General features: G+C 27.1%; 2 protein-coding genes across 4 annotated transcripts; one reads left to right on the top strand and one right to left on the bottom strand.

The window, feature by feature from the left end:
* Positions 1 to 6,159: 6,159 nt before the first annotated feature.
* Positions 6,160 to 15,518, top strand: LOC129961544 (pre-mRNA-splicing factor ATP-dependent RNA helicase PRP16-like). The gene is made up of 2 exons (XM_056075020.1): positions 6,160 to 6,281; positions 11,221 to 15,518. Exon 2 carries the CDS (start codon positions 11,248 to 11,250, stop codon positions 14,716 to 14,718), a length of 3,471 nt encoding a protein of 1,156 aa, XP_055930995.1. The 5' UTR covers positions 6,160 to 6,281; positions 11,221 to 11,247; the 3' UTR covers positions 14,719 to 15,518.
* A 637-nt stretch (positions 15,519 to 16,155) lies between these two features.
* Positions 16,156 to 60,685, bottom strand: LOC129990825 (uncharacterized). 3 transcript variants are annotated; one of them, XM_056098183.1, is made up of 20 exons: positions 59,994 to 60,685; positions 54,592 to 54,684; positions 53,155 to 53,274; positions 50,740 to 50,838; positions 49,925 to 50,071; positions 48,296 to 48,374; positions 46,298 to 46,406; positions 46,134 to 46,195; positions 44,166 to 44,293; positions 43,143 to 43,311; positions 41,046 to 41,852; positions 37,632 to 37,735; positions 30,469 to 30,586; positions 27,484 to 27,690; positions 25,377 to 25,397; positions 25,145 to 25,259; positions 23,387 to 23,494; positions 22,171 to 22,241; positions 21,976 to 22,057; positions 16,156 to 21,013 (listed from the first exon to the last, which is right to left on the bottom strand). In XM_056098183.1, the coding sequence occupies exons 1-20, from the start codon at positions 60,483 to 60,485 to the stop codon at positions 20,968 to 20,970; spliced, it is 3,177 nt and encodes a 1,058-aa protein (XP_055954158.1). In that variant the 5' UTR covers positions 60,486 to 60,685; the 3' UTR covers positions 16,156 to 20,967. The 3 variants fall into 3 exon arrangements, with proteins under 3 accessions (XP_055954158.1, XP_055954159.1, XP_055954160.1); XM_056098184.1 differs by lacking the exon at positions 25,377 to 25,397; XM_056098185.1 differs by lacking the exon at positions 41,046 to 41,852 and having other exon boundaries at positions 59,994 to 60,678.
* Positions 60,686 to 60,948: the final 263 nt, after the last annotated feature.

Raw genomic sequence — 60,948 nt, forward strand, 5'->3', positions numbered from 1 at the left:
TCCTGAATAAAAAAAAAAATCCATTTTCTAATATAATGTTCTAATTCACACTTTATTAATTTTAAGTAAAATAAATTAATGTTAGAAAAAAAATGTATGCAGAAACTTAAAAGAAAAATACGTAATTAAATAAATAAATTTTTTTTATTTAGCTTCTTTTAGCATAGAAGCCTTTAGCTGTTGAAGAGTTTTTCATTTCAACTTTTACTATAAATAAAGCAAGCCAAAATTATTATGATTTTGCAAACTATTAAAAATTTTGACGAGAACTTTATTTCACCTTTTAAGGCTCCATATTAGGGATGACGAATATTTTACGAGCGGTTATTACGTAACCAATATCAAAAAGTCACAAATACCAGTGATCATTACTTTTCAAAGATCATTTAAAGTGACCAGTGGTCATTACTTTTTCAAAGGTCATTTTATCACCAGTAAGATCATACGATCTTACTGGTGATATTTCGATTACAGGTTTTGGATCACGAGAAAAAGTAACAATCGATACGATATCACTGAAATTTACCGCAGCGGGGACTTCACTGGGAAGTAACAATTGATACGATATGTCCAATGGAAGCTCTCGAATAAAACAGAAAAGGAGAAATCTGTGAATGGATTGAAAAATGAACGGACCGGTTATTGGAATTATCGTATCATTGAATTGCATATCACTGAAATTTATCGGAGCGACGACTTCACTGGAAAGTGTGAAGTCGCCGCTCCACTTTATGAGAGTACCCTTGACTTTCTGATATTCGCATTTGATGAAGCACTATTCCATACAAATCCTTTTTAATTGCTTGTGACTTGACTTTGCATATATTCCGTTTACTGCTGGCGCCACCTACTGGTAGAATATTTTACTAAAGTTAACAATTTAAAGAAATAACATATATATTTAATTCAAATTTTTCAGAAAATGGTGTAGTGATCGTAGCGCCATCTTTAATCATGTCATTCTAAAGCGCTACCTATCTACTTTCCCTAATACAATCTATGTATATACTTCTCCCGGGGAATCCCCGTTCTGTGTATACGTGCGCTAAGCAGCGATGTTCCGATAGTTGTTAGTGTAATAAAGAGTTTATTTTTCTAATAGCGATGAAATGCTTTACACTACACTCTACATGAACATCACCACAAATGGTGACCCGGATAAGAAATCACGCATCTCTTTTGATTTAATTTGATTAATATTATCTTACTAAGTTTCGTTTTGAAACGAAAGCGCACTTCATGATGGAGGAAATCTCAGCGGTGAAGATGCCTAACTTCATTCCGTCCGACCCTTCCCTCTGGTTTACGATGGTGGAGTCAACATTTGAATTGGCTATTCCAAAGCCAATTACAGCTTCTCGCACTAAATTCAACTACTGCGTGAGCACTTTGCCACCTGAAATCGCGATAACTGTGCGCGATATCATTCTTTCGCCAGATGCAACTGACCCTTACAGCCAACTTAAATCTGAGATAATTTCCCGATGCGGAGAATCAAAATCTCAGGAAATTCGTAAGTTATTGGCTGGAGAGCAGTTGCATGATAGAAAGCCGTCCGAGCTGTTAAGAATTATGCAAAGACGTGCCGAAAGTCACAATATTGCCGATTCTCTTTTACTGGAATTATTTCTTCAGCAACTACCATCTAATGTGCAATCGATTCTTGCCTCAGTACAACCTTTGACACCTCAAAAAGCCTCTGAAATAGCCGACAAAATACTGGATATAACACCAAACCAGGTAAGTGCTGTTTCAAATGCAAATGCTACAGCTGATTCTGAACTGTTATCAGAAATTAAAATGTTGCGTAAAGAAATTGCACAGATGCGTCGCCATTCCAGAAGTCATTCACGGAATCGCCAACCTCGTTTTCGACGGAAAAGCCCTGCCAGTAATGATGATATCTGTTGGTATCATCGGAAGTACGACTCCAAAGCGCAAAAATGCATTCTGCCTTGCAATTATCAGCCAAACCACAACGGCAAGGAGTAGCGGCGACATACGCCTCGCCCAGTAGTTCTCGTCGCCTTTTTGTTCGCGATAGAAAATCAAATGTAAATTTTCTTGTTGACACTGGCAGTGATTGTAGTTTGATTCCTGCGACTAGAAATGATAAACTGTGTATTCCGATTCAAAAATTCTTTGCAGCAAATGGTTCCATCATAAATGTTTATAAACAAAAGTTATTATCTTTAGATTTAGGTTTAAGAAAACAATTTGTTTATCCTTTTTATGTTTGTGATATTAAAACTGCAATTATTGGTGCAGATTTTTTACATCATTTTAATTTGCAACCTAATTTAAGAAATCGTCGTTTAAATGATATGTATACACATATAAATGCTCATGCTATTCTTAATAATACTGATGTTCATTCTGTAAAATCTGTATTTTGTAATGATGATTTTTCAAAGTTATTGAATGATTTTCCTAATATTGTTAAAGCTCCATGTGCAAACCAAACTGTAAAACATTCTGTTATGCATCATATTGAAACTTTTGGTTCTCCTGTTTATGCAAAACCTCGTAGGCTAGCACCCGATCGCTTAAAAATCGCTAAAATGGAATTTCAGCATATGTTGGATTTAGGCCATATGCGGCCATCTAACAGCAATTATGCCTCTCCTCTACATATGGTTCCAAAAAAAGGAAGTGACGATTGGCGTCCTGTTGGTGATTTTAGAGCTCTTAATGCTCAGACCAAAAAGGACAAATATCCGATTCCCAGTGTTTTGGATTTTACTAGCGAACTACATGGAACCACAATTTTTTCACATATTGATTTAGTAAAAGCTTTTCATCAAATTCCGATTGCTCCCGAGGACGTTCATAAAACAGCTATTTGTACTCCATTCGGACTCTTCGAGAGCACTCGGATGCAATTTGGTTTGTGCAATGCATCAAGTACCTTTCAGAGATATATTGATGAAGTTACTAGAGATTTAGATGGTGTGTATGCTTTTATTGACGATTTATTAATTGCTTCAAAATCAATCGAAGAGCATAGACAACATCTCAGAGCTCTCTTTTCAAAATTAGACCATTATGGACTTACAATTAAATCTTCTAAGTGTACATTTGGTGTTCCTACCCTAGATTTTTTAGGATTTAAAGTTTCCAAAGAAGGTATTTCTCCAATTCCTGATCGAGTTAGTGCAATTCAAGAATTCCCACGACCCACTACCCTTACTCAACTTCGTAGATTTTTGGGTATGTTTAATTTTTACCGCAGATTTCTTCCCAAGGCAGCTCACATATTATCACCTTTGATTAAGTTTCTTGAAGGCCATACTAACAAAAAGAAATCACCACGGCCAGCAAAAAAATCTGAAACTACTCTGCAATGGTCTGAGGAAGCTGAAAAGGCATTTTCTAATGCTAAGAATGCTCTTGCCGAAGCTACCCTACTCAAACATCCGATTCCTGGAGCTCCTTTAAGTCTGTGGACTGATGCATCCTTATTTGCTATCGGAAGCTCTTTAAATCAACTTTCAAATGGAATTTGGGAATCTATTGCATTCTTCTCAATGAAACTTTCTAAAAGTCAAACTAATTGGTCAACATACGACAGAGAACTTCTTGCTATTTATGCTTCCATAAAAAAATTTCGACACATGCTTGAAGGTAGGGAATTTTCAATCTATACTGATCAAAGACCCCTTACTGAAGCCTTTAAGCAAAAGCCGGATAAATGCTCACCTCGTCAACTGAGACATTTAGACTTCATATCCCAGTTTTCTACCGATATTCGTTATGTCAAGGGTACAGAAAACATTGTTGCAGATGCATTGTCTCGCATTGAAATCAATTCAATTTCAAAGAAAAATTTAAATTTTAATGACATTTCACTTGCACAGTTAAATGATTCTGAACTTAAAGAATATCTGAAGTCTTCAAATTGTAAAATAGAAAAGCAATATTTTCCCTTAGAGGATGTAACCTTGTATTGTGACTTATCTACTAATTCACCTCGTCCGTACATTCCAAATTCTTTTCGTTCAATAGTTTTTGAAAATATTCACAATCTTTCTCATCCTGGCATTCGAGCAACAAGAAAGCTGATTACTAAACGTTATTTTTGGCCAAACATGAATTCATTTATTAAAAATTCTGTTCAATCTTGTCATAATTGCCAACGTTCTAAAATTCAAAAACATACAAAATCTCCTATAGGCACTTTCGCTTTTCCAGATGCTCGATTTGCCCATATAAACATTGATTTCATAGGACCACTCCCACTATCTGATGGTTATAAATATTGTATGACAATAGTTGACCGATTTACCAGATGGCCGGAAGCTATTCCTACTTCAGATATAACTGCTGAAACAACATGTAAAGCCCTAATTCATAATTGGATATCTCGTTTCGGTTGTCCAGTAACTATAACTACAGATCAAGGTAAAAATTTTGATTCACATCTATTTAGACATTTGAATAATATTTTGGGCACAAATCGAATCCGCACAACGTCCTACCATCCCCAATCCAATGGACTTGTAGAACGTTTCCACAGGGATCTTAAGAGTTCTATTATAGCCCATTGTCAACCAAACTGGACTGAAACTATTCCCATAGTTTTACTCGGAATTCGATCTGCAATTAAACCGGACATTAATGCCACATGTGCTGAATTAGTCTTTGGTACAACCCTCAGATTGCCTTCTGACATTTTAACCTCAAAAGTAGATCTATCAGTACCAACAGATACTTATGTATCAAAATTCAAAGCACTAATGCAATCTATAAATCCTATCTCTACGTCTAGACACTCGGTTAAACCTATTTATATTCATCCATCCTTAAGTACTTGCTCTCATGTATTTTTGAGAGTGGACAGTGTTAAACCTCCTCTTTCACCTCCTTACACTGGTCCACACCTTGTAATCAGCAGGAAAGATAAAACTTTTGTATTAAAAGTTAATAATAAAAATGTAACAGTTTCCATAGACCGTGTCAAACCTGCATATGTGTTGACAGGATCTAATGACTCGTTACCTTCTATACCTGCAACTATTCATAAAACTCAAGGTGAACTTTCTTCTGAAAATGAACAATTACCGACAAAACCAACTACCACTCGTAGTGGACGTCATGTCCATTTTCCAACGAGATTAATTACTGAGATATAAATTGTTATGCATATATATATATATTGTAACTGTAATTTTATGTATTTCATATATTATTGCATCTATTTACTTCAATTTCTATTTACCATTGAAACCATTATCCTATATTATACTTATTGTATTATGTGATGTTTTATTTTTATGCGCGTATAATTATCTTGTATTATTACATTTGTCGTTCTCCTTGTTCACTAGGGGGATACTCATGTAGTGATCGTAGCGCCATCTTTAATCATGTCATTCTAAAGCGCTACCTATCTACTTTCCCTAATACAATCTATGTATATACTTCTCCCGGGGAATCCCCGTTCTGTGTATACGTGCGCTAAGCAGCGATGTTCCGATAGTTGTTAGTGTAATAAAGAGTTTATTTTTCTAATAGCGATGAAATGCTTTACACTACACTCTACATGAACATCACCACAATGGTTTACTCCAAAAAAATTAATTAAATAAATAGTTTTGAAAAATATCAAATTTAAGAAGTAAGCTGAAATAGATAAATTTATTCAATCACACGTTACTTAAAGTAGTAAATTAAGTATTAATTACAATTAATAAATTTTATATTTAATATTAAGTAATAGTTTATAATTAATAACATGATTGAAATAACAGATATTTGGAACAAATATTTAAAAATAGCAACAGTAAAATTATTTGTTATTCAAAAAATCGTGGATTATGCATCTCTACTCCATATATTTAAAAAGTTATTTTTGAAATGTAGCTTTCATACCTTATTTTAATTGTAAAATTTAGCTGCGAATGAAATCGTTCTATTTTTTCTTTTACTTCACATTTCTTAATTCGGAGATGACCATATTGTATTTGACATTTAGCAGGACAAAAAGCAAAATAAATCAGAAGTTGAGAATTTGAAAAATGTTTATATGATTAATATTTTTTAAAAAAATGAATTCAAAACTAAGACACCAGTAAGTTGGTTTACATTTTCCTCAATTTTTATAAATAAACAATACATCTGTTGCAAGAATAGCATCTCAAAGCAACAGCATTCAATAAAGTTGAAATGAAATGAAGTAATGTTACGTTAATGTTTGTTTACTAACCTAGTAGATAGTGTAATATTTATTTTAATAAAGAAAAACATGGAGATCAAAACCAATTTTTAAAAAATTCTTGAATGTGAGTATTAAAATCTTTATAACAGTTCCATAATTAGTTAAAAGCAGACATTTCTTTATTTCTAGTTTCAAATTTAATCTGCTTACTAACCTAACAGTTTGATATGTCTCCCCCAGCCCCAATAAATGTTTATTTTAGAACATCCGTTTTAATGACAGGTTATTATTTTTTCATATTTTACATAATCACACTTATTATTTATGCTTTTTATTTTTTCATATTTTACATAATCACACTTATTATTTATGCTTTTTATTTTTTCATATTTTACATAATCACACTGATTATTTATGCTTTTCCGAATCCGTGAGATATTTCTGTCTGAATGTGTCATATCAATTTTTATTGTCATTAGTTCATTAATTTGTGTATTAATAATAATATTATAATGTGAATGAAATTCTATTCAAATTACAGTTAATGTATTAACAAACACATTTAATTAATGGGATAATTTAAATTTAACAATTAGTTGGAATTTTTTATGAATTATTAGTATTTGATTTAAAATTCTCCGCCTTACACATTTCCCAACTATCTAGAGCTTTGAATTATAGTGTAAACCAATACTTTTACATTATTGAATTAAGTTTTATAAAAAGACATTTTTTAAAGAAATAAATCGTTTATGATTTAAAAAGTATGTTACATCAGTCAAGAAATATTTTAAAAATACTAATAGGGTGAGAAATAATAAACATATAAAGAGATGAAAGAAAAATAATTGATGCCATTTCTCCCCAGAAAATTAAAAAGATTTCTGTGTTGAAGTTTAAGTAATTAAAATTGAAACAATATATTTAATGAAGTGAAAAAATATTTTATATGGTTGTATCCAAAATTGAAATTATAACTTAAATTATCATAAAATTTCTGTCCAAGCAGGTGGGAAAATGGTAAAAGAGAATAGACTATAAAGGTATCAAAAGAAAAATGTGTTATTTAAAAGCAAATTTTGTTTTGTTTGTCCTCATTGAATTTAAGGTTAATTAATGAGCATTGAACTTTTTACTGATTTTAGCATTGTAGTAACAAATTTGTGTGTGTTTATCTATTGATGCTATATTAGATAGATTGTACAATCTAGAATTACCAAATTTGGTAAAAATGTAATTTGGAGGATATGAATGTGCAGTTTGATATTTTTTCTTTTCTTTTTGAAATCTCATATAGTTAAAAATTGAGATTTTCCCCATAATAACTTCCAAAATTATTCTAATTTCCTAAATTATACTTTTCACATCATTTCAACATTAAAGATAAGAAATTTTTAATAATGCTAATTTGATTGCTTGTGAATTTTTTCCTCAATTTTTGAACTTTTTAAAATACTTTTCTAAGGATTTGCAAACAATAATTATCATTGTTTCAATGAGATTAAACAAATTTCTCTATTATCGTCCAGATCATTGAATTTTATTATTTTTATAGCATACAAATTATTATAATTTAAAAAAAAATTAATTTTAAGATATTGATAAATCGTCATATTTTAAATATACCCATCTAAAAAAAAGGATATCTATTTGTAAATATAATGTATCTAAAATGTAAAGAATTGGTGGATGGAATTTGTATGTGATCTTTATATCAAAATTGTGAATTTCTATTGAATTTTGTAAAAATATAAAATGACTGACAGATATCTTATAGCACAAAGAGATTGATGGATGGAATTTAGCATATTATTTTATCATCAGAATTTTAGATATATAACAAATTTTGGACCAAGTCCATCTTTTATCAGTCTATCTAGTCTTACACATGTTAATGCAAAAGCAGTAAAACACAAAGCTTATATTAAATAATATGGCATGTAGTTTTTTAATGAAATATATATATTTATCCCAGTCTTGTATCCAATTAATCAAAAGGAACATGTTCAAAATGCATACTTTATAATACAAAACACACTTTATTGTTTCTATATTATTACTACTCAGTTGTGTTATCCTGTCTTGTAATTCACTTGACTTTCTTTTTATGATTGGCCAAGAAGCTATGTACTATTATAAGGAGGAATTAATTGGGTGCATTATCTTACATTAATGTACGGGAAAATCAAAACCGTGATTGTAAAGCTATGAGTAACAAAATTTGTCTCCTTTAATGCATAAATTCCATTGTAGACATATTTTCCTATTGTTAAATGTTTTATATTTTTTGAAATCTATTTTTCACCTTTAACTCTTTGAATGAAATTATATTGTGGAATATATTTTCATTCCATTTTCAAAATGTTTTTTTATGATGTGATAATAGTAGTAACTTTTCATTGTAACTACAGATTTTTAGTTTCAATTTAATTTGAATCTAGTTATACAAAATTCAGATAAGAATAGGTATAAAGATATATAGATTGAGATAGATATAAAGAAAATTTTGTCAAAAAATTTAATGCTTAGAAAATTTTGATGTTTAGCTCACTTTATAAATGTTTTTAAATAATTTTTTTTCATAATTTCAGTTTTTTAAAAATCAAAATCATGTTTCTCTGTCTTATCGAGCAATAAAGGAGAGATTTTAAATCATTATCAATGGCATAACAGTCACAAAAGCAAATATGCTGAGTAATCAGATGATCTTCAAATGCATCTTATTAATATTAAGTGAAAAAAAATGATTAAATATAAATATATAGAAAATGTCAAGATAATTTGAAAATATAGTTTTTTTTTTTTTCAACTTTTTTAGCTTGCAAATGTTGGAGAAATTGAAAGAATTCATGTTCTTACAAGAAAACTGTGAAAGTGTATATTAAATTATCAGTTTTGATTCTTTGATGAGGATAGAGGGAGGAGATATTTCTTGAGACCAAAAAACATTTTTGGATTCTAGATAATTTGTTCATTTTCATGCACATGAAGGAAAAAAAAAATTATTATGTTTAAAAATAAAGTTATTAACCTAAAATATGTCCTATTTCAAAAGGAATGAAACTTGATTCCCTGTTTGAATAAAACTAAATATTTGGTGATACAGATATAATTAATTATTAAGATTACTAGAAATTATTTATTAAAAATTGCATGATTTCTGCTTCCAAGCATGGAAATTTAGGCTATTTAAAATGCTTGTCATAACTTTCAACAGCTATGGTATACACCAACATTTACACACTTAGATACTACTGGCCATAAATAACTATCTATCTGATTTCTTTCATATAAACTTTTTCAGCTATGATAATAATTCAGCTGAACACAGGAAGATTTTGTCACCTATTTTCTGTAACTGCAGATACTGTATGAAAATTTTACAAATTCCAAAGAGTATGTCTGCGATATGATGTTGTAGGGTTCAGCAATTATTTTAGTTAGTTCAACAAAAGCTCTTAAATTTTTTTAGTTTTACTTTATTTATAGCTGTTATACTCATGTTGATGTCATTATAATTTGATAATTTATGATGATTTGGGCTTGAACGGAGGTTGTTTTTCACTCTTTTAAGTTTGTATTAAGAGCTTTATATCTTGTATGTCCCATTTTGATCATACTATTGCATATATACAGAAGATATTTATTCATTTTTATAATGATTTCAGAGCCATTTAATTATTGTTTAAAATATAAAGGCTAATTTTTTAAATGTTCACCCTGATAACCTTTTTTCTTGGATGGAAAACTGCATCAGGATTTTCATGATAGAAGGCCTTTTCATAAAATTCCAGGGATATTGACTTTTATTTCTCTTCTACTACTTTCTAGAGTTCATCAATCAATTCAGATTTGCACTTAGAAAGAGTTCTTTTCAACAAATAAAATGAAAAATATCCATGGGGGAATTGTTGGGGACTTTAGAGGAATATGTTGAAAAGGTATATTTACAATACCTATATAATACATTTCTTTTTATGGTATGTAGTGGTACTTTTCATAGTGTGAATTGTAACTTTGTCTTGATGAAGTTCTGTTCTTTTTGAAAATCATTGGGATTAAGAAGTAGAATTTATTCTGTGTGCATTGGACATAAAACTTTTTCTTGACACTACTTTGATTTGATTTTAATATATTTTTCCACTCTTATGATTTTTAATTTCCCACTGTAGAAGAATACTGTACAATTATAAACTCTCTTATTAGAACTTACTTTACATTGACAATACCAAAACTATGCATTTTTTCCCTCTTCATTTTTGATGGAGAATAGACATATATTTATTGTAGTCGTTTAGGTAAGCTTTAGTCAGTAGGTTCATAAAGGGTCCCAATGTATTTCCTGTTAAAAAGTTTGCATACAGAATTCTACAAACTCTTCTGTGTTGAGCCACATGTCTCGGTAAACATTAATGAACATTATGTTTTCTGCTTCTTTAAATTGTAAAAACTGGTTTATTATTTTATTTATTGTTGCTATAGATGCATTGAAAGAGTTTGAAGTCTTTTTAATTGCAATGGCAAATATGCCTTTGTTATCAGTGATTTCATTTTAAATATATTAAAACAGTGCACAACCTTTTCAGGTATTCTTTTGAAAAAGTTGTATACTCATCAATCATGCTCCATATATCATCAATCATTACTTTCCATGTGAAAGTAATGATTGATGATTTTCTCTTTCCCAATTAATAATGTTTATTTTATTCTTAGAATATTTGTTCATTTTTTTTTCTTTTAATATCATGCATTTTAAACTTTTTTTTTAACTATCGGATAAAAATGTCTTTAAAATGTGCAAAAATATGTCCTTTCATCCATATTTTATTTTCATGCAATATATTAAAAGAAGAATAAATTTAAAAGTGCCTGATGATATTTTTCATTTCAAATAATAAGTAGTACAAAATACAGACATTAGACACTTCAAAATACCAAATTAGTTCTCTTTAAAAATTTTGTGGCAACATGATTTGAAAGTTTACAAGAGATTTTTATATACCATTTAATGTTTCTTGTATTATTTTAGGATATTGTTGATATGTATATCTTTTCTTTCATAGGCATCAATAAATCTGAAAATTCACATCATGAGTCTACGTTCAAGTATTCATAGATTGGAGGGTATTGATAATCAAGTTGGTGGCCTAATTATAAAAAAGAAATCTGATGATGATGCACTTTTTAAAGTTCCTGCACCCAAAAAGTCACTGCTTGGCTTAGATGTACTTGCTGAAAAGCGACGAAAAGAGCAGTTATCAGAGAATAAGCAGAAAGTGTCACTGAACAAAAAATTTGCTGACTATGAGGAATCTCGAAAGAAAAAATACAGATCATCCCGTGATGAAACACCAACTTACACTGGAGGTGTCAGTAAGGAATACCTTAAGAGAGTTAACGAAAGACAGAAAAGAGAAAAAGAACGTAGCAGATATGTCTCAACTAAACATCGTAGTAGGGATGATAGAGAAGTTGGTAACAGCTCAAGACAAGAAAAAGAAAGGTCGGAGAGATCTTACAAAGGATCATCCAGGAGATCAGATGAATCTCCTTATCGAGATGAGCCTCCATCTCCAAGAATCCATCTTAGAGATTCTCCATCCCGATCAGGATGGGATGAAGATGATACTACCCCAGATTATAAGTCGTCATGGGATCTACCATCTCCAGCACATTCTGATAAGAGAAGTTACAGCAGAGCTAGCTCTGTAAATCCTACTCCAGCGCATAGATATAATGATTGGGTTCGTGATCGCAAGCGTTCTGGAGCAACACCAAGGGAATCAGCAAGAGATGAGAATATACCATGGTCTACTGAAGAGGAAAAACTTGAATGGGAGGAAGAAATAAAGAGATTAGATAGGGAGTGGTATTCTATGGACGAAGGATATGATGATAATCACAATCCTTTTGCAGGAATGTCATCATCTTATGCTAAGAAAAAAGAAGAAGCTCTGGAACAAAAGAAAAAGAAACGTATGTCAGCACAGCAGCGTCAGATTCATAAAGACAATGAGAAGTGGGAGACTAATCGCATGCTTACCAGTGGAGTGGTTCAGAAGCTTGAATATGATGAAGACTTTGAAGAAGACAATGAAGCTCGTGTACATCTTCTTGTGCAAAATGTGGTACCTCCATTTTTAGATGGGAGAATTGTATTTACCAAGCAACCAGAACCTGTAGTGCCTGTTAAGGATCCTACATCAGATATGGCTATCATAGCCCGTAAAGGAAGTCAAGCTGTCAGAACTTTTCGTGAACAAAAAGAGAGAAAGAAAGCTCAAAAGAAAGAATGGGAGCTGGCTGGAACTAGGATTGGTGATATAATGGGCATTAAAAAGAAAGATGAAACTGATGAGAAAAGTGTCGAAGACAATACAAATTATAGGGAGGACCACAAATTTGCAGAGCATATGAAAAATGCTTCTGAAGGCACTAGTGAGTTTTCTCGCAAAAAATCAATTTTGCAGCAAAGGCAATTTTTACCCGTATTTGCTGTTCGACAAGAATTATTAAATGTTATTCGAGATAACAGTGTCATTATAATTGTAGGTGAAACAGGTTCTGGTAAAACGACCCAACTGACACAGTATCTGCACGAAGATGGATATAGTAAATATGGCATGATTGGTTGTACTCAACCTAGAAGAGTTGCTGCTATGTCTGTAGCTAAGCGTGTGTCTGATGAAATGAATGTTCAGTTAGGAGAAGAAGTAGGGTATGCTATTCGATTTGAAGACTGTACAAGTGAAAAGACAATAATAAAATATATGACCGATGGTATTCTACTGAGAGAGTCATTAAGAGAATCAGATTTAGACAATTATAGTGCTATTATCATGGATGAAGCTCATGAGCGATCTTTGAACACTGATGTGCTCTTTGGCTTGTTGCGTGAAGTTGTTGCCAGGCGGCAAGATCTCAAGCTGATTGTTACTTCAGCTACAATGGATGCTACAAAATTTGCCAATTTCTTTGGTAATGTTCCAACATTTACCATTCCTGGAAGAACGTTTCCTGTTGAACTGTTTTTTAGTAAAAATCCTATTGAAGATTATGTGGATGCTGCTGTCAAGCAAGTGTTACAGATACATTTGCAGCAAACAGTGGGAGACATTTTGGTTTTTATGCCTGGACAAGAAGATATTGAAGTTACCTGTGAATTAGTTGCTGAAAGGCTTACTGAGATAGAAAATGCTCCTCAATTAGCCATTTTACCTATCTACTCTCAACTTCCAAGTGATTTACAGGCTAAAATATTTCAAAAAGCTCCAGATGGTGTTCGGAAATGTGTTGTTGCTACTAATATTGCCGAGACATCTTTAACTGTAGATGGTATCATGTTTGTTGTTGATAGTGGATATTGTAAACTAAAAGTTTACAATCCTAGAATAGGTATGGATGCTTTACAAATATATCCCATCAGTCAAGCTAATGCTAATCAAAGATCAGGAAGGGCTGGGCGAACAGGTCCAGGCCACTGTTTCCGACTTTATACTGAAAGCCAATACAAAAATGAATTGCTTTTAACTACAGTTCCAGAAATACAAAGAACAAACTTAGCAAATGTTGTATTGTTGTTGAAATCTTTAGGTGTTCAAAATTTGCTCCAATTTCATTTTATGGATCCTCCTCCTCAAGACAATATGCTTAATTCTATGTATCAACTTTGGATATTAGGTGCCTTGGATAACATAGGTAATCTGACATCTTTAGGTCGCAGCATGATTGAATTTCCACTTGACCCTCCACTTTCCAAAATGTTGATTGTATCTTGTGATATGCAATGCAGTGAAGAAATTTTGATAATAGTGTCCATGCTTTCTGTACCTGCCATATTTTATAGACCCAAGGGTAGAGAGGAGGAAAGTGATCTTGTTCGAGAAAAATTTCAGGTTCCTGAAAGTGACCATCTCACATTTTTGAATGTTTATTTGCAGTGGAAGCAGCATAAGTTTTCCTCTTCATGGTGCAATGAGCACTTCATACACATCAAGGCCATGAGAAAAGTAAGAGAAGTGCGGCAGCAGTTGAAAGAAATCATGGTTCAACAGAAATTACCAATTATTTCTTGTGGAACAGAGTGGGACATTGTTCGGAAATGCATCTGCTCAGCATATTTCCATCAAGCAGCTAGACTCAAAGGAATTGGTGAATATGTGAACTGTAGGACTGGTATGCCTTGCCATTTGCACCCCACTAGTGCTCTTTTTGGAATGGGCTATACACCAGATTATATTGTGTATCATGAACTGGTTATGACAAGTAAAGAATATATGCAGTGTGTCACGGCAGTGGATGGTTATTGGCTAGCTGAGTTGGGACCAATGTTTTACAGTGTCAAAGAATCTTCTCATTCACGTTTGGAAAAGCGCAAATTGGCAAAGATGAGCCAATCACAGATGGAAGAAGAGATGCTGTCAGCAGAAAGAGAATTACAAAAAAAGAAAAGGTGTGAAGAGGAAATCCTTGCTTCTGTACGTAAAAGGACAGTTATTACTACACCAGGAAGAACAGATTCTAAAACACCGAGACATAAACCTAAACGATTTGGATTGTAGGTCATTAAACATTCTTCAAAAATAACTGTGGAACAAAATTTTTAACTTATTAAATTGTCAATACTTTTTTTTAAATTCTCACCTATTTTTGTAAAACTCAGGTTGTACAATTCATTTTTCATTAAGTGAAATATGACACTCATTATATATTAAAAAAAATTATAAAAAAAAATGCAGAAAATAAGTTGCTCATATAGAAATCTAATTTTTATGATATAATTTCCCCCCCTTTCATTTTTTAATATAAATGTTAAAAGTGAATAAAATCAAATATTTCATAAGTAATATTTGATTTTCATGACTATAGTATAAATAACACATTGTTGATATCTCTAATTATATTCTAAGTCAGTGGTAAGCTTATAATTTATAAATTGGTAAACTATAAATGTCATTTTTATTGGATGGATTTTACCATGGATCAAATGAAAAGTATAATATTAAGGAATATAATTAATAAATTCTATTGTAAAGTAAAATAAATAATAATAGTTTAAACAATAAAATAATGGAAACCAGCAAATGTTAATTGTAGACAATTGAGGGTTTAAAACTCATTTATTGCAATTTTATTTTCATTAGGAATTAATATATTCATTCATTCATTCTACATAAATGTATATAATAGAACCCACTTTCAGAAAAAATGATACAATCAAACTCCATTCATTTAAAGATAGTATTACTTTCTATTGAGCTTGTGTAGTATCACTTTATATTTATTGTTTGATGTATGATTTTTTAAAGAAAAGAATGAAAATTATATTCTTTTTATGGAAAAATGTTATAGTTATCGACAAAAATTGTTCAGGCTTCAATTGTATGAGTTTTGAATACAATGTTATTTAAAAATCAAATTAATGTATCCAACTGCTTTTGTACTTATTTCCTAATATTATGAAATGAAATACAAACTTTTAAATGATAAATAGTTTATCTCTTGTCTGTATTTTTGTATATCATATTTTTAATGGAGAAATATAAATTTTAAACGTGCTCACTTTACAAAGATTTTTTAAGCTGTATGTTTGTTACATAAGAGCAAAGTCAGTAAATGTATCTGAAAAAAATATTTTCTGCTTTTCAAAACATTTAATCCACAAAATGAATTTTAATATAATAAAAAATAGTTATAAGAGACAAAAATCTAAAATATTGAACTGTCTTAGACAATACGTGTATGCTTGCATTGAATTATTGTAATTGCAAACATATATAATATATAAATCTGCTAAACTAACAGACAACTGCATTTACTGCTAAATCTTTTTAAATTCCTTTTTATTACAACACAGGTAGAAAACTGCTGAAATTATTAATATTAAATAGGAACTTTTGTAGAATAGATGATTATATAATATTTCAGTATATCGTAGTCAAGATGTCAGGTATTTAAAGTGTATTTTTCGTCTTTAATTGTATCAAAACAAGAAGATATAACAAAACAATATTTATTGTTTCATGAGAAGTACTACAGTAATAGCAGATGCACAGACAGAAACAACAATAATCATATATAAGGAAAAAAAAAAAATCAAACAATTTTTGACATATATTATTTATTTTCTGTAGTACATTTTACAGGACTCTAAAAAGGAATGATTCAGATTTTATAATTTTAATTATAGAGATGTCTTGACTATCCAAGTTCATACTAATTGTAAAAAAAAGTTAATTAGGGGAAGGGGGTAATTTTTAAATTATTCATCACAATTTTAGAGAAAGGAAGTTTTTTTAAAAAAGATAAATCTTTTTTATGAAGCATTAACATGTAATGTTTTATTCTGCTTATTTCTTTTTCCCTCCAACCCACCGCTTTCATTTGAAAATATTACTGCAAGTAGTTTAAAATAATTTCTTATTAAGTCTCTACATTTTACTAGTTTCGTTACCTCCTCATTGTTAATGTTTCAAGAAACGTGAAACTTTGCCTATTATAGTTTATTCCATTGAAAACGTTCCACAACCTAAATGTTTTAATTCTGCCTCTTAAATTTCAACTGACAGATGTACTTTCTTCAGATTCTTCCTTTTTACTCTGATGTTTTGAACTACATAAGAATGTGCTAGTAAAGTAAAGGCAAATGTTACATTCAATTAAAATCAACTAATGAAAAAAATTAGTTTTGGATTTTCCTGTTCATTATTTAATAAATACATATTTAACAAAATACAAGTAATTAAAAATTAACATATACTAATTCATTAAAAAAAAAAGAATTCTTGAATAAACGTGGCTTGGATAGTCAGAAGTAGCATTAAAACTGATCAGAAATGAATATAAAACAAATTTTGTCTTATTTCCAATAATATATTCACCACAAAATTTTAATTACATTGAATTGATACAGACTTTATATATAAAATATTGAGGGAATTCATTTTCAGTTTAAAGTCCAATACATTTTAAACCATGCATATTTAAAATACTAAAAACATAAAACATTTGATTTGCTGTTGAAAATTTAATATTTCAACAACATTAAGTACAAATGCATGTGAATTTTGAGATCCCCTATCAGTAACCAACTTTTTGGAACTATATTTTTTGTATTATGTAATAGAAGATAAATAAAACACAATTTTACATAAGTCATCTAGTATTCATATAAAATATCCTATGATTAAACTGATTGCAATATACTTCATAAAAGGTGAGACATCAAAATATAAGTAGCTTTAATTATACTCAGACAATGTAAGGAGTTAAATGCAAATTAAATTTGTTTAAAAGTAAATTTAAAATTTACACAATCATAATAATTATATGATAAATATGCAAATTCAGCACTAAGAAATAAGGTGTAAAATAATTTTTTGTCTCCTTACAATAATGCTCAATTAAATTATTTCACCATAAGGATTTTCATAATCAGTGGTGAGTAAATTCCATTTTTATTTTGTTTTTTTGTTTACTAACAATGCATTTAAATTTCTAAACTACACATATTGAATGGAATTTATGGAACAAAAAATATCAGAGCTTGAGATGGGACATTTAAGAATCACCGATAAATGGCATGCAATCAAAGCCCAATGAGTTCAAATTTTCTGCACTAAAACTATAATAAATATTTTAAATAGAGATCACATCGTATTGATTTTTCAATTTCATAATCCACAGGGAATCTCGACACATGAGAGAACATGTACAGCCATAAGTTATGAATAGTCACCAAGCCTAATGACTATAACCAAATCACAAATGTTTTTTAAAGAATGTAAATAATCTACATCAAACAAGTTAAGTACAACAATGATTAAAGAGCAGAGCTTCAGCATTTTTAGTGGACATCAAATCATTGCTTATGATACACAGCTTGGTTTAATCTTAGTGCCTGAAAATTTTTATTTTTAGAACAAATGAGAAAAACAATGAAAGCATTGATTATATTAATATGTTAACTAAAATGTAGTAATATATTAGTAGTTAAATTTTAACATTATAAATAATGGAAGAACTTTCTTATTTGGAAGATGCATGTATTTTTATTTGTAAAAAACAAACTTTATAGTTTTTGATAACTCAAGTTGGCAATTATTAGAGAGCATTAGAATTTATCATTACATCTGGTTAAATAATCATGAATTTGGTCCGAATGTATTTAAAAGCAATTTAGGCATTAATGCAACAATACAAAACTTGTGAATAAAACAGTAATGAGTTGCATTAAGCAGTTTTACAGACCACATAAAATAAAGATGCTGCTAAGAGCACCTTCACATAATGTGGAGTTTTTTTAGAGAAATTGGCGTTTTTGTTTTATAGGCAATGCACTTCAAACAACTTTAGCTAAACAGATTATTTTTGTATAACAAGACATAAGAAATAGATATTTTGTAGGGAAAAACTCTATATTAAAAAAAAATGCTTAATTTTACAAAGATTTTTCTAAAACTTTAAGAGAGAAAATTTGTTTCAAGTCATTCAACCGAGATGTAATTCATTCACTCAGCTTGTCAAATTGAGTAATTAATGACTATAGGATTCACAAAGACATATTAGGTTTAACAGATATTACATGCACATTTTATAAACGTTTTAGTGAAATATTTCAAAGAAACTATGGCAAACAATTTGTAAAAGGAATTAGACATTTTTCTATAAAATGCTTCCATATTTGTATAGATTTAAGGAAGAGTAGTTCTTCACAAACAAATTGCTTAGAACTATAAAAGATTGTGAATTGCATACAGTAGTATTGAAATGACAGCTGCTCATATCCTAGATAATATTAAACTTCTAAGATGAAGTTTCATCTTTATGACGTAGAAGAGGTTTAGAGCTAGAATGGTTGAGTATTAGTACATATAATCAAATAAAAATAATAATAAAAACATATAACCTTTTAAGTAACAACAAATATGTATTGCAGAAGCTCTACTATTTATAAGTACATATACAACAAAGTAAATATAAATTATTTGATATTTTCGAAAAAAACGTGATTAGGAATATGAAAAATGTTTTTAAAAAAAAGGTCAGAAATGAATGTTTTCGTAAAAATTTCTAAAATAAATAAAATCTATTTAAGAATGAATACACTTTGGAAGTTAGAAAATGGCAAGTTGTACTACAAGGCAGAGGAATTATTTGAATTAGAATTCTCACTTTGATTGGCATTTTATCATAAGCTTTCTATAACTTTTTTGTACAGTTACTTTTGCAGAGAAAGACAACTTTTTTTCTCAATATAAGCTTCGACAACGAGTATAAGCAATGCTTCAACATTACATTTTACCATAAAATTAACATATAAGAAAAAATTATAAAGATTGATTTTTATAATATCACTGGTTTCTATTCAGTTCTCTAGAAAAATACAGGAACACACTCTAAACATTTAACACTGAATTAGCGATTGTCAACAACATATTCAATAAACTTTAAAATTAAAACACAAAAGAACAAATTATAAAGCAATTTAATAACATCAAATATAATATTAAAATAACATATTTCTAAAAATCATAATTTATGAATTAGTATTTAATATAATTTGAAAAATGAGTTGCCAAAATATAATTTTAAAATTCTACAAAAAAAAATCAAATACAAACAGAACTTAACCAATGCAAACGAAAGAAGAATCTTCAGTCTCAAATACTGTACTGTAATGCTGTGAACTTGCATTAATACATTTAATCAACAACCAAATGGCAAATGATTCATTAAAAATACTCTAGGAACCCTTTTCTTATATAGAAAAAAAAAGAAGACGAAATGATTTTTTATCACATACATCAACATTAGTACATAAAAGCACTTTTTTCATACTTTACTTTTCAGGAAATATTTCTTGCAGCATAACCGTTTCCCTTCTTTATGATTCAGTTTTTGATATATGAAATCCTTAAAATCTTAACAGTAAATCATCCATAAAAAAGTAAAATGCTTATAGTAATGATTGCAATTTTTAAGTTTCATGCTGATTTTTTTTTTTTTTTTTTTAAGATCCCATTTAAAAAAAAAGTCCCATTTTTAAAAAAAAGAATCTAGGCAATATTCTTCTTTATAAGAGATATAATTTGTAGTTATAACTTCATATATAATAGGAAGGTACACAAAACAAATCAGATTTGTTTTTTCTAAGTTATTTTATAAATTCAAATAGATTGATTCTTTTTTTTAAAAACAAAATATACTGAAATGTTATTAAACCGGAATAAATAACATTGCAATAAATAACAATGGAATTAAAAAAGTAAAGGAGTGGCAAAACTTTTGAAAATTAATACACCATTTTCTAATTTATCCTTAATTAATAACATTTAAATAATTAATAAAAAAATCATATACATAAAAAATATTTTAAATGTGAAAAGACAGGGATTATTTTAAAAATAAGATTAAGTAAATTTTATTTCAAGAAAGTGAAATGCCCTTGCAGTCACAAAATTTTGTGTATGGTGTCACTTTTCTTCTAATAAATATATATTTCCCCCATTAATTACATGAATTCATATTCCAACAGTTAACAATTTTTGAGGAAGGGCAATTCCAACTAGACAGAGTGATGCAAAAAATATTTCCTGTACAGCAGACCAAGCAACTTGTAGGCATACAAAAATGTGAACAACATTATACCACAGAGATGGTGGCTTGTCATTGAAGAATAAACACTCTAAAATATTTCCCCAATGTTCCACCAAAGCATTTTGCTTCATAAAGAAATCTTACAACAGTCTATGGCTCTAAATAGCAAAGCTATTAGTTCTGGACCTTTTTGGAAATTTGAATATCAGAAGTTATATAGATTTTGGAGAGGCTCCCTTTGGATCATGAATGTATTCACTAGGAAAAAAATAAGAAACTCTAAAATTAAGTGCTAATTAAGATTAGTGATACATGTATAATTAAACATAGAAAAACATTGAATTTGATGTGAAATATAATATTAGATAACTAGATTTGCAATCATTTTAGTAAATACGTTTCCCAAACTAATTTAGTTAATTTTAAAATTAAATAAATTAAAGTTCAACTTAGAACTGCAAAATAAATTAATAATTTTACACTTAAATTAGATATTTTGCAGTTTAATTAACATTACAAACAGATTAATGATAGATGGTAGACTTAAATTATATATAATCCTTCTGATGGGTAAGCACAAAACTGCTTTCCTTCACTTAGCCATGATTTAGAATTTTCTTTCATATTTGCTCATAACCATTAAAATAAAATCACAGTTCAAATTGAAAAAATCTTTTAAATATAGTGTTATAGTGTAGGAAATTCAATTATTTTAAACTAATTTTTTTGTTTTATACTTTAACGATCAGAAGATCATTATGTTACAAAATGAAGAATTTCACGATTGACCACAAATGTATTTTATGCTCAAACTAACTACAATAATTTTTTCATGAAATAGCAAAACATTTTTTAAGAAGAAGAAGAAGAAGAAAAAAAAAACATACAAAAGCATGGATTTTATTGTTTGTCAGTACAAGATAAATCAATTTGTCCTGTTTTCTTTTAATCTCAAAAGTTGATATTTGAAATCGCAGAAGTCCAGCAATTTCCACTAGGAATGTAATCACTGAATTTAATCATATGAGATCAGTTCATAATATTACCTCCTTGCCTTTGCTAAGATTTAATAATGCATTGATTAATTCTTTTATATAATATGAATGACTAGAAGCAAAACATTTGAAGAAAATATTTTGCTTACTCCCTTTTTTATAATATATGTTATTACCATTGATTAGAAATGAGATTGTTTGAAATATGAAATAGTTATTACTCACACTTCCATGGAATTTATGGTACTGTTTGAACAATAACTTTCCACTTTGACATGGCAGCTTTTATGGCACTGGAGATTACATCCTAAAATAAGAAATGAATCAAGTTTCCATTAAAAAAAGAAGGAGACAAAAAAAAAGAGACAGAATACTGATTAAAATTGTACAAATGAGGAAACATTCTACAATATATTTTACCTCTACATTCATAACCTTGCTTGCCTGGCCGCCTTGTTAATTGCTTCTGACATACTTGACACGTTGTAGACCTTTAAAGAAGGCAGTATTTTCTTAAAATCATAATATATTTAATTTTTTTAAAAATATACACAGTAAATAAAACAGGGAAACAATAATAAAAGATTAAAAATAGCTCAACTTTTGATGCTTTACAATAGCAGTGTATTAAATAACTGATAACAATGCAACACAGTATTGTTAAAAGCACTTCATTTTATACATGAAACAAACAACAACAACAAAAAACATAATACTTGAATCTTACACCAAAATATTGCTTAATTGACCATAAAAAAAGATAAATAATTAAAAAATATATCAGAGCAGAAAAAGCTTCTCCTCTCTAATAAACAATAGATTATTACAAATATGAAGCAAAAAATATGAAATTCTAATTTTCTATATTAAATTCTTTAAAGTTTATAACAGAAACTATAAAAAGATTTCTATTTTGGAGAAAAAAAAGAGAAAGTTCTTTCCATATTTATATGAAAAATTTACACTAGGAGGATTCCAAAAAACATATTGTTTCCTGTCACAAGAAACAATATGTCTAATGGTAACAAAATGTAGGTGAATTAATCAACAAGTTTAGGATAAAATTTATGTAGGAAAAATAAATTAAATGAAATACATAGTTGAATAAAGAAAGAAGAGGAAAAACCATCAATTGAGTAAGCCATCATAAATTAATTATTTAGTTTCCAGAAAGTTTAGAACTATGAATGGTAGTATAAGCTGAAATAAGGAAGATCTTTAGGAAGCAATGATTTCAATTAATGTAATAGGCAACGGAATTGAAGAAAACTGGAAACTTCACATCATGGTAACGCTTTCCCATACATGGTCAATTCATGTCAGGTGTCTTACATTATTTCAATAGAATTCAAACCTTTCACTTGGAACTCAAGAAAGTACGGAAAAGATTAATCAAATGTGCCCAAGAAAAAATACTTTCACTTGGACACATACATCTTGAAAGTGGTTTGGAAATAGTTCTCAGAACAATATCCAAGAGTTTCATAAGAACCTATGGCTTATTTTGTATTTGGATAGGGTAAAAAAACTCAATAATGGGATAAATATTTTTGAGATAATGAAAATTTTCATAGTTCGAATTATATTATTTGTTGAGTTTTACTTTTATACAAATTATAGATATAAAATATTTTACCCTGAAAGATGCTTGGCAAGGAACACATGATCATTAAAGATGTGAAGTTTGGTGCCTCGTTTCTTCCACTTGCTTCGATGAACCAGAGAGTTTGGAATGAGGTAACGCCTAGAGAAAACACTTCATTAAATATTATAATTTTTGCAATAGAATGCACAAAATTCATTTTTGAAAGTGAATTTGAAACATGAATAGCCTGATAAATTTATGTTTTCAGAAATGACCTATACTTATAAATAGCGATTCTTATCTATAAATCATAAGAACATTCTACAGAGACCTTAAATGTTTTATAATGGCACTTAAAATTCAAATTAATTATATTCTGTTTATTAGCAAAACTTTTTGGGAATGAAAAATAATTTTTGCCATTTTCATTACAATGCATTTTTAAGAAAAGTAAAAATGTTTAAAAATAATATCTCGCATTTATTTGTTATTTCAGTTTATTATACAATGGGTAGTCAAACCTTCTTTCTTCCTGCCTAGATGAATCCTTTCCTAGCCGAAAGAATTTTTTTTAATCAGCAGGGGATGGGACATTACATTGATGCCACGGTTTATCACCCTTCGCAGCATTACATAATGCCAATTTGTAATGTCATATATATCGCCTTATTCTTCTGATATTTATTATTAATTATGTTATTGTTTTAATATTTCTTGCAATTAAAAGCCCCACACAAGTTAAAGATATAACTGCATTTTTTTCTTTCCATTTTAAAATTCTTACCAATCGCAAAGCATTTAAATTGCATTGAAAATATTTTTAAATAAATGAAATGGCAATCCTAATGGGACATTATAAAGCTGCTTATTGTCAAATGACAGTGGGATCTTGCAGCATGTAAATGCATTAATTCTTCAAAGGAATGTTTTTCCAATAAATTTTAACTAAAACAAGGTATATAATGTAAACACATATTTTTTTGCAGTTTTGTGGCCGAAGAGAGAGAAGATACTTTGAACTTCACTTTATTTTATCATGGGAGGCATAATCTATGAACAAAGAAGATGCAACGAGTATGTCAATTCACAGCACAACACGAGAGCAGAAAGAAAAGAGTGGCAATTTCCTGATGATCATATACCATGAGATTCAGATAGGGATTTCTTTACATGTGTCAATTTAAGTAAGGGAATTGTAGGTATCATTTAAAAGAATTTGTTTAGATTAACAGATTTTTATCCCTTCACTTGGAGTGTGGGAACTTGTAGATTTCAGCAATTTTAGAGCTCATGTAGTATTAATTAAATAAAAAAGGTGGAATTGGATCAGGGAATAAGAGAACATTTTAGAATTAAATTAATATGAGTTAAATTAAAATAAAAATTAGGAAATTAATTAGGATTTAAATCAGATTTTAAAATATCATTACATACGTATTATATGTATTATGGTTCATTAATACATATGCATAAATGATTTTTAAGCAAAATTTGTGGGCTTTTTTTATGTAAATCTTAAAATTATTTACAATTTCCTACATCTTATGTTCACTATGCTTATACTTCCCTGAATCAAAATTAAGTTTTCGATGTCTATTTGTCTTTTTATTTAATTTCTAGTAACTTAATCGGTCTTAAAAATTTCTGCATATTCAAATTTGCAATTTCCTTGTTTAATGCAAGTGCACTTCAAATAAGAAAGATCCAGAAAACCAGCACTTCTCTTCTCACAGCATTTATTTGCAAATAGCAGTAAATATATTAACAAGCATACTACAATTAATTTACAACAGATTAAAGCAAACTTACTTTATAATACCATTTTCATTCGTTTCAATAACAAGTGTTGAATTTTCATTTATGTAAGTTCGAGTGGAAGAGGCACTTATCCCCGAAGCTTCACTAAGACTGCTACGAGTGCTGCCTGCAAATACAGATAGTGCATACTGACTATTTATTGTGCAAATGCATAATTCAACTTATCATAAATAAAATACTAATCAAAAACCGAATGTCATGCATAGAATACATAGGTTCTTACCTGGAACAGTTAAAAATTGTCCTACAGGAAAGAAAGACAGAAAATGAAAATTTAATTAGTTAAACCTTTACACAAATGTTTTTAGTAATATGAAGAAACAAACTAGAGTAGGAAGCACAATCATTAAATACATTAGGATTTTACTTCAAATACACAAATTTATTAGATAGATTTATATTGAGAGATATTTGACGCAAAAGAAACGCTTTAACGCAAAAGAAAAGCACACAAATAAAATACAATTTTACACAGTAGATGGGGAGAAGAAATCAAACACCTTTAAATAGCATGCAAGCATACAAAATACAAAGAAAATGCAGAAAAAAGCAAGCAAAGGAAGCACAGCTTTTAAAAGGGTTTATTTATCACACTCAAACTGGGATCACACAGGAATGGATAATTTAAAATTTTGAGTCTTCATATTGTGATTCATTACAATTATTCTTATATATATGTGTGTGTGTTTGGTATTATGCTATTGATTATAAAATTAATGACTGCAAAAATATGAATTATTTAAGAAATATGCAACAATGTCACCTAAGCTTAAATTTTACAGTATCAAAACCATTTTCAAAATATATAAGTTAGGAAAAGCAATGGCCAATGTATTGATAACAGCATCTGATGCAAAAGTTCTTATTTAAAACTGCACAAATACAAGGAGGAAAATCTTGATACTTACCCTCATTAAATTTAGATATCCAGAAGCAAAAAAGAAAAAAAATGAAGGGCAGATTATTTTAAAATTTGAAATCATTATTATATAATAAACAGTAATTTACAGTATTATACAATTTTCTCATAAACAAATAAACAAAATATAGATTTTCTTTAAAGTGGACTTAAAAAAAATTAATAATTACATAGCATTAAAAAGATGTACAAATTAAGAAGATAAAACCGACAAATGTTTACTATAATTAACATTTGTCCATATAGCATAAATTAACAAAAATTATATAATTCAACTTTAAAACAATTTACTTGAAGCTTATGTGAAATTGTGTAGTTTATATTAATTTCTATAAATGGCATATTATAAACATAATTAACAGTCTTTAACATTTCTATCACCAAAGCTATGTGTTTTCAAAATAAAAAGATCACGATTGTTATTTAATTTTGTTAATAATATGCAAGAAATATTAGATTCATATTAGAGAATTGGCAAAAATAAAGGTTTGAAAAGAGTTTGAATACATATATAAACAAATTTATAATAAAAAGGTCAATTTTTAAAAGTAACAAAGGCATCCATAGATGCTATAAAAATAGATTTCAAATAAGCAAATAAATGCTACACAAAGAATTAAGATGCATGATTTGAAATAAACAGCAATATTATTTGCAAAATTAATTTCTAAAAACCAGCAAGGATATTTATGGATATTATCTTTCAATCTCCAAATTAAAATATGTGGTATTTGTTCTGGAAAATTTCATGCTTATGCAATGACTTTAAATCATTTTTTAGATACCAAAACTGCTTTCTTTTTCAAATAACATCTCCATTTGTAACAATGGCCATTTACCAAATATTACAAACAAAGTCCTGACCCATTGGCAAGTCAGAAGAACAGAATCTAATTTTTTCTACAGATGAATTCTCTAATAACCAGACAAAAGATTTTGATCTTCATTTCTAAATATTATTTTTGTAACATAAATTCAGGATCATTAAGTATTATTTCTCTTCTTTGCTTAACATTTTAAAACACAGGATGTTATTAAAAGTATTTTCAAACCATATTCCCAACAACAATAAATGTAGAAGTGATTTTTTTTAAAAAACTATAAGTGACCATATAAAAGAATATTTATATTTTATATAAGAGAAAGGGCAAAACTGAATTCTCTAGAACAATGAATTTCTGATTACTTTCCAAAATAATGAGCTAATATTTGTGTACATGTATAAATGAGATAGGAAAACATTAACAGCAATTCCTTCAAAGTGCTTGCCTGTACCTAAATGTATTATTATGTCTAAATTAAAATATTTTTAATAAATAAAATTTTTGCCTCTTTTATCTACTAATATTTATAATTTACATGAAATATATTTTTATATTCTCAATGTAAGAAAATTTACTAAAACACATACCCAAAAATTTTCCTTTGAAAGGAGACAGTTTTTGTGCAGAAGGCTGCCTCCCACGGTCAGCAGAAGTGCTGCGGCTACTTGCTTGACTATAACTAGAAGCAGATTCAAACCGATTTTCAGCTGATTTGGAACGATTTTTGTGGAAACTCAATCTCCTACGTAAGGTTCCCATCAATGTTTTCTTTTCTTTTGGTCGAGACCTATCTCCTGAAAATAAAAGACAAAAGATCAGAAACATATTTTCAGACACATTCAACAAAAATAAGCAACCCATGATCATAAGCAGAAAGCAACTCATGATCTGGGGATAAGAGATACTCCTTTAGATGCAATTTTGACAATTTCAAATAATGTGTACATTTAAATGAAATCATCTTGTTTGTTATATTGCTTCTCATATACAACTACTATATCTGTAAAAATATGTTAGATATCTAATCTTCATAAACTTAAAACAAGTACTCCACCTTCCTGATAATTTTGTTGTTACTGAATGCCTGGAGTGAGTTTTTATATGCCCAACAAAATTGTGAATTCATCCCAACAATAAGTTTATATTTCTGCAATATTTTTCACAATGCTCGATTCTTTGGAAATATTTAACATGAGATTTCAAATGATTTCATGCCAATTTCAAAGTGGAATGAGCAGCTCTTTTACGGTGCAGCAATGTCGCAGCTAGTCCAAATGCTACAAGAGCTACGGCTACATTATTTGAGATTGAATTGCTCTCAGAATCAATTTAATTAGGAATGTTTTACAGAAGATTTTCTAAAGCATTTAAGATTTCCCTAAACTCGTTATTGACAATTTCATTATTTGATCATAAATTCTTTTTTGCCCATGTGTTTAAGAAAATTTGACAGACAGACATACATACATAAACAGATAAAAGATCACCCATGCTATAATTTCGTTCGCAATGCAATTCTTCACCAAACGAAACAATATGGATAGATTCGGTGATGACATTACCAAATGATTATAAACTTTGTTTGAGACTTCTAAGCACAAACCTTCAATCATTATCAATGCTTCTTTATAAATTTCTGGTGTGAAATCCATGATCTTATTTCAATTTTCTTTGCATATTCAATGGAAAATATCCTTCAAAATATAATTTAAATTTAAACGAAATCAATTGGCAAAACTCAATTCTAATGCCAATTGTGTTACAAAATAATAAAAACAGTTAAAAAATGAAATAAAAAACATTGAAAAAAAATTATACTCTTGAAATGAACACATAATAAACGACATAGCTAAATTACAACGTGATGTCATGTGAAATAATTAAAGCAAAATGAAAACAAATCAAAATCTCCTGTAAAATTCAATATAACAATGCAGTTAGAAACATTGAAATGAAAAAAATGAAACTGGGAATCGTAAACAAATCATTAATCATTAAGTATTGAAATAGAATCGTAAAATATTTAGTATAGCTGTGTTGCTTATACATCCAACAGATAAAGCTGTTTTTTTTTTTTTTTTTTTTTTTTTTTTTTTAAGAAAAATTATTTTTTTTAAAAACATATCACAGGTGTGGCATCTATATAACTAAATGTATAAAAACACATGCATATCCAAATGCAACATTTCACAACAACTGGTAAAAATCTTCTGGAGATTTAATATTTTGAGCAAATGAATATTTACTTTTTTATTTATATAGATTAGTAGCCTTTGACGATCAGTTGGTTTGCTAAGAATATTGATTATGTTCATTTGCTATTTTGTTTAAATACAGTTACATAAGCATGATTCCCCTATATTGCCAGTCATTAAAGCCATGTTGTTTTAATTATAATGTTTTAATTAATATGTTCTGTCCATTGTGTACATGAACATTTCTAATGCAGAACGGTCTTATGGAAACGGAATGGTGCTATTAAAAATGTAAATGTCCAAGTAATCTATCTTCTAAATTTTGCTGTTTTGTAATGTCACTTTTTTTTATTCATCATATAAATTACAAAGATATTACACAGAATCTTTCTTCTTTAGCTTTCATCAGCAGAAGAAAGTTGCATGATTAAATAATTGATGAAATAAAGAAATGGCTTGAATTTGAGGGCAATAATGTAATATAGTATTGGAAATTAGGCAAATAATAATAATAATTGTCACAATTTATAGAAAATTTGAAAGACTACTAAATTTGTATAAATTAAAAGCCATTTCTTAACATTCTAAAATAATGTAAAATTCTTTTTTGTGTAATAATATTATCGGAAAATATCACAAAAAAAAAGGCCAAAATTTAGCTTAATTTCTAATTAATTAAAATTCCCCCCAAAATCATCTTTAAGTGCACATTTTCATCCTTCAAAGTATATATGAGCCAGACAGTTTGACCTATGGAGCTCTAACATATACATTAACTTTTATTATTAATAAAGACAACATAACACAACAAGTGTGATCAGACTATAGAAGATGAAGTTGAAGATATGCAGATGAAGTTGACAGAAACTGATGAAAAAAATCCACACTTCAGAAAGATGAATGTATTCAACATATAATTCTTTTTTATTTTTTTAATTTTACACAAAACATAACATAACTTAAATTGAATTACCAGATTCCAAGTTGAAATAATATGCAATGCAAAAAAGTAAAATGAAAATAAACAGGGAATATAAAATTAATTATTAATGGCTAAAATATAAATAAAATGTCATAACTCAATAAAAACTAAAAATAATACAAGAAAATGAAATATAATAGAAGCTAGTTATAATGCAATAGATCAACTCCTGGAAATCTTATTCACAGAAAGTGAAAATGGATCTTTAAAACAAAGTTGTTTTCTTTATCATCAACTACTTTATAAGAGTTTGAAGAACACTTCTTGATAATCCTTACATAGAGTAAGAGGAATTCTATATTTTACACCAAATAAAGTGTTATTAATGGTGTTTATATTTCTTTAATTGAAAACTTAGTTTATAAGCAATGGAAGTTTGAATGGAATAAACTTACCATTAGCCTTTCCAAGTGAAGGAGAAGTTGGGGCACTTTCTGAGTATGAAGTATGGGAATCTTTTGATGCATGACTGGCAGGAGATGCTTCAAGACTTTCTGATACAGAATTCTCAGGCTACAATTTGAAAAAGGAGAGGATAAAGCAATTAAAGGAACTTTATAACACAAATAGCATAAATAACATCTAGTAATCAAAACCATATATGTTGATCTGATAATATAAGCATGATGCAAATAACACCAATAATGACATGAATTTTGGGGAAAAACCAACAACAACAACAAAAGAATAAAAAAAAACCCCTCAGATAGAGATAATAATCAATAAAATTTTTGTAAAGTTCACAAGAATAAATTCTCGGATCTAAGATTACTTACATTGTTATATGTATGGAAATACACCTTAACATTAAAAAAATATGTTAAACAATAAAAGTTAATTACATATTTCATGCTTAAAAAATTTATGTGTTAAAACCAGCCTGAAAAAATTCAATTACTTCAGATTTAGTTTAAACTAAATTATGGTATTAAGATAATTCGAGGACTTTCCATGATGGCTTATTGAAACTTCTGAAATATAATAAAAAATACAAATGAATGGGATTAATTGATTGTTTAAAAGTTTTACTTTAAAAAAAATTTTGTTGTAAAAAACTAATTTCCTTCAGCAGCTGGGTGTGTGTGTGTGGGGGGGTGAGTGTCTTTATTTAGAGACATTACCCACTTACAGCAATCAATTTGTAAGAAAATTTTCATAGGTAATTACATTTTTTCTTGATAAAAATAATTCTGGATATCTTAGGTTCAATTAACGTTTTTATTTTTATTCCAATGAGTTATTTCCAATGAATTTTTATTTTGAGTTAAAATACACAATTTTTGTATATTTTTTGCATAAATTATTCTTAACTAAATCGACTGTATGTAAACTAAGGAAAATAAAAATAAATCAATTTAATACAGATATTAAAATTGAAAAACTAATCTGCAAAAAAAAAAAAAATATATATTTATTGTATCTATGTTGTTGCATTATTTTATTATGCATTATGTGCATTATCTATGTTGCATTATTTTTGATGAAATTGATCAAAGAATATAGGTGTTACATACTTTAAGCATGAAATTACATTTTCTAAGAGCAGAATTAAGAAATGTTGCTAAGAGGTCGCTGTCTTTGTGTGAAGGTATCTTTAGGCCACACATTTCGAAACTTTCATAATAAATTTAATTCTTATACAAAATTATGAATTAATATCAAAGTATTGAAAAAATAACTTCGATTGATTTTATTAGAATTATAATTTTTTAAAAATAAAAAAAAATCCTATATTATAGTAAAAAAATTGGGTAATTTAAATATAAAATTAATTTCATAAAGGACTCGGAATCCATCATATCACCTGTATATCTGAAAGGAAATGAGATGTACTTTTCCAGTAATTTTTCAGGTTCTAAAGAGAAATTTTATTTAAAGAAAATTTTAAAACTAGTGTCCCTTTTTACGACTATCATGCTGGAAAGTGTTAAGAAAACAATAAGGTTTATTTAAGTTTAAAAAATTACAAAAATATAGGTAACTTAATAACATACAGAATACATGAAATAACTATAAACCATAATAGGCCTAATAATTAATCAAATATATATTGTCCAGCAATCTATTATTTATCTAGTTAATGCATTTATTAATGACAACAAAGAGGATGATTTGAGTTTGTATTATATACAGTATCTTGGAGTAATTTTACTTACTTATAAAGAATGGGGCATAAATATTTTGCTTAGTGGAAATTTTATTATTTTAATATGATAAAAAAAAGTTACTCATATGAATTTCTAGATAGTATATTAAATAGAAAGTATTCTTCATCTGTTTAAATTTCTGATTAATAAAATTTAAATCCATTAAATTTTATTTATCAACCAAAAATAAAACAGCTTTTTTAATACATAATCCAAAACTCAATTTCGCACAATGCTTTCTAAACAGCTCCACTTGATGAATGAATAAATTAACACAGTCACAGAGTAGAAATAAAATACAAAATTCATGAGAAGTCAATAATAACACGGATAATGAATACATTATTGAAGAAATCCTTACATTATGTATTTCATAATCATGAATACAAAAACTAACTTTTTTATGTAAGCATCAAGTTACTGCTTGGTTAATTATAGATGCTCAATGACTGGTACATGCAACATTCATATGCAAGGTTTCATTAAAAAAAATTCTCAAGCAAATAATAGCATGCACATACTTACTAAACAAAAAAATTCAACTGTACTTGCATAATATGCTTTGAATTGCTTATCTATATTTTCAAAAATTAGAATGTGAAAAATGAAGTTCTAGAGAGATCTACAAATATAGAGTTAACGTCAAACCAGCATTAAAAGTAATAAGTATATCAAGTATAGATCCATATAAATCCTATAACATATTTGTTTAAAAATGTCTTTTCTATGTAAAAATCAGATATATTCTGATTTTATTCATAAAATTTAAACTGATTCACTACTTTCAAATCTACTTATAATTAAGTTGAATGTATATATGTTGATAATCTACAGGCCAGACTGTTTGATCTAAGAACTACCAAACTTGGCATGCATATACATTGGAGGGTGGGAATGTGTACCTTGGAGAGATTTTTTAAATTTAAAATCTACTTACTTAAAAACAAAGCAATATTTTTGACCTTTTCTGTGAATAGCTTCTGAAACACTATTATATACAACTGATTTACACTGTTTTAAATTCAAGAAATTATTTTTTAATAATATTTATTTGTCATGTATTTTAAAATTCTTTAATCAAAATACCAATTAATTAAAAATTAAGTGAACTTTTAAAATTTCTAATAATAGATTAAACAGATTATATTGTTGACCTGAGATTCAAACCATTCTCAGCAAATATTTAAGTGCTTGATTTCCTCCCATTGTTAAAAGCAAAACACAGAAGTGTTGTTTACAAAAAGTAGATAAAAAAATGAAGTTAAATTGCCATAAAAGTTAAAAGATGAATATACTGCATATTCATTCTTAAAAGCACTATGATATTATGGACTCAATTAGGGATTCATGTACACAATGAACACAAAATATATCCTAAGTAAAACAGAGGGTTATGATAAGTTACTAGTAGGGAATAAAAGAAAAGCTTAGCAGAGGGAGGGGTAACAAAATACAGAATAAAATTGATAAAGCCTTAGGACAAAAAAAATTTTAATATGAAAAGGATCTGTCTTATGCAAAACACAAATTTTTCCATACAATTCAAATGAAGAACTAAAATTCTATATATCCAAAAAAATGTAACATAAAAAAAAGGTTATAAAAGCTAACTAGCATATAACAATCTTTATGAAATTCACACACAGTCACATTTCTTCAGATTGATCAGAAATGATAAAAAAAAGTTTTTTTCTAATTGCAAACATTTTTCAATTAAGATGAATGTTTATGAAAAAGCATAATCAGATACATAAAAAGAGAATTTACAAATAGGGAAAATGATTTTTGAGAAGATTATTTCATGAGAAAAATAAACAATTTAATGATTATATATTCAGTAAAAATACCAATGATTCAATTGGAAATAAATATGATAAAAAAAATACTAAGCTATTTTGAACTCACAGTTCGATTGCCATACATACAAACACACATGTTTAAAACCTTAAAAGAAAAGTATTTCCTGTACAGAATATCAAAATTTACAATAAGTAATCTATTTACATTTATATTTTTATATAAAAATCATCATGATCCATATAATCATATCAGAATATAAGAAGCATCTATTACAGCCTGCTACTTAAGCATCCGATTCTTTAACATTACACCAAATTAAAACTAAGCAAAGAGATAATCAAACTATTTAATAAATAATTCCATTAAAGAATATTTAAAATCCATTTTTATGATATAAATGCAATAGTAGCATGCATACTATTTGTAACATAAAGTCAGAAGAAATATTACAAAGTATAAAAATATAAAATGCTTTGTAATATCTGTATATCAAATCTTAAGTAGGCATCAATTAAGAAAATAGAACTAAAATCTGCAGTAAACAAAAAATTTAGGGGGAAAATAAAAAAACACAAATCAATACAATGTGTGCCTAGAAAACCTGTGAAGTGCCATAAGGTGCTTATTAGCCACTGTGTTCCATGCTATATTTTATAGAGAGGAAGAAAATTTCAGTCTAGTTTGTATATGGAAATGTTTTCAAAACTATACTAAGCATAAAAAATGCAACTTCTTAAATGATTAAAACAAAAACACACACTTACAAAAGCAACAGAGCACAAAGACCTATTACATTAAAATCACACATTTTTAATTTATCACATCAAATTAAAAGAATCAAAAAACTAAGAGTCAAAAAGTAAAATACACACAAGCACAAGGACAACATAGGAAAATGAAGAAACATAAACATCTCAGTAAATAAAAGATTAAAAATATCTTCAATAACATGGCTGAAGTGTCTAATTATGATCTGTGGTGTTTTAGATGGTGAAATGAAAATTACGATTTTTGCTGATAAAATGGATTAATTGCATAGTATTTTTAGCAATGTAACAAGGAGAAAAGCTATAAACAAAAAGCAAAGGAATGGATTTTAATGAGTTAAAAGCTCATAGTTTAATTTTTATGTGGAAGTAGTATACAATATAATCTCTGCTCAGGAAACTGGTTCTGATCAATAGAACAACAACGTTATGGAGTAGTTTACTGAACTGAAACATGAGTTTTTATCCCTTCTGGCTTCATATAAATGCTAACTAAAGTCCTTGAAAATTCTACCAGACAGCTTGAACTTCATGATTGTCACTTGCATGAAGTAACTGAGAACAAAAATTTAAAAACTGAGGTTAACAGAAATGTTTCTTCAGTTCGGAGCAAATGTTACAAAAAGAATTTAACCCATCAGAAAATTGATGATAAATGGTGCCAGTTAGACATTAATGTTAATGAGTGTGGGTAAGTTACTCAAAAGAAAAACTGCTTTCCCTTCAAAAATTTAGTTTTTATACTTCTGTTAATAAAGTATTTCAATTCTTGAATCCTTCAAAATTTGATCATCTTTGCTGAAGAATTCCTAAGGACTAAATTTGCAGAAGAAGGAGGACTAAATTCCATTCCTATGTTCTTTTCATTTATGAGTTCCCAAGAGTGGTTTTCATCCTCTATCTGATGCATCGATTTTCCCTGTAGACTATCTGGTTTGGTAGATTGAAAGATAAAATTTATCAAGAGAATACCAATCTTTCTGCTGATCCTGTCTTCGCCAATAGCCATACCAATAACATAATGATAATAGAGTTTTTAGTTTTTACAATTGTTTAGATAATCTTTATACTGGAATCATACCTTTAAAACTGAGAAAAAAAAATTACTAATAAATTTCCCCCTAGTGCTCATTTAGAGCTAATTTTTTTTATATATATGCATGCATAAAAGCTATTGTCCATAGGTTGATTTTAAAAGGTTATAATCTTTATTAAGTCAATGAATTTAGAACCCTACTCCCTGCTGCAATAATACCCAAAGAAATTATAATATATATCTGCGGCTCATAAAAAATAATGTAATTTCAAATACTAAAAAATTTTGGTCTTTTTAAAAAATAAAAACATTCATTTACCTAACAGATTATACTTTAATAATGTCACGAAATGTTGACTGTTATTTTGCTTTTGTTGACTATTTTAATTCTGTAAATGATATGTTAAAATTAGGTTAAAAAGCAGTCAAAATTAGAAGTTATAAAACATTTTTCCAGAATTTTACTTTTATGAACTACAGCTACTGAAATACTTTCAATGTTAAGATTGTTTACTATATGTGGCCATAAAACATCTAATATAAACTGTCTTTTTATGTTAAACAGTAGAGGAGATCTGGGGAATTTAAAATTTTACTCAATACTTTCATAATTTCTATTTCTTTGAGCTAGATGGCTCATTTACAAACTCTACCAATAATTTTATCCTCTCTATGATATATTATTTGCTAGTTCAAATCAAAGCAAAATTACTTTAGTTATCATGTTCACACTATAACATATACCGGAATGCTCGAAAAACCCTATAATGCTTCACAGGTTGAATTCCAAATAATTTTATTTTGATTTGTGCTTTTCAAATTGTATTCTATTACTTTCTAATGTAATGATAAGACCTAAAGTAACCTGTATATATTAAAATACATATTTCATCATTTTAATTCACAACTGTTCATTTGTGTTCAATATTAATGATTTTTTATGTACTTTGGAAATAAGGGTAAAATAATTTTTAAAAAAATGAAACAAAAGCAAAAAAAAAAAAAGCTATGAATCCATCACAATCACATGAAGTTCAAAGATGAACAAAGAAAAAAAAACCATGCAGAAAGATTACCAAAAAAAGAACAACTACAGAGAATCAGAGTACCTCTTGGACTTCCTTCCAATGTCCACTCTTGTCCACAGCTACCTAATTGCAAGAAATCCAATTTTGTTTTAAAATAACAGAATTCAAATTCTTGTTAGTACCCAAGAAGAAAGTTTAAATGAAAGCGAGAAAATCTTTCAAACAAAAAAAATTAAGCTTTGCACCTCAAAGACATTTATCGAAGACAGAAGAATTTTTTCTACATTGCTCATGCAATATCTTCGATATAAAAATATTCTAAACTTCAAAACTTAATTCATTTTGTTGATATATTTTAAGTGAATGTTAGCTTTAACATTCAGAAATGTATGTTTAAGTCATGATTAGGGTAAGTGAGGAAAAGAACCTACACAAGGAAAATGTAACAAGAGCTATAATTATCGAAAAATAAAAGTGATGCATAAAAATATAATACACAGAATTTAAAATGCATAATTCATTCCTGCATGCAATTCTAAATTGGGATGGTGCTCATTCAAATAGCATGGTGTGAAAATGAAATTATTGGGAAGCAGTAATAAAATAATTTAAAAAAATGATAAAATGCTCATAAAATATATATATTCTGAAAGCATACCTTAACATTTTGTTGAGTATTTTCCTTTTTTATGATGCAAAAGAAATAGTATCATCTGTGTTAAACAACAATACACTAAATTTATATATCTCTGAGAAATAAACAAATTCATAAATGCTTACTCTTTGAACACTGTGAATGATTAAAGTGCTTTTACTAGTAGCAGTAGGTGTACTATGTTTCTCTAATTCTTTCAAGGCTGTTCCTGGCACATCAGTTTCAGCATCTATAGAATTCAAGTTTTGTGATCTTAGAATCAGAGAATTTAAAAATCTAAATTATAGCACTTAAAAATGTAGAATTTAACGAGAAACATAAAAAATAACATTGAAAATTAAATTATAATGAAGTTCTGTTGGTTAAAACATTGACAAAAGAAAAGAATGAAAATTAATCAAGTGTAATCTTTAAGGATTTAAGCAATGCATATGCATATATAAAAATTTGTTCTAAATTAAATGACCTCATTTTTGGACCACTTATATGATGAATTTTCATCAGATGTTTTTTTTCTATAAATAATTAAGTAAAAAAAAAGAAATTTACCATAAATTAAAGATCTGGATAGTAGAATACAAATGCAAAATAATTAAAAATTATAATATAAAAATAAGCTAATGAAAGTTAGCAGAATGATTCAAATACAATGACAATAACACAGATAAGATTAAGCTGAACTGTAATTTTCATAAACACCAATAAGTTTCAAAATACAACAAAATTCATTTTGAATAATATTCTAATGTAAGTAAGCAATTGCAATTTCAATTTAGTGAAATCATATATAAACATCTGGAATGTCATACAATTTTATGCATGATTTATATTTTTCAAATTATTTTAAAAGTTTTAATTACTAAAAATACAATACAATCTTCACTGAAATCTTGAAGGAATCAGAAATCGTTATTTCATAAACTCAAGATTCACGCTTCTATAATGAATAAATATTTAGAAAAAAATATACAATTTCTTCAAACATATAAAAAAAAATAGACATAAATAAGGAAGGGGGACCTAACATGAGATTCAATTTGAAGATCAAGAATTATCTCTATTGTAAAAATGTTTCTAATGAAACAATTCTCTAATAGTTTGAATAAAAAGCATGCCTAATAGCTTATTTTAAAAGATAATAGCTTTTATTTTTAAAATATGTAAAAGACGATAAAAATATGTTAAAATATTAAAAGGACCAATAAAAAATGATTAATTTTTTTTTTATCATAGTTTAAGGAGGAAGAATAATATAAATTTTAAAAATTTTATTTACTCCATACTTTTATGAGAGCATAAAAGTTTTTAAAACCACATACATTCAAGTATAAATCCATTGCTCCTTATCATTTTTTTATTTCAAAGAGAGTTGACTAATTGATAAAAAACAGTTTCAAATGTACAAAACTTTCAAATAATGCATTAAACCACAAATAAACGGAATTAGATTGTATTAGAATAATTTTGTTAAAAAAAATGTTATAAAACTTTTTAAATAAGAATACAGTACAAAACTTCAATATTTTTGAATAAATAAATGCTGAAGATAACAAACATTTCTGATGTTAAAAGGAAAAGGGAAAAAAACCACACCATCTATTTCATCGCTAATATATTAGATTAATGCACCATTTTGATGCTACATGAAGACACCTTAATTGAAATCTTATAGTGCTTAACCATGATTAGATGACAAGGAGAACAACTTAGTGCCTATGCTCCAGATTTTCTCACCATATTAAAGAGAGAATTTTTGACCCATTATAGATATACCTGTCTCACACATGTAGATTTTAAATGGAAATCATTCTGTGATCCTCCAATAATCTCAAATTCAACTCAAGGTTGTATGTAATCTAAAATTATAACGAACAAAAATGTAATTAAATGTTTTTATACCTTAATGAAAAATCCAGGAAAATTAAATTATTTCAAAATTAGATCCTAATATTCTATAAAATAATTTTTTTATTATATTTAATAAACAATTTGTAATATATCTTTGGATAATTTTGGAAACATATTATTTTGATTAATTTCACCAATAAAATATGGTGAATTCATTCATAGTTTTTTTAAAGAGAAAAATCAGCATTTGTATGTAAAATTTGAATTTTAAAATTCAAATTTATATATAAAGTGCAAATCAAGCATTACAATTTACTTTTTGCTTAACAAAATAAAAATGAATTTTTTAATTTAAATTTTTCAGTATTATTTAAAATGGAAATGTGAAAAATATTCTTTTAATAACTACCTTATGGTAATATGATTTAAAAAATGGTTTTGTAAGGGGAAATGGAAGTAAAGTAGTTTGGCATTATATCAATACTTTGATTATAAATAACTATCTTAAAACAAAATATATTAAATAATACCTACATCAAAAGTTATTGAATTTATTAATAATAAGCATCTGCAAAGTGAAAAATTGTGGCAATGTTAAAAATTCTGTAACATGGCATAATTTAATCAAACTCAATAATTAACAAAAATTAGAAAAAATAAATCTGCCATCATGGTAAAATTAATGCACTCTTTTAAACTAAATTTTTGTAAAACAGTTTTTTAATAAATTTTAGACTTTTGAAATGTGTCTTATTTTTTAGATATCAAAATGAAAGTAAAATTATAATAATAAATAATCTTTAATTATTGAGTTATGATTGAAAGCTTAAATAGCAACTTCCAAAATCAAGTCTCAGTTAGCTATATTATTTGCCATAGATTGACTACATCTAGGGAAAAAAAATATATTGATTTAAAAATTGTTAAATATTACATTCAAATTGCAGCTCTTTTTAATAAAAAAAAATAATGCACTGAAATTTACTAAAGACTTTAAAAAGATGTTTTATCATGCAAATGGATCAAACAGGTTTAAATAAAGAACATGCTTTAGATGCACACACAATAATTCAAAATGCTATCATTTATATGAATTCAAATGAAATGCAAAAACGGGTTAGATATTTAAATAAGACAAATGATATTTAGGGAATGAGGAATTAAAAAAAAACAACTTTGATTCTATTACAAAGATTGTTTATGATAATGTAATTTTTAAGAAAAATGTAATCAAATAAAAAACTTTATTAGTGAGCAAAAACAAAAATGTTATTGTTTTTAATTTTTAATGAAGGCCAGAAAAAGTTTGCATTTAATCTAGAATGTTTGTAGGCAATGACATATTTTAGTAAATTTCTTTGCATTATTCTTGATATAAATTGTATAAATTGCATTATTTTTCAGAATTAATCACTCAGCAAAGAAGAGTATTCCATGACTGAGACTTGGCCTTAAGAAGTTTCCATAGATTTAGTGCTACAAATTTCACTGTTATTGCACAACTATTTAGTAGAGCAGTAACCCAACCAGTACAATATGTTGAACAATTTGTTTGATATTATATCATACAATATTGCAAATATTATTCAATATTATAGTTTCTTTGTATCTGGAGAATAAACTATAAATATAAAAAACTGCTATGAAAATAAACCACATTTGGAAACTGAAAGAACAAAAATAATGCTCACCCTTTGCTTTTTCAATGCCATTTGAAGGCAAGGAACTAACCTCATCACTTTCTGCTATTGAAGGCAGAGAAGCAATTTCGCTGTCAGGATCTTTAAAATCATGAGATTTATTCTCAATAATTTCGTTGGATTCATTATTAAGAGGAGCTTCAATAACAAGGGTGGGAATGGGGGGGAGTACATGCACATGCACTGCTTCATGTGAATTTTCTAATTTAGGCTTATTTTCTAAAACATGCACATCAACTAGTTCTACATTTTCATTTATATTCAAAGGCAAAGAATAAGCTGGATCAGGAATATTTGTATTTTCATGCTGCATTTCGGAGATTTCTGCCTTAATATGTTTCAAGCCTGGCTCAATCAGCTGCAAGGAATTAGCTCCAGTAGATTCAGATATGATTTTGCTCAAATCTGATGGCTCTTGAGACAGATCTTCTGCCTCGAGACTTTCAAATTTTAATTTAGAGTCAACATGAGGTGATAACACAGAATTTTCCTCAAAACTTGCTGACTTCTTTTGATTTTTATCAGTTTCAATTAGCGGCACATAATTAGAGTCTAAGATTTTATTTGAATCTGACTGTGGGAGAACTGATACATTAGCAAGATCACTTTTGGCTAAAGTGCCATTCAACAATTTACAGTCACCATTTTTAGCAAGTTGTTCAGAGAAAGCATTAGGTGTATTTTCCCTCTTATTTTGATCTAGCACCTCTTCAACTTTGTGCAAGTTAGGATCAGCAGAATGGACAGAATTAGAGTAAGCATTCAGATCATGCTTTGGCTCCAGTCTATTGCTAGGCTCTGAAATAGTTGCCAAAATAAGTAAAAGCTACAAAAATAAAAGAAGTTTTAACTACTAAGGAAAAATAAAAAATAGAAATAAGAGAAGTACATAGTTAGAATTCTAAAAGTGCTAAATATTCCAAAATCAATTTAAAACATGCATTCTACAAGAAACCAAAGAAAAAGCTAATTTAAGTAAAAAACATGCAAACAATGTTACATTACTTTTGCTAAAAGAGATATACAGATTATAACTTCACCAAAAGAAACTTGAAGCATTAAATTTTTTTTTTACTTCTTTTTAAAATGTGAGCAGCTTTTAAAGAAAGACTAAAATGAAACTAAGTTTTACATGTAAGGCTCATGATCTCAGCAAAAATTTCAGATATCTATCTTCATTCCAAAACTAATTTAGAAACAATAAATTAAGAAAAATAATATTTTTTTTGGTGTGCAAAATTTAATTTTTTGAAAACATTATGATTCTCCCCCCCCCTACATTTAATATCTGATCCTGGCTATTAATTCTTCTGATTTGTTGAATACCTGCCATTCTTTCTAATTAGTAAAACATAAATAAGATTGCACAACAGATATTTTAAAACAACTGAAATGCTATAAAGAATAATTTTAAAAATTTTATTTTCTCAAGTAAATTTTAGATTTGTAAGTATTCATATCAAAAATAATTTAAATTAATATATTTAACTGCATAAAAAGAATTGCTACATACATAAAATCAAATAAATATTAATTAAAAAATATTAAATTATGTAACACAGACAGAATAAAAGACAGTTTGGGTGAAACAACAATTAACATTGTTATATCTGATTATTAGTTTGAAAGTGATGAAGTGTAAAAGAAAAGCAAATAGTGATAAAGCTGGCTTACCCGCATATAGCTAGCAATAAAAACAATAACAAAAGAAAAGCAGAGCTAGTGGAGAAAAGAATAAACCAATTATAAGACAGATTTATTAACAGGAAATAACATTTACATATCCTTGGGAGCTGGACATATTTACTTGAAGAAGTAAAAAGGAGCAAAGCCACAAACATCACAACAGTTCAATCAGATTATCAGAGCTTTCATTTTCAAACTGAAGTAAAAATTTCTCGTAGGAATGTTTCTAAAAATTAAACTTTTGAAAATCCATAAAATATTCAAATTAACAATGAAACATTTGATAGGAAGAACAATCAACAAATAAATTTGTATTTTAATGTTGCTTCTGATATATAAACAAACCTTTTTGATTAAACAAAGTAAAAAAAAAAGACACTTCGGATTAAATTTAAAACATGCCTTCTTTAGTCCTTTTAATTGTTGTTGTGGTGATTACAGTGCCACCAGCAGTAACTCTGCTATTGGTTTCAACAGTTTTGCCTGAATTTGAATATCCATTTTCTTTAGTAATATGCTGGGCTAAGTGAGTTGTTTCTACAACTGGAGTTGATTGGTTCAGAAAGACAAACTGTAATGAAATTAAGAATATATATGAATTTAAAATATTAAAAGAAAATACATAAATGAAAAGATTAATTGCAATAATTCTGTTTAGCAATAATTAAGAAAAGTAATTAAAATTGACTAATATTGCAGTCCAAGGGAATTTGCTCCTCAGGTAATGTCTATTATTTATATGTTAAATATTGTTTCTTTTCTAAATTAATTAATTAACATCAGCACATGATAAGAAATTTGAACTAAAACCTAAACTTTGAGTTACAACTTTTAAATTTTTTTTAACATTTTGGAACAATTCCCGAGTTTAGTTATTTTTATGTAATAAAAATAAATATTTTTCATATTTTCTTTTTTAAAAAAAAAATGCAAAATTGAAATCATAATACAAACAAGTCATTAGTAATTATATAAAAAAAATTGAAGGAAGAAACTATTTATAAATTGAAGCACATTTTAATTTCTTACATGAATAAGATCATTATGTTTATTATTACAAAAAAAAAAACTTTTTTGTCTATCCTAGATTTTTTTTAAAAATCTGACAATCACATATACTTTACCTTTTAATTAAACATATTTCTATAAGTAATAAATGAAGTTTTCACAATGTTGAATTGGCAAATAAGAGATTATAGTGAGAAAAATTATTTAGATTGTACAGTTTTGAGATTTAATTAATGAACTTATTTAGTGAATAAGCAAAAATTTTTCAAAGTTAATTCAATTTTACAATCTTATGAGTAATTTAACCACTGAATTTTAAAATAATAATTTGCTGCTTCTGAATATGAAAAATTTAAAAAGCCACTTTAGCAATTAAGAGGGTTAAAATAAATAGAAAAATACAAAAAAGCTAAATACCTCTGCTGTCAAAGAGCCTGTAACATCATCTTCCTCTAAAGGTCTTGATTGTAAAGGTATTATTTGTCGTTGACTAGGATTTTTCTCCAGTTCATCCATACCAACAATTCCCAAACCCAGAAAGTTATCTGATGAGAATAACATAAATAAATTTCATGTGCCAAGATGGATATTATAATTTTACACATTTAGGTAAGGTATTTCTAGTTTCAATTAAATTCTATACTGAAATAGTACTGAATACTTATGCAATAATAGATCAAATGAAATAGGTATAGGAAATAAGAGAATGTGGTGCAACATTCACTATATAATAAATTTTGAAATACATACTATAAGGCAAAAGATATACTTCTTAACTGCAAATGAAACAAATTATTTTCTTCACAGTACCATCTGGTCTATCTATATTATCCCTTTTACAATAATTGACATTAAGGGCATAAAATAGACCAATTCATTAAACCAAGGTAAACAACATATACTATTATAAAGCAGTGGGAATAGCTATACAATTAGCAATAAATTAATATCAAAAGCAGAGAAAGACTTAAGTGAACATTTTTCTTGCATATCAAATATCACTATTATAAAAATATCACTATTTCTTGGAGAATAAATGTCTTTATTAAAGGTAAACCAAAATGAATAGTTCAAAATTATTTAATAAGTTTGTATATGCCAATGTATGCTTTAATGAATGCAATGAAAGACTTGGGGAAGTAATTATAAAATTTAATGATGAGCATTTTTTGGCAGATACAGTAGCTATTTTAAAAGTAATTGAGAAAATAGAGGTTTATTTTGAAGAAATTCATCTTTATATCAACACTTGCTCAATACTTATGACTCTTGTATCAATAAGACAAAATTATTCAATTCAAATTCAAAAGGATATTATAGAGTCACTACAGTACTAATGAATTAGGCATCAGAGATTATTACAGAAACTATAAATTTTATTAAATCGAAAGTAAAGACTAATAAAGGGAAAGTTTTTCGAAACAATGACAGAACTATGGGAATTTTGGAATTGGTACAGAATCAGACAGGAAAAATAGGGAATCAAAAATGTAAAAATATACTGAAAATTCTTTTGCATCATAACAAAAATAATATATTGAGATTTTTGTGCCCTGTTACATATTGCAAAATATGATACATATTGATCTTATATATGTTGCTTTGTCTTAATATATATTTTCTTCTTACTATTAATAGTATTTTTAATTATCTTTTATTTATACTTCTATCTTATTCTTCACTTTTATTGCTTGATTTATTTTATATTTATTTACTTTCTTCTTTTTTATTTACCTTATATTATGATTATAATATATATTTTATAATTTTTGCTATTTTGCATATCACATTATTTCCATCTTTACTCTTACTAGCACTTCAAGTGCTTCATATTTTTAAAATTTTGTTATAATTGACGATTTCATACTTTTTTAAAATTTTCACTTCTATTATAGAAATTTTGTTTCATATTTTATTGATATTTTAAGAAGTTATAAAATAATGTCAGTAGAGGATTTTGCATGACTGTTTATAAACTACTGAGATATCTGCTTTGAATGGATGGATCTCTCTATTTTGAAAGCACCAGTCAAGTTTAAATTATTGTATAGACAGATAGACATACAAACACTTGATGTTATTATTCAAACAAGATTTTAGAAGTGATATTTTTAGATTCATTTATGGCTATAAATCAGGAAACATTAAAATCAGGAATGGGTTAATTTTTATTAATTTATTTTACAATTACAATACTTTCTCAAATATGAGACCATAAAAATATTAGCTCTGTTCTGAACCACATTTTTATTAAAACTGATAAAATGTAAAAGAACAGAACAAACTGCAAGTAAAATTTTTTAAAACACAACTAAATACTGCTCTTTAACAATAAACATACTAAGGTATACAGGAAAATCATTGGAAATAAAGATTTCACTTTACCAGTGGACGGTTTATCTTTATCATAAATTTCAAAAAGCAATTCAGCAGAATCCTTAACGATGCTATAAATAAAAATAAACAAAATTTTATTTAGATTTCAAACACAAGCTTAGTGTTGCAAAAACAGCAATTAATAGAATTATAAAACACCAATAGAGACATACAACTTAAATGATTCATCCCAAAAAGGACTGTCAGTTCCATCTGCAACCTTTGTCTCAAACTTTTGTGGAGGTTCATCCATTTCCACAACACAGTAAGGTTTTGAGCAACCTACAAAATGCAGTTTAATATTGAAAGTTATTACATTAGCAAAATTTTGTACATTAAAAACCCTATTACTTATTATGTTTCAAATATATTGCATTTAATTTTGTGAAGAGATTCCAAAGATTCTCTTCTAATAAAATATAGAGAAAGCGAAGCTTCTTCATTTAAATTTTAAATTTAAATGAAGATAATGGCTCGAGACAGATTTCTGGAAATTATGAAATACTTATACTTTAACATGAAGTCAACTAGATCCCAAAGATAAAACTCTGAAATTTTGGCTAATCAGTGGATGTTTAGTGAAAATGTTTATAAAACTGATATCCCTATTTAGGCAATGATAAAACAAGGGAAATTCCTGAAACCACAGTGGAATATGCAGTTATTTATTTGATAGAATCTTATTACAGCATTGAAAGAATCCAAACAATAGATTGCTAAGCACGACAATATATTGATAAAAATCTTAAGGGGAAAAAAGAATAAAAAATATTTTGTTCTTGATAACCGTAAAGGCAAATATAATTTCTTCAATCATCTCAAAATTGTGAAATTTTACAATTCAATCAAATATGGAATTGAAATTTTGGATTAGATGGCCAGAAAATACTCTCAGTGAAATCTTTAACTTGACATTAATAGAATCAATGTGTTTTTTTTAATTTTATTTTTAACATCTTCAATTTGGTTGGTGTAAATGATAGCATAATTTACAAAGAGACAACTGGATATAAAAAAACATCAGCAAACATTATTTTATTTTGGATATGACTGAAAAGCTTCAAAAGATATACATTTCATCAAAACTCCCTAAATTTTACACCTCTGATTGTGAGAAAATTGGTGATTGTAATGTAATGTAAACAATGTCAGATAAAAGCATGCAAAGGCAACTGAACTTTGAACATTTATAAAAACTGAAAAAAATACGTTGGTGCAGGTGCAGCTAAAAATAAGAAATGTGTAATATGTATACATTGCCAAACCAAATAATTTAAGTAATTCATTTAAATAATTTTTAATAAATCTACTTCACAATAAAAACTACTAAGAGGAAATTTGTCCAATGCTGACAAGTTTAAAAACAACTGGAACAATTTTTGACTATTTTAATTCTTTTTTATATGCTTAATTATTCTTCCTTTATATACATTAACTTGTTAAATAAGCAAATTATATAAGTTTTAATTTAATTACAATTTAATTGTTTTTTACTTATATTTTTTATATAATATAAGCAAAAAGCAAATTTTCTTTTGCATTCAGAACAAGCAATCAAAATGATCACAGTATATTTAAAACAAAAAGAATTTTCAGCATGGATGAATTAAATGTTTAAGCATTAATTATAACAGAAAGATTTACCTCTATTGTATTTATCATAAAATGGGAAATATGTTTCGTTCTATGCTCTTTGATGAAATCGTTCTGCATGCATGAAAATTACAATAAGCATTTAATTCTAAATTTGAACTCATTTTTAAAATATGTAAATAACCATCAAAAAGAACAAATTATAGTAGTGGATGGAGTACTCTAAAATGGAAACTAAACTAGTAATTTATTATTAAAATGCTACTGATACTTGTCTTTATCCATTATAAATAATCTATTTTGTAAATTCATTTAATGATTGATTTTTTTTATGTTCCGAATATAATTATAGTTATACAGATCCTTTTTAAAATTATAAAATGTAACAAATAGCTGATGATAAGGCATTCTGGTATTATACCTACCTATAAGAGTTTTTAAGTGATGGTTGCAAAACAAAATATATATATATATATATATATATATATATATATATATATATATATATATATATATATATATTGTTTAAAAAATTCTTTAATTTTATATTTAAAACAAAAGGAAGAAAATTTAATAACCTTTGCTTCCACCTAGCTTTGATGCTTTGATTATTTTAACCAACAGCTGCTTCTCAGTTTCCTCCTCAGCAGCTTCAAACTGTAAAATATAAATAAGATTATATCAGTTTTTTTTATAGAATATTTTCATTTGAAAAATAAACTGATTTGTAATTCAATGAAATAGCAGTATTTAACTTATGTTTAATGATGCAAATTTATAGAATATTCTAGATGTACTCAAAAGGTATCGATTTTATGATATATACATGAAAGACTATCACAAATTCCAAAAGAATTTAATAGTATTAATAGATTAAAAGGGGGAAAAAAAGGAAAAAAAAACCTCATAGTTTTTTTTTATATATATAAATTTTAGCCTTTTTGCAAACTTACTTTTTTTCACCCCCTCATCTCCCCCCCCCCAAAACCATAAAAAGCTAAGACTACAAAACAGTATGAAAATGAAAAAATAATTGAAAATAAAATGGAATTAAGGTAAATTTTGGGACAATTAATTAGTTAATTTGAGTGAAATGCTTTCAAGTAAGTTTTATGCTTTCATAAATTCCTGAGTAAATATTGTCCTCAACAATTTTTGTTTCTTGATGAATCTGGAGGGGAAACCCCCCCCCCGTTAGATTATATATAAATTTCTTAGGCAGTACTTAACAAGTATAATTCATTCATGAATCTTACTTGTAATGCTAAAGAAGAAAGAGAAATTAAGAAAAACTAAAAAGGGAAAGAGAAATTAAGAAAAGTTTGTTTTACGTAAAAATTTAATTTTTCTTTTTAAGAAAAAACTGAATCACACCTAAGTGTAGATATGACTTTTTTAAGTATAAATAAGGAAAAAAGAGAGAGAGAATCTGTTCTCAGTTAGGATTGCATATTTTCCTTATGCAGAAACACATGCTATTATTAGTATATATCTGTACATGTACTCAAAAAATGTATTTATTGATATAATTACTTTTATAACATTCATTCATTTCTTTATATGTTTTTCTTTTTCTTTTTGGGAGATTTTAATAATATCTGTACCTTTTTATGCTGCATCTTCTGCAAGACCATGGATAATAGGGAAAATGGTACTTTTGATGTTACAATATCAGCAATAAAGTACAAATCAAAATCAAACAAAATCTCAAAAGCAATATTTTTGAAGAATTTCAATATTTTCTCCTTCATATTTTACAAACAAGAAAGTGAAAATGCAATGTGGAAGTACAAAACCCACCTTAATGCTTTTATTTTTTATTTTATTTTTATAAAATAACCCAATTTTCTAGAATTTAATGATATATCCATAACAAAAAAGTAATTATAATAGAAATATTATCTTCATGTGGTAATTTACATATTAATTGCAATCACATATTAATAAAGGTATCAAGATCCCTACAAAATTTGTTTGATAACAGAAATTTTTTTGCAATAATTCCATCAATCGAAATGACAAAATAATAAGAAATACAACATGACAATGAGAATATCAACACTTTTTTTACATCATTCTATTATAAAAGAAATGTTAACTCAAATAATTACAGTATATCATAATTAAAATAATTCATCTGTCAAAAAATATTTGTCTAATCTGAAAATTAGACAATTAAAATTTAGCCAAAAATTATAATAATTTACCACGTCATCTTCCGAATGAGTTTTGAGCAAAAGTCTTGGGCAAGCAGGAAAGCAATTGAATCTCAGAGGAACAATTACTGATGATAAAGCTTCAACTGTAATTTCATTTACTAAATCACTTAAGGGTTGACAATCTTCTGGTGACATCTAAAAACAGAATAATATAATTTTAGTTTCTCTTCTAATCAGTTTTTATATTTTTTATGGAAAACAATTGATGCACATTTACTTATTTCTTAGTAAAGTAGAGACAATGATAGTTAAAATACAAGAGAGCACAGAAAGGATATAGTTTAATTTCAAACATATAGCTTAATTTAGCCTGAATACTAGGTATTCTACAAAACATTAATATTTGATATTTGGTCACAGATTTTTTGAAATCACAAATAAGATATATTTGATCACAAATCAGATAATTTTTAGGGTTAATAAAATTATTTAACATAAAATAAATACATTATTTTAAATTTATGTCCACATTTTTTAAAACTCATCCATTCATTAACAAATATTATACAAAATAACAGTAAAACTCCAGAAACAGTAAACTCCCAGAAAATAAAAATATATTAATTATGAAAGTTTTCCAATGCATTTGAAAATTAATGAATAATTATCCAATAAATTAAAGCATTAACAGTAATTATTTATGGAGAAAGAACACAGATTTTATCATTTAAAAAAAGAAAAGTCAAACTGCAAGCCCCTATAATTTTAAGAGATGACAAATTCTTCAAGAACCGTTTATGCAATTACATAATTTTTTATATTTTTTCAATGACTTCACTATAATAAAAAACATTTTTAATTACCTCATGATCTTTGGATAATTCAGATGACAACTGAATTTGTGGCGTTTCAGAATATTTTACAACAAATGTCAAATCTTCTGGTGTGCATTCAATAACAACCTTTAAAAAGAAACAGGGGAAATACATTATTATAAATGTATAAAACAAACATGAAAACAACAGATTGTTTTTAAAATAATTAAATACCAGCTCTTTATGTAGTGGATGAAAATTGCAAAATTATTCAGATTTCAAAGAAGAATATTGGTATTATACTAATCATTTTCAAAACAAAATAATCTGATAATTTTGATTATAAGGGAAATATTAATACATCTCACTAATTATGTAAAAGTTGCCAGATTTCCTTTTGGCTAAAGCTAACATATTCAAAAATGGCAGAAGAGCTACTATTTTGAGAAAGCTTTCAAACTTTATAATAAAAGATAAGCAAAATTTTTTAGGATTTTTTAAAGATTCAATGAACCTTGAAAAATTAAAAGATTTGATGACCCCATCATATATACCATTAATAACGAAAAAATTATAAATATTAGAACACTCTGTATATTGATATAAATTCTTTATTAAACACATAAAGATGTTTAAAAATCTTAGTAATTAAGTTAATGTAATGTATTATTAATGTAATTAAGTAAATATCCATTAATCCATAATAATGTACATTAAAATCATTGAAATGCAATTAATAATGTTTGATAATATATCTAGAACTATGCAGTAAAGTTAAAATGTACTACATGAAACAAAAAGGTATACAATTACATAAAACTGAGATTCAAAGAATTAAAATCAATACATAAATAATTTGTCTATGATATCTAAAACTGCACTTTGTAATAATTTTAGTAAAATTTATTTATATACAAATAAAAAAAGGATACATTATTTGCAAAAATTTTTGAAGGCTTTAAGTGTCAGAAATCTTATATATTTGAATTTGTCCATTTCATCAAAGTAAAAGTGTTTATGATTTCATCAAATTTAGTTTATACTCAAAAGAACAAATCACATTTTTTTTTTTTTACTGAAAATGCCCTGAGATATATAAATATAAATTATAATTAACTAAAATATCTTTCACAGTTTGCTCTTGTTGTTTCCATCTTCAAAAGAATCAGAAGAGTTGCCTCACATAAAGTTAAAAATAAAGAAATAATTTACAATTGTGTGTGCGATAAAAATACGCGATTGACGTTTGGATATTACTTCTACACCATTTAAATCAAATAATAGATTTTTGTTGCCAATAATTTCCATGATAGGTCTTTATATTTTTAATAAAAAATATTTTTGGTTTTTTTTTGTATTCACAAGCATTAGTCCAGATTCCAAAACTAAGTCATTCAAAACATCATTGATCTTTATTTCCTGATTAATAAAGGTTTCATAAATGAACATAAATGCAGTATTTCAAGCATATTAACTTCTAGCCTGATGACCCGATTTTTTCTCTTCCACCTTCTACTGTTTTTACCACTACAACTGTTTTCTGAAACACATACGACTGAAAATTTTTGAAATTTTGACAATCTCTAGTCTGTTGACAAATGAGCATTGTCCTCAGGAGAATTAAAAAGCAATGCTACTTTTTTTGACTTAAATCCAAAATTTAAAATCTCTACTCTTTGCTTTTCATTGAAAATAAAATGAAGTTATCAGATCTTTTTGTTATAATTTATGCCATTTAACACATAAAATAACCATTACTGTAAGCCACAAGCTAATCATTAGTTTCTAATAAGCCCTTATAGCCAAATAGGGAATTCCATTGCCTTTGCAAGCCTTTAATTTTCTCACACTTTCCTTCAACCGTTTTAATTTTTAAAAATCCTGGGAATAAGAAATTAAAAACTTAATTTTCTTCTAAATTCAATGGATTAATTCCTTTCATTTTGCACTCTCTGGCAAAATTAAAGGAAATAAATATAATATAATCTTTGAAAAATAAGGGGCAAGTACTCTATCTGCCCCACTCTCCTTATGCCATTTAGTAAGCAAACTGAATGTCAAAGATGTAGATTTCAATTACTATTTTCAAAAGATTAAGAATTTAATATTGAAAATAAACAAGTTATTTAAGTGACTATTTACTATAAAGACATATAAGCACAATTTTAACAAAGACAAATACTAAATTGAACAATACCATAAATTAACTACATTTTGAAGCAGAAAGAACATGATGAAAATAAAATGAAATAAATTAGCAATATTAGCCTTAAATAATAGCAAGCAACTCAAAAATAATTTTTAAATATAAAACAAATATATCTTCAAATTAACAGTGCATATAATAAAAGAGCAAAATTATTTAAAATCAATTAAATATCAAGTTGATGAATTTCCAACAAAAAAAATATTTACTATACATAATTTTTAAGTGGAAAATACATGTATACTCTCAATACTTACTCTTCCAATCATTCTCTGTACATTCAAGTTAAAAGGTACAATAATTTTATCCTTCTCTTTAAACTGTGTAACAACAACTTCAAATGAAAGATCTTCAACTTCCATTTCAGCACCTAGATTCTAGAAGCAAATTTAAAAATAAATATTACTTTTAATTGTATTTATAACATAATCTTTTTTTTTTATACAGAATGAAATTTCATGATTTTATAGTTAAAACATTTATCTTTTATATCTGAAAAGGGAATTATCCAAATAAATTAATGTAAAAAAATTCTCCACTTTTTTCAATAAAATCAGAGCAGTTTATGAAAGCATAAATGCTGAAAAAGATAATTTATCATGTTTTTTTTTATTCTTAATATTTTATGCAATTTTAAAATTAGTGATTTTTTTCTTTCTTCAAATTCTAGAATTAAAAATATATTACAGATGCCTAACTCTAATTTTTCAAATGATCATTTCTAAATTTTATATTAAATTTGAGGACTTGTCTGAAGAGTTTATTTTGGTGATACAGCAGTCTGGTTTCTACATAACTGACTTTTTCAAACTTGAAAGGATGAAGAAAAATTTAATTGAAGGAATTTCGTACTTTTCTGTTAGTTTGACAGTGGCAGGAAAGAACATCAAGTACAACAAAATATAACAATCTCATTTTGCAAAACATGAAACTTTTTGTCCACTTTGAATTCAAAGTTGCCAGACATAGATAAGTCTAGCAATTATAGATAATTCCTGGTGGATTTTCAAAGGTTTTTGCTGGAAAATTATGCAGAATGTCTGTATTTGACAATGATTATGCTTTACTTGTACAATAATGATTAAAAATATAAAAGAATTCTATAAATTTGGCAATAGAAATTAAATTTTGTTACAACATATAAAATTAGTATTCTTTATAACTCTGTACTTTTTCATTTATTGTGCATTTGAAACAGGTTCAAAATTTTTAAAACTAGAACATTAATTTTACATAAAATTAATTTTATAAAAAAATACAGCTGTATTATAAATTCATCTAACAATTAAAATGCAGGTGAATAAAATTGTCAAAAGAACCAAAACTGAAATTGGAACAAATAAATTGAAGGAAAGAGAAAGTTTGAAAGATTAATATTATTAATGCAATTAATAATATTTCTGATCATGTTGCATGAAGACCATATACTTTTCTTACTTCTTGGGTAGGATATGAAATATTTTTTAAACAAATTAGCATGATTTTTTTTAATTATATATATAAATAATTATTCTTGAACTCCAACCTTAGTTTTTTTCATTAGATTATGTAACTTTACTTCAACATTTATTTTCCTTTAAGTCACAACACTCTTCAACATTCAATATATAAAAATAACGAACATTCACTTAGAGTTCAATTTGTAGTTAAGTAATAAATCATTATATAAAAAATTAAAATAATAGATTTCTTACTATATCACTCTTGTAATTACTTGATTGTCGAACTTCTGTTATTCGTGGAGGATTTACTGCATGAAGATCTTTGAAATCTACCAAAATTCCATGCTGAAAATAAAAAGAAGATTAAATAAATTGTCATATGCAATATGATTAGGAGCTTTTTTTAACCATTTAACCATTCAAACCATCAGTCATCTTCATGCTATATCATTCAGTTTTTAAAAATCAGGTGCTTAAGGAAATATGCTTTATTTTTTAACAAATAAACAAATCTTTAACTTAAAGAAATTTTTGCCTGATGTTTATTATTATTATTTTTTAATAGAAAATACTTGAGATGAATATACTGCAGCATTCACCAGGTTAAAATTCCAACATTAATACTACAGCAAATTCTGATAATAAGAAATTTCTCATTAAATTTCAAACTAGTCACAATAACAAATTTAAATAAATAATATATTCAAATTGAAGAATATTAAGATGCCATAATCATGAAACAATAGAGAATGAAATATTGATCTGACATCTAATAAACACTACAAAAGAGTAACACACAGAAAAATTCAACATTACAACTGTAAATTGTAATCTTGTTAAACAATACAATTGTAATCTAATTAAATAACTTCAAATTTATTTAAGTTAAAAATACATATATTAGAAATTTCTATAGAAGATTACTAAAATTCGAGATTTGTATCTTCATAATGATTCACTTTTAGTTTAATAAATATATAGAAAAAGTATGTAAATATTTTGAAGTCCAAAAACAACACCATACAAAATGAAGGAACAAATACATACCCTATTGCAAATTATTTAATCTGGTCAGATTTAAGCTCTGAACATCTCAGAAAGTGCAGGCATAACATTTTATGGGGCAAATTATTATCTCAGATTATTTAAATATGATGAGCTAGACAAAATGTGGCCTTTAAAAAAACTGTATATATGTCACATTAGTCAAAGAAGTACTTTGTATAACATTTATTATCAAAGTATGCCAGATTTAACATACAGATAATCAAATTTAGAATCCCCTCAGTAATATAGCCCCAAGGTTATCATAACATATATCTATTACCTACTGAAACACATAAGTCATGTATAATCGTTCAATATATATAAATAGAATCTAGGTCACTTTAGATTGACACATTTTTTCAATTATCCAATATGTATCTGCATCTACTGACTCAAGGACTAAAAATAGATCAACATGGATAAATATGAAGAAGGAGGAGGACCCAGTATGCATCTTTAAATACATGATGATAAAAATTTGATATTAATGACTATTTTTCTTCCAAGAACTTCATCTCATATAGCTAAATTAAAAGATATTTGCATATTTGAGATCACTCTTCAATTCCATTAACAGTATATCTCAACTAATAATAGAGATAATGTGTTTGTATATGCTAACACTTACACAGGATAGATTATTTGACCTAGTTGTACGGTGTGTATTTTGGAAGCCAGGAATATGCACCTCAGAACATTTATTTATTTTTTCTTCATTTTAATTAATTAAAAATTAAGAAAATTTAGGTGTTTTCTATGATAACTTCAGAAAATACTACAGAACAAAAATAACTTTTACATCATCTTAAAATTCAAGAATATTATCTTTTTTTAAAGATTCTAATTTTTTTTGTCATTTACCATTTTTAAATAATCAATTTTTAAAAATATATTTAAAGCTCATTTCACAATCATATATTTCATTATTTAAGTGAAATTAAAATAATTTTCATTGTCCTTCCTAAAATTTTGATGATGATGAATGAAGTAGGTAATGATGAGAATTTTTCAAGTGTGCTCTTTTTCACTGCTCTTTCTAATAATACAATTGGATGCATAAAGGCAAACAAACAAAAAAGAAAGAAATGCATAACACATGCATACACAAATAAATAGTGTATAGAATAGTATAAGATTTCTAAAATAGTGCCAGCTATATGCCTATAAAAATTTGAAATTTAAAAATATTTTGCTGAAGAAGTGAACAACATATAGCTATACAAAATATTCAGTTTGAATTTTTTGCAATCAATAATCCTATTGAATCAGCCGATCACCAAAAGTACTTAGTTAATAATAAAATTTAAAACTGAACTTTTATATAATTGAATTTTGCTTATCTTGGATTTTTTCAAAGTTTTTTAATAACTTTTTATACAAACTTTGAAAATGTAACTGAGAAATGATATTATGTTTCTTTCTCTTTATACCTAAACTATACAAAAAGAAAACATTGTATTCATAAAAAATGTTTGATTTTCAAATTTTGATGACAGTTTACATTTTTTTCCAAGTATGAAAAAAAAAAAAAAAAAAAAAAAACCACTTTTGAAGTCATGTAAAAATAACTCAAAGATGGAAAAAGCAAATCATTGTAATTTGGTAAGTAGAATTACCACCAAAATGAAATATTTATGTAAAATTTTGGACAAAATTGTCAACAGAAAATTTGTTTGCCTCACTATCAGACAAATTTGCATATTATATGATTAATATGACTAGTATGATTGATTCATAGAATTTGTAACTAGGAAAAGACAGTTTAATTGATCAGCCTATGACTCTCTCCGAGCCTAGCAACCCTAGGCAATATTTAGTTTGAAATCTGTCAATGACACTCCAATAGGTTTTTTTTTTCCTTACTATATCTATCTAATAAATTGACAATTGGAAGTTCATAAAAATATATTTTTGAGGTCATTTCTTGATCACTAATGACTTGCAATTAATGTGGATCAAGAATATGAGTAGATTATTTTATGATGTTAACTGAATACAGTAAAAAAACTATTGCTTATTCAACTATTTTTCCCTTTCATTCAGTCTTAATGAATATTGTTATGTCATTCCCTTCTTCATATTGTGATCATGAGAATAATATAATCACTGATGTCTGTGTTCTCATGATCATATTTTTTCTAAATGGGAAAAATTTAATTCCAGTAATCTTACACAATCTATACAGTTTCCACTTTTTAAAACACTTTTCTTGAATCACAATAAACAATAAATTAGTCATAATGTTTACTTATATTAAAAAAAATTCTGGCACAAAGCTTTTTTGTTTAATATTTGTACCAAGAAGATGCAAATTTCTCTATTTGTAAATTTTTTTTATGGGTGCAATGGAATTTATATGTATGAAATTAAATATGAGGTTACTAAATAAGTGTTATATGCTAAATCTTCTTAATATGTCATCTTCTTATAAATAAATAAGGATTATAAAAGTATTTACACATGTTGTAAAAGCAACCTACAACTTTCACAATAAAAAATAGTTTTTTTTTTTTTACGTAATTACAAATGTCTATATATAATTAGAATTAAAAAAATTAGATTACAATTATATTCTTATTATTAGTGCATTAAGGAAGCATTTGCTGTAAGCAGTTTCATGACCCCATATGGGACCCATACACAAAATGTTAAAACAATGAGACACACGATTTCAACAGAACTTTGGGTCTGGAATGTAGTTTTTAAACTATTATCTAACATTCATAAATCATTTAGATCAATAGAATATATAAGAGATGTTAATCTAACCATGCAGGAATAAATAATATACACTTAAACATTTTGCATTAAACATATAAATAAAGTATAGATATAATTTTTTTAAACCATAAATTTACTTTTTTCTCGAAATATTACCTTCATCTAATTTGACTTTCAAAACACATTAATCCAAATGCTATTGATGTAAAAATTCTTTAATTATTTAAATTAATTAACATTGATAAACAAGATTAAAATATTTTCAGTATATACTAATATTCTAATAGAGAATGGAAATAAAATAAATAGCCAAAAATTAGTTTTAAACATCATACCTTATATTACAATTCAATTATAATTATCAAAATGCCTAATTTAAATTATGCAACAGTAAACTTTAATCCATTTCAAGATTCAGTACTTACATTTATTATTATTTTGCCATTTTAATGATAACACACACTAAACACTACCAAAGTAGAGTTTAAACAAATTCTATTACAAAGAAGTCAGATTAATATTTATTATGATAGATTACAACTGCTACAGCTTTCAGTAAATGATGCAAGATTTTCTGGTGTGAATTTTCTAATCAATCAAAATAATACAGCTTCTTCAAAAGTTACGGCAACAACACTGTTTATGTTACATTTTCCACTCTATTAAATTTTGACAAAGTGTGTTCAAGAACTCTTTTCTAACCATATACATAAATAATTGCTCTAAGTAAATCATAGTTATTAACTAACAACAGAGAGGTATTAAAAAAATGTAAGAACAGAATGGAAATTTTTAAAAATGTAATGGAATGCAAATTTTTTTGTGACAAATTTTGGATTAATATATTTAAAAAATGTCGTAATAATTATAATCTTGCTAAGGATATCTTTTTGAAGAACTAAAGATGATTTGTGGAGAGTGTGATTAGAACTACCAGACTCATCTAAACTTTGAATATTAAAAGAAAATAAACTTACAAAATTTCTGAAGAAATACTGATTTATACATCAATTTCAATGATGTAAATATTTCACCAATTTCAAAAAAGAAATTAGTTATTAATCAGCAAACAGACATTAATAGATTTAGAATGTAAATAGTTTAGAATTAGAATTTCAATTCTCCAATATCTTATTCAGAATACAATGCACATTATTTGAAAATAGTATTACATAAGGAAATAAATTTTCTTTGAAGTCATGTTTATTTCTAACGTTACAAAATTAATTTGGAACTGCTATATAATTTGCTTGAATCAATATTAATAAAAATCTGCATAGACCAATAACTAATAAAGCAAATAGTTCACATTAAAAAAAAAAGAATATCAGAAAGCATGATTAAGTATGAAATAAAATTCATATCATATACTACAATTCAAAGAATTTTTAAATCCCATTACTTATATTTTCAGAAATTTCACAAACTGTTTCTTCATTAAGTAGTAATAAAAAAAATGTAATATTAATATTGTGATATTAAGCATAAAATTTTTTATTTGTAGTAAGGTTTGGAATGACAACCTCAATATGAAAACATCCAAATATTATCTGTATGTAAACTGCAGCATTATTTTGTTACGAAGTAGGTTAAATCAGCATTCAAGTTCCCTTTACCTTTCTGTTTAAAGGAATAAAAAAAATATTATAAACACTTCAAATTAATTCCCTCCCCGCCCCTATCATTTTCGTATAACAGCTAATTTTAATTCTGGAATGGTAAACGAAAAATAAAACGAAACCATTCAGTTCGCTATAAAAACAAAATAAAGTTTTGCAGCAGTGCGGAGCTTTGCTTTATGGAATAATTTCGCCAGTAAATAAATATTTGATTTAAAAAATACAAAAAGAAAAAAATAAATAATGTAATATAATTATTGACTTTACCTCAGTTGATGATAATCTTGTTCGAGCATTTAAAGCCGAAATCCAGGCATCAATCACAGGAGATATAACTCTTTGCTTGTATATCCATGAAAAAACATTATTAATCCACTCCGCAACTTCTTGATCATCTCCTTCACATACTGGGATTTCATAAGATTTTTTAGGTATTTCTTGATCTCGAAGAATATCCTCTAGATTTGATTTTACCTCACTTTCACTTGACACATGCTCTTTCGTTTTCAAAATTTCGTCTGCTGTTTCGTGTTTTGGAACGGGAATTGTGCTTTGTCGTTTTCGTAAATAAGAAGCAACAATGTTTCCAACAATATACACAATTAATCCTAACAATATCCATCCTAATAACAATAAATTAATCACATCAATTGTTTCCTTAGACTCATCTGTATATACAAAATCAGTCAACTTGTCCGCCATGATCTGATACCACTCCTTACTACGGTACCAAAATAACTTAGCGGTAATGTCGACCATTTTTTGTTTAGTTTTTTTAACAGCGTTTCAGTTGCCCTAGAAACGAAATGCAGATGTCACTGTCGGCTGCAGATTGCCAAAAGTAGCGCTTGAAGTAATAGGAGACGCTTATTAAATTTTGATATTTTAAAATTAACAGAGTTCTAACTTAAAACATATCTCTTCCATGATGTGACAACGACTAAACCGTCACACGGAAATTCCCCGTTTCTTTTTTTCGTAATCTGTCCGTAAAACTTCACAATGAGATAAGTTTTTTTCTTCAAAATTATCTCTATTCTCTTGAAATGCTGTCTTGCAGAAGCTTTGAAAGTAGACTTTTTATTTGTCAGTTTCTTCCATTGTTCCTGAATTGTGTTCGGATATCTACTTGTCGATTTTTGATAAAGTAACTATAGGTCTTGAAGTAATAAATGAGAAAGACAAGATTGCGCAAACGACTTCGGTAGGATGAAAATTAACA

This window comes from Argiope bruennichi, chromosome 2 (genome assembly GCF_947563725.1).
Source record: "Argiope bruennichi chromosome 2, qqArgBrue1.1, whole genome shotgun sequence".
In the NCBI taxonomy this organism is placed as follows: domain Eukaryota; kingdom Metazoa; phylum Arthropoda; class Arachnida; order Araneae; family Araneidae; genus Argiope; species Argiope bruennichi.

What these genes read in the sequence shown, in the direction of transcription:
- LOC129990825 (XM_056098183.1), bottom strand. Translation starts at nt 60,485, where the DNA reads ATGGTCGACATTACCGCTAAGTTATTTTGGTACCGTAGTAAGGAGTGG. An exon ending in TAAAGATAAACCGTCCACTG is followed by an intron (nt 44,294 to 46,133) that starts GTAAAGTGAAAT and finishes TATTCTCATCAG; the next exon opens with ATAACTTTCTGGGTTTGGGA. An exon ending in ACCATAAATTCCATGGAAGT is followed by an intron (nt 21,014 to 21,975) that starts GTGAGTAATAAC and finishes TTTTTTTCCTAG; the next exon opens with TGAATACATTCATGATCCAA.
- LOC129961544 (XM_056075020.1), top strand. Translation starts at nt 11,248, where the DNA reads ATGAGTCTACGTTCAAGTATTCATAGATTGGAGGGTATTGATAATCAA.